General features: G+C 41.2%; 1 protein-coding gene across 5 annotated transcripts; it reads left to right on the forward strand.

Moving 5' to 3' along the window:
• Positions 1-12,699: 12,699 nt before the first annotated feature.
• NREP (neuronal regeneration related protein) lies at positions 12,700-44,272 on the forward strand. Of its 5 annotated transcripts, none has more exons than XM_033853091.2 (5): positions 12,700-12,718; positions 15,737-15,778; positions 17,087-17,155; positions 38,177-38,254; positions 42,528-44,272. In XM_033853091.2, exons 3-5 carry the CDS (start codon positions 17,153-17,155, stop codon positions 42,651-42,653), a joined length of 207 nt encoding a protein of 68 aa, XP_033708982.1. In that variant the 5' UTR covers positions 12,700-12,718; positions 15,737-15,778; positions 17,087-17,152; the 3' UTR covers positions 42,654-44,272. The 5 variants fall into 5 exon arrangements, with proteins under 5 accessions (XP_033708982.1, XP_019796396.2, XP_019796397.1 ...); XM_019940837.3 differs by lacking the exon at positions 12,700-12,718 and adding an exon at positions 14,980-15,176; XM_019940838.3 differs by lacking the exon at positions 12,700-12,718 and adding an exon at positions 15,242-15,356.
• Positions 44,273-72,089: the final 27,817 nt, after the last annotated feature.

A 72,089-nucleotide genomic window follows, 5' to 3' on the forward strand; every position in this document is an offset into this window, starting at 1 on the left:
AAAAATCTCATAGTTCTGCAGGTTAAAAGCCCAGGTCACCATAGCTTGGCTGAATCCTCTGCTTAGTGTTGTAAGACAGAAATCAGGGGGTCAGCAGGGCTGTGTTTTTTTCCGGAGGCTCTGGACGTGAATCAGTTTCCAAGCTCATTCAGGTGGCTGGCAGAATTCAGTTCCTTGAGACTGTAGAGCTGAGGTTCCTGTTTCCTTGCTGGCTGTCAGCCAGGAGCTCCTCTCAGCTCCTTAAGGCCACCTGCCTTCCTGTTTTATTGCCACCGCACACCGCCCCGTTTTCAAACCCTCAGCACAGCATCGGCTCATTCTCACATTTGGAATCTCTGAATTTCCCCTTCTGTGACATCTTGCTGCAGCTAAAAGAGGTTCTCTGCTTTTAAAGGCCTATGTGACTAGCTGGACACAACTGGATAATCTAAAATCATCTTCCCTTTTAAGGTCTGTAACTTTAATTATGTCTGCAAAGTCCCTTTTGCCCCGTAAGTTCACATATTCAGAGATTTTGGGGGTAGGACACAGGCATCTTTGGGAGGCCATTAAGATGCCTACTGTACCTATTTTTTTTTTCTTCCTCTCTCCCTCCTTCCCTCTTTATTTCTCTCTTTCCTCCTCTTCCTTCTTTATTCACAGCATCTAGCACAATGCTGAGTTTGTAATGTAAGGAGAATGAACATTGATGAGTTGAATGATCTTTTTAGAGTTCTTCATCTTGAGGCTTTAGTCTAAATTCTCAGAATATATATTTAATCCAGAATTTGTCAGGTGGTTTATGAACCGCCAGAAGATCAGAGTAGAAAAAACACAAGGTGCTTCTCATCACCTTTCTCCTGCAACCTCGGATGAAGGGCCTGTCTGGTCCAAGAGTGTGGCTTTGTGTTTCTTAGTCTGAGCAAACACTTGGGGTTGTCCTAAGCACCTCAGGGCTGCTGTGCCATGCATGCAGGCATGGGGCTCTGGGGACAGAACAGGTAAAACTCTGTGATAACACAAGCCAAATTTGGACTCGCCGGGGTTTTTAGAAAAACAGAGAAGAATATTAGGCACTCGAGAGAAGGCAATCTGTTTTGGAACAAAGAAATACTGTGGTAGAGGAAGAACTTTAGATCACTGTAACCTTATCTTTGGTTCTGGGCTCTTCTTGGCAGAAAGCAGAGACATCTTTGCATGAGAATTTTGATCACAATCTACCCAGAGACAACTGAGAAAGACAAATTCTCAGCGTTCCCCAGCAAATTTCACTAAAGATAAATCCTTATGGTTAAATATTCTCAGTGGAATAAACATTTCCAAATTTCTTAAGCAAAGGGATTTTGACTAATACTTTAGCTCCGATGGCTTGGTTTGAGTGAAATAAAAGCACTATCTCATTATTGTTTTTTTGCAATGGTCAAGGACTAATTAGTTACCTTCAAATACTACTTACTATATTTGTTTTAGAGAGTTAGATATTTACTAGAGTTTTTATGTATGTTTACAACTCAGTCTCCCTTTAGGCTGCACCTTCCTTGAGCAAAGGATTCATCTTTAATCCAAGCACATAGTACAGTGTTGAGCATATAATAGTTCCTTAATTTTTAAAAAATAAAGGCTCAGAGAATCAAATGAAAGTTATTTGCACTGTAATTTGCACAGTTGGATCTGTTGGATCCCTCAACCAGAGACATATGGATGATGTATAAACATAATTAATAGTTGAAAGAAAATGTGTTTATGTGCAGTAAAATTCTGGAATTATCAATACTATGTTGACTTTAGTTGAATACAGATAAACATGGAACCTAAAATAGATCATCTGAATATCATTACTCTGCTACCGAAGAGAAACTAAGCAGCAGTAACCATTAGTAACAAGATAACATTACCTCATCCAAAACTGCCATGCTATGAAACTCAACATCATTTGTATTATACCTCCATGATTAATAATATGTAATAAGAAAGATTCATGAAAAGGAACATTTCAGGAAAATAACATCTTTCAACTTGAGTCAAAAGTTACTCCAGTTACATTCTTCATGGGAAACAAAGCAACCCCCTACTCAGAGGGTATGATTATAGTTCCCATAAAGAACCAGAGGCATCCGTGTTAGTGTTTAGTGAGAAGCTGGATGAGACGACTTGGTTTTGCAGCTCTCACGCCTTACGCCTGTTTCTCTATGTGGGACCAGACTAAGTATGCTCACCAAGTGCATAAAGAAGTTCTCCCAAACCAAATGATGATTTGCTTATGGCAGCTGAACTTCCAGACTTTCAGAAACTAGAATAGTTCTTAGGTAGAAACAAGATTGCCCTTTAAAATAAAGCTTTGCATATTAATGATGGACATCTCAGAATCATTTCTAAAATTTAGTGAAACAAGCACTGACAAAAATGACAAAGGAAGAGTATTTCAAAACTACTGAAAAGTTAAAAAAAAAAACCCTCCATCCTGTCATTTCTGATTGCTTATCAGGAATGCAAAAGTGAGGAAGTGAGCAAATAGAGTGTGACTGAAATAATTTTACAAATCGTCACAGTTTGAGGGCAACTAAAGAATTTCATTTAAACAGAAGACCGCACTTATAGATTTTCATATAATAATTCCATTCTAAGCTTTAAAGTCAAAGGATTTTAGAGTGTTAGAACTGGAAGGGATTTGGAGAAATTTCCAGTCCTGTTCTCTTGTCTTATAGATCATGGAATTCCAGTAAGTCAGTTTCCTCTAAAACTTTTTCTAATTACAGTTTTTTATAGTGGCATTTATAACAACCTATAAACTAAGCTATTTTAACAGCTGATATATATTTTTAAATCATTCTGTAATCACGATTCTTTTGCTTCAGTTTTTTAGCTAAAACTGTGGTCATGAAGAATGTTCTTAGGGATTTTGATGTAATTTTTGGTTTATATTAGAAGGATAGGGAAATACTAAATTTTGATGGTGCAATAAAATCCTGCCTCTAAGTTTTCTATTGGATGTGTAATATATATGGAATGCATGTTCAATTGTTTTATATATATAAATATGTATGTATTACATATACACATAAAAGAATATGAAGCATCTAGTCAGACAGTCCTGCTTTCAAATGCTGTCTCTGTCATTTAGTAACTGTGTGTGATCTCAGGCAATTATTTACTCAGTAATCCCAGATCTGTTAAAATGAGTTTAAAAATGCCTAACTCAAAGAATTTTGTGAAGTTTAAGGGTGATTATGCAGATGAATGTGCCTAACACAATACATCTCAAAACATATCAGCTCAGGGCTTCCTGAGCACAGTGGGCACAGTGGTTAAGAATCTACCTGCCAAGGCAGGGGACACGGCTTTGAACCCTGGTCCAGGAAGATCCCACGTGCAGCGGAGCAACTAAGCCCGCACGCCACTAGTACTGAGCCTGCGCTCTAGAGCCCGTGAGCCACAGCTACTGAGCCCATGTGCTGCAACTACTGAAGCCCACGCTCCTAGAGCCTGTGCTCTGCAACAAGAGAAGCCACCGCAATGAGAAGCCCGTGCACCGCAACGAAGAGTAGCCCCCGCTCGCCACAACTAGAGAAAGCCCGCGTGTAGCAACCAAGACCCAACGCAGCCAAAAATAAAATAAATAAATAAATTTTTAAAAATTTTACAAAAAACCCATATCAGCTCAATAGCTTCTTCTTTCATTCCTTCCTTCCACCAGCACTCATCTGTCTTTACCTACTACTTAAACACATTCTGCATCATTTCATTATTTGTAAATGAAGTATTACTACTATTCTCCTAATAGCTGTAGGAAAAAATTTTTTTAACATTAACATGGATGAGAAAAATAAATGTAAACACTTTTGTTCTTTAGGTGAAAGCAGAATTTTCTATATTGAACGTTTCTTTCCTGGGAGAAAAAAAGGTTCCATGCATGAGCTTTGGAAAATACTTTGAAACTACTCATTCAAATCACGATGTAGCGCTTTTTTCTCTTGCTTACCCAGGGAGAGGGAATAATTGGGAATAACTTGTTATTTTTCCTTCCTGAAGTCTAGTCCACTTAGCATCAACTTCATTTCAACTTTGGCACTAAATCAAACTTGAGCTTGATGTGGTTAAGGATTAAGAAAAATAATTTTAACACCTCAAATGAATTCTAAAGCTAAGAGCAGCCTTTACAGCCTAAAGAGAGAAACTGTAGTTTGCTTTTATAATCCTCCACAAGTTCTGTGCATATTTGAAGTTGAATATTGATAATTTATTAAACATTTCGTAAAACTTCATTATCTTGAACCATTTGACCACTTAAAACTCTATTTTTGAAGAAAAACTTGTTCTTTTATACTTACACATTAAGCAGATATTTTATCTACTTAGTGCCAGGTTTTATGTCAGACATCAGGGATCCAAAAATCAAAAGTAATCCCAAAGTCTGATGATAAGACAAGCAGACACAGTGAAGTCTTACAATACAACATAACACATCCTAAACTAGAAGAATGCTACCTTTCTGATCTCATCCTTGGTACTCTTTTCTCTTCCTCATTACACTCTAGTCACATTATCTCAATCACACTTTTCCTATCCTTGAACACCCCCACTGATTCATGCCTCAGTACCTTTGTACTTGCTTTCCCCCCTCCCTGTGATAGGGATGCTTATCCCCCATATCTTTCAATTGCCGGCTCCATCTCATTATTCAGGTCTTAGCTCAAGTGTCAACTCAAAGAGGCCATCCCTGAATACCCCTTCCCTCATCTTGCCCCGGGTCAATCTTTGCCACATTATTTTAAAAAATTCTTTATCTAAAAATGCCTTGCTTACTAATTTCTTTTTCTTTTTCTTTTCTTTTTTTTTTTTTTTTTTTTTTTTTTTTTTGCGTTACGCGGGCCTCTCACTCTTGTGGCCTCTCCCGTTGTGGAGCACGGGCTCCGGACGCGCAGGCTCAGCGGCCATGGCTCACGGGCCAGCCGCTCCGCGGCATGTGGGATCTTCCCAGACCGGGGCACGAACCCGTGTCCCCTGCATCGGCAGGCAGACTCTCAACCACTGCACCACCAGGGAAGCCCTTGCTTACTAATTTTTTACTTGTATCTTGAATATGTGATTGTAATTGTAGAATTTCGTTCCATTAAGATAGTGCCTGGATCTATCGTGTTCATGGCTCTATCTCCAGTGCCTAGCCCTTTGCCTTGCACACAGTAAGCAGATGCTCAATAAATATTTGCTGAATTGAACGAATGGTGCCATGAGGAGTAACTGGGGCCATCAGGAAAACTTCACACAGAGGGTAATGCTGAACTTGAGGCTTGAAGGACCATATTTGAGATATGGGATTAACACCCAAACTGCAGACTGTTTAGAAGGATTTAAGGAAGGTTTCCACCATATGTGAATGAGTATGTGGAAGTGTGATGATTTGCATAAACAGAGAACAGAAGATGGCCCCATACTTCCAAGGGAGATGATAACTTCAGTTTTGGATAAGGTGAGTTTATGATGCCTGTGAGTCATTCAGGTAGGGATGTGTCATAGACACTTAGACAAAGGGAAAAAGGTCTGTCTTGGAGACAGAGATTTCCACTGCTTTTTTACCTTGTAAAGCCACTCAGGAGAGTTGCCAGTGAACTACTCCTAAGCATAGATCCTTCAGGGACTGCTTTAATAATTTTTTTTTTTTAATTTGCAGCACATTTTGTGAAAATTACTGAAAATGTGCTGAAGCCAGACTTTGAAACATAAAGCTAGACTTTAAAAGCTTAAATTTTGTATCACATATATATATATATATATATATATATATATATATATATTTTAATTGAAGTATAGTTGATTTGCAGTCAACTTTTTTTTTTTTTTTTTTTTTTTTTTTTTTTTTTTTTTTTGCGGTACGTGGGCCTCTCACTGTTGTGGCCTCTCGCATTGCAGAGCACAGGCTCCGGACGCGCAGGCTCAGTGGCCATGGCTCACGGGCCCAGCCGCTCCGCGGCATGTGGGATCTTCCCGGACCGGGGCATGAACCCGCGTCCCCTGCATCGGCAGGCGGACTCCCAACCACTGCGCCACCAGGGAAGCCCTAAGCTTAAATTTTGTTTATCTCATTAATTTATCTCATAAAATCTTCCTTCATATATGTCCCCAAAATACACCTTTGTCTAATCTCAGTTTAGCCTAACTCAAGTTGAAGCATTGACTGCATGGATTCCATTTATATATCACCAATTTAGGCTTTGTTCATGTGTGTCCTTAAATCCCTGGGATGGGGGAGAAGTTAAAGTAAATTGCAACTTATGAAAAAGAACTCAGGACATTTTAAACTGCAAAACTATAAAAAATAAATTTGTTGACAGAAGGAACAAAGAAGGTTCTGAACTTAGCAACCAATGAAAAATTACCATTCGTATTATTTACGACAGAAATTTTCTCCTCTTGTCCAGCTCTTCCAGGGAAAAAGCTCTCACCAACCCCTCTCCTGGGCCTTCAGCCCTTCTCCCACCAGAACCGGAAGGACAACGACTCCCTGGAGGAGAAATCAATGGGCTGCTAATTTGAACTTGAGATTGTGAGGAGGAAGCAACAGAACTCCAGGGAGGATGAAAAGAGGAGTGGGGGAGGCAAAGGGCTAAGAATGCCTAGTAGACAATGGAAGGGAGGGAGACTCAAGGAGAGAAGCTTTCAGATGTCCATCCGGGTGGACTCAGTGTGTAGGAGGCGACTGAAGATGCATAATGGAGAACCACCTTGCAGCACCCTCTGCACTTGTGATCTTGATTGTCTAAACCTAAGAATTTTCTCTCTACTAAGGAGCAGTGTTTAACCTTTTCAGGGCATAGTTAAGGGATTACAGCTGGATGCTTTAAGGCTCTGATCTTTTGGTGCAAAATGAGGCAAATCCATGCAAATGAAGACCTGGCAGTTTTTCTTGGACTCTTCGGATTTCAGCTTCTTAATGTGCACATTCTCAGCATTCTCAGGAAAGTCTCATGGGACTTTCCAATCACAGAGTCAAATTCTCACTGTTTTATTATGATGCCTTTGAGAATCAACAAAAATAAAACTTTACCCTCTCTTAAAAAATGCTTAGGACACATTTTTCAACTCTAGAAAGATGTTTAATTTAGGGCCAACGTCAAAAACACGCAACTCCAAAACTAAGATGAACCTGAGGTTATGAAATCTTTGCCCTTTTAAAAGGAACCGTAAGGATAGGTATGTAGATGAATATATATGTGTGGTGCGCGGGGCGGGGAAGAGAACCTTAGTTTTTCAGTTCTGTTTTCTGACAATACGTCATTACCAGTATTTGGTGGAGTAACTGGCACATGGTGTCATTCAAAACCATTTGTGAAATAAGTTAATCTCTTCAAAGAATCTCAACTTTACAATCTGTTCCGCCTGCAGAACCATCTCTTTTCTGTAAATTGCCAGAATTTATGGAGTAGAAGACGGAAGATGAGTTGGTGAAAAGGTCAAAGAAGCCAGAGAGTAAAGGCTAAGAAATTAAGGGGAGTCAAGCAGTGAAGGACTAACCAGTGTCCATTGGATCTGGGAATTTCTAGACCTCAGGGCACAGCAGTGTGGGTACAACAGCATGATGATTAAGAGACAGGATTCTGGAGTCAGACTTCCTGAGTTCAAGTCTCAGCTCCACTCTTTACACTGTATGAAGTAATTGGGTGGCTTTCTCTTCACCTCAGTTTTCCGTCTGTGAAATGAGGATACAGATGTAACAGAATTGATACAAGGACTCTATAAGCTAACTTTCAGCCCAGGAGGAATTCTTGTTTCTGTTCTTTCTTTTAAATAAATTTATTTATTTAATAAATAAAATTTATTTATTAATTTTGGTTGGGTTGGGTCTCTGTTGCTGCACGCGGGCTTTCTCTAGTTGTGGCAAGTGGGGGGCTACTCTTCATTGTGGTGCGTGGGCTTCTCATTGGGGTGGCTTCTCTTGTTGCGGAGCATGGGCTCTAGGCGCACGGGCTTCAGTAGTTTTGGCACATGGGCTCAGTAGTTGTGGCTTGCGGGCTGTAGAATGCAGTCTCAGTAGTTGTGGCACGCGGGCTTAGTTGCTCTGCGGCATGTGGGATCTTCCCGGACCAGGGATTGAGCTCATGTCCCCTGCATTGGCAGGCGGATTTTTTTTTTTTTTTTTTTTTTTTTTCAGTACGCGGGCCTCTCACTGTTGTGGCCTCTCTCGTTGCAGAGCACAGGCTCCGGACGCGCAGGCTCAGCAGCCATGGCTCACGGGCCTAGCCGCTCCGCGGCATGTGGGGTCTTCCCGGACCGGGGCATGAACCCGTGTCCCCTGCATTGGCAGACGGACTCTCAACCACTGCGCCACCAGGGAAGCCCGGCAGGCGGATTTTTAACCACTGCGCCACCAGGGAAGTCCCGGAATGCTTGTTTCAAATGCTATTTTCTGGGGAATTGAGGGCTTTTGGTGAAAATTAATGCAGTCTAGTCATGGTTTAGATAGTCCAATCAGTGTTACTAGCTAGAGTTGTGATCCTAAGTGACTTCTTTTAATTTTTTTGCCTTTTTCCTCATTTGTTAAATAAAATAATAAAATCTGTTTCTTGAAGCTTATGAGATATGTACTGGAAGATTTTTACAAGATAAAAAGAAAGTACAACAAAAATATGTGAAAGTATTATTATTTTTAAATTCAAACACTTTCATCATTCTTTGCATGTGTATTCCCATGAATTCCAGGGAACTACAACATCTGATGTCTAAAGTTTCTGGCAAGGGTTTACCTTCTTGAGTATCTCCACAAGGAGAGGAAGTAAATCACTTCAATTTTTTAAAAGGAGAACTTCATACTAAAGGCAAAAAGCCTTCTGGCTTCCAATCAGCTGTTTCTCTCTTTGGTCAGCCTCCTCCTTCCATCTCCATTCTCGACTAAGTGGTCAGATGAGAAGGGTGATGAGGTGAGGAAAGTGCCTAACGAGGGTTCCCCAAACTATAACCCTGGGTATCTCAGGTATCTATCTATTAAATCCTGAAGTCTGAGGATGACAAATCCCACTGTAAGGGGACAGAACTTAGCTCAGCTGTCAAGGTGCTTGAGTTAATTTCAAAAATAGATTTAGTATGTATAAAATTTTGTTTTAACCATGCCACAGTATCAAGGGATGTTTAAATCTGGAGACTTTTTTTGTTACTCCATGTCCTGAATAAGGTGAGCACTATCTTCATATAATAGAATGGTGTACGTTCTGTCAGCTTCTTAGAGCATGTTTCTGCATTTTCCCAGTGTTATGGAGAATATTCATTGATTACTTTAATCAGTTTTTAAAAATTCACAATTTCCCCTTCTTCTTTGTTAAGATGAATTAGGTAACACACACATACATGGGCACACACACAGGCACACACACAATGGGATTTTTAAATTCCTTATACTTGTTTTGGAACAGCATTTACCACTCATATTATTTTTAAAGTTTTGCACCACCATTCAGATAAGTTTTAAGGCAAGCAGAAGGCTAATTTTAAAATGTTTCATATGGGTCTGTTTTGCATAGTAGGATCATCTGAATAAATCTTCCTTTGAGACATTCCTTCCATTTATCTCTTTGTTTCTACAACAGCCAGCTTGTTCTTCACCTACAGGAGGGCTAACTTGACTTTTCCAGGGACTTTCAATTATTTCTAGATGTTGGGCAAAATACAAGACTGAGATCACCATGATTTTCAAAAGTTCCTCATCTCTTACATTTGTCCTTTATCTTTCAAATGCTATGTTCATCATTATGTTTGATAGAGTGACGTAAGTTGGAAGTTATCCTATATTCACTTTTATGTTCAGATTTCACAGTTTGCTAAATATAAACCTATTTTTCCTCCTTTCATTGCCAATGTCCCCAACATCAATGGCTCAGTTCTTGATGTTTTGTGTTACTTCCTGAGACTTACTGAATTCTCAGATATGAAGACACTTTTCTGAACATATTCTCAGTGTGGGTTTCTCAGTGGTGGAGTAGAGAATCCTCATCTGTGCTGCCTTCAGCAGCTGTGTAAATACAGCTGGAAACTTGCAAGTGGACAGCGTTGATTGTAAATTGGTTTCCTTATGTGTTTTGGAATGCTGTTCTGAGAACCATGAACCCTGAATTTCAGATGAGTTTCCATCGCTACAACTTTCATATACATATTTAATATTACTTTCTGGGTTTGGACAAAGCCTTGCCCTTAGTGGACATGTTACTTCTTTAGGCTTAGGCTCCTTCTTGGACTTTTTATTTTACAGTATCCTAAAACTCATGACAAACAGAAATATTACAGATCCTTTAGTCTTCTGGATGTTTGGGGTAAGGCAGGTGTATTAGCCTACTAGGGTTCCCATAACAAAATACCACAGACTGGGTGGCTTAAACAACAGAAATTTATTTTCTAACAAATCTGGAGATTGGGGTGTCAGCAGAGTTGGTTTCTTTCAAGCTTATCTCCTTGGCTGGTAGATGTCCATCTTCTCCCAGCATCTTCACGGGGTCTTTCCTTTGTGCCTGTGTCTTAATCTCCTTCTTATAAGGACACCAGTCACATTGGATTAGGGCCTACCCTCATGAGTCATCTTACCTTAATCATCTCTTTAAAGACCCTATCTCCAAATATAGTCACATTCTGAAATACTGGGGATCAGGACTTGAATATATGAATTTTGGAGGGGACACAATTCAGCCTATCATAGGAAGGAAGCAGGAGGAAAAGGGAGGTAGTGATAAGAAAATTACTCAAAGCTTGCTGTTGGAGTATTGAGTGTATGAGTTCTACACTCAACAGGTACAGAACTGAACTTATCATCACCTCCTTCTCCTCCCAAATCCACTCTTCTTGTGTTTTCTGTTTCAGGAGGGACCATCGTCATCTAAGCAGTCACAGAGCCAGAAACCTGGAATCCTCTTGGGCTCTCTTCTCCAGCTAATCCCTGTTACTCTATTAAACCCCTAATGAGTCCTGCAATTCTACCTTGGAACGTATCTTGACTCCTTCCCTCATCTCCTTTCCCATGGTCTCTACCTTAATTTGGGCTATTTATAATTACTCACCTGGATTACTGTAATAATCCCCTAATTCATCTTACTTCCTCAATTCTGCCCTTTCTCCCTACTAAAATTCATCCTCCAAACTGCTCTAAGAGTAGTCTTTCTAGGAAAAAAAAATCTGGTCATGTCACTTTCAGATTGAATTTCTTTAATGGTTCCACATTGCTTTAAGCATAGAATTCAAATTTCTTAGCTCTAAAACAGGCAATATAATTCTTTCCCTTCAGTCTGATGGTCACATGCTTATTTCTGGGTGAGCATTATTAGACCCAGGCAATCCAATACGCTGATTGGCTAAAATAATTAGGATCTACTCCTTAGGGTCATCTTTCCTGGAATCATGGGCTGGATGGGGGAAAGATGGGGCCCAGGACAAAATCAGGGTTTCACTAAGAATGTGGAGGAGGAAAGAGACAGTGGGTGTCAGGCAGGTAACCAGTAATGTCTTCAGTCTGTTCCTTCACGGAATTCGCAGCCTAGTGGTGAAGACAGAAAAATAAAGGCAAAGTTACAGTGCAGTGTGATAAGGACAATTGTAGAGTTTTGCGCAGGTTGCACAGTAAGCATGAAGGCTCCTTTGTAAATTAGACCAGGGCTTCAAAGAAAGTTTCCTAAAGGAGGTGATACACAACCCAAATTTGTGACAAATGAGCAAGAGTTAACACATTGAAGAAGAGGAAAGAGGCATTGTGGCAGCAGGAACAGCAAGTGAAAAGGCCCAAGAGTCATGCAAGAGTCACTGGGGAGCCACACATCATTTGGGTTGACCAGAGAGGAACTATATATGTCATATAAGTTTTATTCTATAAAGTTTCCGATAATACTTCTGTTGTATTCTATAAAGCTACTGTGTATGTACTGCTAACTAAAGGCCAAACATGATATGCAATTCCACTTAATACAGCACTCTGGGGTTAGAATGTAAACCCCAACCGAAAGATGAAGAAACTCAGACTAAAAGGCTAAAGAACTTATACAGGGTCATATAGACCTGGCTCTAACCACTTTTATACACAACTTTTCACTTAGAATTCAACCTCATGAAACTTGTTACCTCAAGCAATGACATAGGCTGAAAACAAATAGAATTGTAGGAATATACATTTGGATATATTTGAGAACCAGATATCTAAGAGAGATTGAAGGAAAACCCTGTTTCTAAAGTACAACTTCTCTTTTTGACCAAGTCCTCTGATGGACTATTCTTTGGCATACATGTCAGGGATAGAATACAACGGTCAGTTTCTGACGCAGGGTTCTTCTGTCACCTGGCTGTCACCAGTCAGCGATCACATTTCTTAGCTCATGATCTGCCCCCGTCTCCGCTGGAATGTCTCTTTCCCCCTTCTTCAATTTGCTGCCTTTTGTTCATTCTTCACAGATTCAGTTTAAGCATCACTTCCTTTGAACCCCTGGTCTGGTTAAGAAAGGAGGCTTTGTGTTCACAGTGTACCCTGTGTAGAACTCTACAACTGTCCTTATCACAATGCACTGTAACTTTGGCTTTGATTGTTTCCCTACCCCCTCACTGCAGTCTGTACAGTCTAAGATAAGGACATTGCGTTCTTCTTTTTCCTCTTTCCTAAGAAAACCTCAGTTTTGTTCAGGTCTCTGTCCCTCCTGCATGTGGTCCACATAGCTCAAGAAAGGCTACCTCTTTCCTCTCACGAATGGATCTGGTTGTTTAAGCCAGTGATTCTCAACCAGAGGTAAGTTTTCCCCTCCAAGGAACATTTGACAATGTGTGGACACATATTTGGTTGGCACAGCCAAGGCTTGCTCCAGGCATCCACTTGGTAGAGGCCAGAGATGCTGCTAAACATCCTACAATGAACGGGGCGGCCCCCTATCGCCTCCGCACTGGGCCCCTGGGCCCCATCAAAGAGTCATCTGGCCCCAAACAACAAAATACTACTGAGGTAGAGGCACTCTGGTTTAAGTCAGTGTTTGTGTGACTTTGTTTCCTGATCGTTAATGGTCTAGGGATGAATATGAACCATACGGATGCAAGGGACTGATATACCATGAATGGGAAAAAGATGGGATGATAAAGCTAGAAAGCTGGATTGTGGTTACATTGTGGCGAATTTTAAGTGGAAGACTAAGTATGGTCTTTGTATTGTAATGGAGCAGGGAGTAAGTACCGTGATTGAAAAGTATTTCAGGAGAGTAGGTCTACCATGTCACCCGCAGGATAGATGGGAGTGGGACGGGGCATGACAGCCAGGAGCGCCTGAGACAGCTATTGTTACATTTCCTGAGTGAGGTGACATGGTGGGTGGTCCTATTTAGGTCCCTAGTGGTTAGTGTAGTCTCCTACACCTAGAGGGACTCAAGAATGTTTCTTGAATAGTTGGTTTGCAACTGTTTTCTGGAACACAGTAAATAGATTATGATTCTGACCCAGTGTTCTTATTACTTAAAAGATCTGTGTCACCTAGATGTCTGTGATTACACGTGGAGAAAAAATAAAGTTTAATAAATTCCAAATTTCCCTGTGTTTTGAAAGGACATCATCTTAGGTAAATTTTGCATAAACACTAAAGGCAGTTTGTGTGTATGTGTGTGTGTGTGTCTGTGTGTGTGTGTGTGTATGTGTGTAGAAATGTTTTCTTGTAGAAGTACCTTTTGAGCATACTTTCCTGGGATAGATTTTTGGTACATGTGGCAGTGCCCTGTTGGGTTTCGAGTCTGACTCTGAGGTGAATGCCCAAGATCTCAATGTTGGGGTACCCTTTACCAGCTTCCTGGGGCTTCAGACGTGCAGAGGCAGCCCCCAGGCTTCTGCCCTATCCCACTGCCCCGTTTACTCGGCAGACCTGCCTTCCATCACTTTCCTGTCTGGTGAACACCGGCCCTGAAGGCATTAGGGAAGTTCACTGAGACTTGTTTTTTCCCTTTGTTCCTAGTAATGGTTCCAAGGTAAGTTTTTTTGGCAGGAAAACGACTGTGATGTTTTAGATTAATTCAGGGAAGCTCCTAGTGGACCCCTTAAACATCGCACCCACTGGCAGCCTAATCAGTACTTGCTGCTTTGGTAGTGTGCAAGGACATCTATAGTCCTGGCAATAAGCTTACAGAGAATTTATTCTTTATAATTGAGTGTAAAACATTGCTTTTTAAGGTGTGCTTTTCTGTACTCAAAAAAACTTAAGACTAAAAAACAAGACATTCTATAAATATATGTTTAATAACTTAGTTTTGTAAGTCCACCCCCCCTTTCCTTTTGATTGTTATAATGGAAAACATTGCTTTCAGTGATTAGAAGTAAAATGTTGATGGCAAATTTAAAAGACATTACGATCCTTTATATCTTTTTTCTCTTGGCAAAGCAATTTAATTAGGAAATAATCTTGTCCTCTAACATCTGACAATTACCATAAAATTATATCCCACTTGGTTGGCAACGAAACCAGTTTGTTCGAATTTGTAGCAAAATTTTGAGCTTTTACATTACTGTGAAAAGACAGTCAGATTTTAAATTAGAAAGATGAGGTTTAAAAAAAATCAGAAATGCAAAGAACCGCTTTTAAAACGCAATCTCCAATTTTCAGAAGTATGATTTCAGTGGGGCTGAGAGTGGGGAACCTACTAAATCCTTCAGGGAAGGAGAAGGGAGCACCTGGGGAGGGTGCTGATCACATCAGAGCTCAGCTCTTGCTGCCTGTGCACGCGTGTGACTGTGTGCACGCACGCGTGTGTGTGTATGTGTGTGCCTGCGTGTGTGCGCGCGCGCAGCCACAGGGCCGCTGGGGTGCTCGGGCCGCGGGCTTCCTCGCGGCCGGGAGCGGGGCGCGCGTCCCCGGCTGGGCAGACCCGGGTCGTGCGCAAACGCATGCAACGCCGGCTCTTTGTGTGTCTGTGTGGCTCCGCGCCGCCGCGGGCACCATTTTCTGCTCGGCTCGGGACAGGCACATAAAAGGGAAGGCGGCTGCCGCCCGTCGCCGTCCTCTTTCCCTCAGATGCCCTCTGCTGCAGGTTTATTATTACAGTACGGGCCGCGCCGCCTCTCCCCGCGGCCTTGGCCAGCCGCCGGGCTATGCAGCGCCCTGGCCGCCTTCACGCTTGGCTCGCCCCCAAACCGCCTCCTCCGCCTCCTTATTTGTCTGAAAAGCAACCGCACGTCGAGGCGAAGAAGCCCGCCGGGGCAACAGAGGCCGGGCCGGCGTGAGTGCGCGCCGCGCTGCGGGGGGCGGGGCCGGGGCGGCGCGCCTGTCTGCGGGACCCTTTGTCCCCCAGGCCCGGGCCAGCGCAGTGGGGGCAGCGGGGTGCCCGGGGTGCCGAGGGCCGGGGCGCGCGCTCGTTGGCCGCTCGCCGACCGGGCCCCGAGTCGCCGATTCCTGCCGAGTAAGCAGTCTGGCTCCGCCGCGGCAGCACAGTGGCAGCAAGGCTGGGGCGCTGGCGCCGCACCAGCCCATCAGAATTAGCTCATTGTTCACTAGCACACTAGCAGCAGAGAGAGGGAGAGAGAGAGAGGGAGAGAGAAAGAAACTGACTCTTAGAGAAAGAGACACACTCTTGGAGAGAGAGAGAGCGCGAGGCAGGGAGACCTTCCCCTCCTTTTTCCAAGGCTGCACTTCTTGGAAGTGAAGCTGGTTTGGGTTTTGTTTCCCTTCCCCCTCCTCCCTCCTCTTCCTCCACCCCTTTTCCCTCCCCCTGCCCCCTTTCCCCATCCCCCACCTGTCTTTCTAGCATGATACCCTTTTTCATCCACATTTGTGTTTCAGGTGTAGAGAGGAGAGAGTGAACAGGGAGCGGGGCTTTTGTCTGTAAGTATATGCCATTCCCATCCCCGGCCGGGAGCGCTGCTTTCTCTTTTGTGTCGATTTCTTTCCGTTGCTCTTAGCTGGACCCTTCAACCCTGCAGAGTTCATGCTTCTTCCCTCTTAATTTTAAAGAGCTGAAGCGTGTACTTGGAGAAATTCTGGCATTTTGGGTCCTACTGCATTAAGGCTGGAATTTAACTTGGGCTTTTTTTAAAAAAATGCACAAGTTAAGAGGGAGAATTCTTTTGCGAAGGGGTGGGGTTTTTTGCTTGTTGGTGTGGTTAATTTTTGTTCTTCTTGCTCATAAAGCATTGTTAGGAACTGTTTTGTTTCTTTTCATGAGATGCACTTTGGTGCATGCAAGCCTCCCCCCACCCCCCGCGCCTTTTATAAAATGAATTTGTGTCCCTCCATCCTTAGACTTTATTACCCTTTCAAAGCTGCTGTCGCCTCCTGGGGTCTTTCCAGGCATTCGATCTTGCAACACTTTTTTTTTTCCTGCATTTTCTTATAAAGCAGTTGAACTTCAGGGGAGGGAGGGCTTAAAAATAACTGACTGCTTTTTGCTTGATGATGATAATAATCTCATTTGCATTTATATGTATCTGTAATACCATTATAGGAAAACTCGAAGAGCTTAAGATACCCTGTTAGAGAACTTTTAGTTTCTCCATTCATCTTAATTTTTGTCTTAACTTATGTTAACAAAAGAACTGTGTTCTGATGACACAAAGGTTGAGAGGAAAATCACTGCAGCATGTACATTAATGTTTATTTGGTTTAGGGAGAAGGGCATAATGGTGTATATTCCTGACTTTTCCCCCTCAGTGTAGTTTTTTTTTTTTTTTTTTTTTTTTTAAGCACGGAAGGTTATGTAATGCAGTGCCATTTCCAAAAATATCCACTCTGAGGCATTACACTACGCGGTGGAAGGCTGATTCCTATTCTGCTGTCTTGATTGCAAATATACTGCCAGTAGTATGTCTGGGAACAAAGAGCAGCCAGAAAACAATCTATTTTTATCACTTGGTTCTACTTTTAAGTTTGAACTCCTGCAATTTAAAGATGAACCCAACAACAAGAATAGCCCAGGACTCTGGGAAGCTAGGTACCAGGGATTCCTTTGTCCCCTATTTAAGCCTACAGACCGATTGAAAAGCTCTTTCAGAAGCCCCAGTGGTTACAATAATTTGCATGTAACTTAGCTTAACCACAGAAAATGGTTATTTGTCTGTAGCCTCTAAACAGGCTTTCTCATTTGCTGACCTGTGGTGTGGCAATTTGTCTACTGTATTTAAACATATTTTGCAGGTTGGTTGGTCTCCTTGGACTGAAGAGAGGGAGGGTGCAAGGCCAAGACTGTTAAGGATTCTCAAAATGGTAAGCATTGGTCATCAGAGGAGATTCTCAGTTGCTTCTTATTAGTCTTTATTCCATATAAATATCAACCACCCACCTTCATCCTGCTTGAACCCTCCATTGTTCCTACCCCATCTGACCTTTCAAAGGTTCTGTCTCTAGCCTGGGGAGCTTTGCAGTACAGCAATTTATATGAACTGGATGTGGTGAATTAGGGATTAGGTCTTTTGATTTTCAATCATTTTGAATAGAAAACTGAAATTCCTCTTTCAGAAGGGGCGATTTATTTAACTCCAACAACAGAAACCATTCTCTTCTTTAAGAAGAGTGATATGTTGTGACATGCGTGGAAGAGGTGGCAGCAGTAGGGCTCAAACAAAGCAATGAGTCTTCTGTTAGAGATAGCCAGAACTTATCCCCCAAAATAGGAGTCTGTGTCCAGCTAATCCAACAGCTATAGAATCTGCTGTCTTTAAAAGCAATATATACATAGAGCATGGACTTTTATATTAATACACTGTCTATTGTATCTCTAACATAATTAGTGTTTTTTTGTTGTTGTTGATTTATAACTTCATTTATGAGAGATGTCTGCTCAGTTTTAGAAGATAAGCATGTTATCCTCTAAATGAAAGTGTAACTATTTCTGACAAGCATTATGATCCACAGAGGAGGAAGTTAAGTGTTTGATGACTGATTAAAGAAATAGATGAAATACACGTTATTAACAGTTGAATAAGTGTATTAATTTTCTTTGAAAAATTTCCTCTATGGAAATAAAGTTGAACTGAAAAATAGAACAGAAATGTCATGAAACTTTTCACTTAAGTACAGCATGTCCTCCTGCAGATGTTTATGCTCTTTAAAACACCTCTTTGCCACTTAGAGTGTGTGATTTCCAAATTTAGTTTTCATTTTTTCTTTTAAACGAGGGAGGAATTTAATGAATCAAAATTGAATCCGATGTACTTGATGTTTTCTTTGAGAACAATCGAAGTATAAGCTTCCAACGAGAAAAATGAATCAGAAGCAGTTAAATGAATTCTGTTTGAATTCTGTTAATAAGTAAGCTCTTATTTTTTGTATGTGCCTCACCTGTAATTTCAACAGGTGGGTGTCAAAGCACCTAATCAAATAGATCTTGTTTGGGCATAGATTGATAATGACCAAATTAAGGAACTTAAGGTTGGAGGCAAAAGGGATGAACAGAAAATTAAACTAATCAGGTTTTGTGCAAATGGTTCCTAACTCCATATTAAATTCCTAACTAGCCATTGTCATAGAGTTCTAGGATGGTAATAAAATAAACTGCTGCAAAGTATTTTTGTTTATTTAATTATCTTTTACTGTGACTGGCCACATCATCATGTCTTATAGCTCTTTATCCCAGAACCTTACCCTTTGTGTCACCATAGATAGACCGTGAAGATTCATGTGTGTTGTGATATGTCAGGTGACCAGTTTGGTTGAACATCAGTTTGACCACTGACTCTGCCAAAACTAGCCCTATAGATCAGACTCAAAGAGTAAATATCATGTTTCCATAGTAGTGAGCGGAGTGAGCTTTGTGGAAGGCAAGCATGTGTGCCAAAGCCGAGAATGAAAGTTGGAACGATTTGCATGCCGAAGAGCAAATTCGAGTTATTACTACATGTTGTCAATTTCTCACAGTTGTCGTTTATGTGTGGTGGCAGAATGAGAAATCACAATTTGTTGCTCTTGGAAGGATTTTGAGTCATGGAAAAATTCTCACAACTTTTTGGTGATCCTTTCATCAAGATGTCAGTCCCTTTTGGCACAAGCCCATTGCCTGAAATGAAACCACCGACAGTTATTGTCCGTGGGTGATTCCAAGTAACTTTCTAGCAATTCTCTTATTCCAGGAGGTCTGAGGTCTTCAAAGTCTTTTCACATTCTAATGTTAAAAAAAAATGTTTCGATTGTGTTTTTTTTAAAACTGATATTAGAGGGGTCTTATACCTCCTTTTCTCCTTTTTGGAAAAATGAAGTTATTTTCTTTCCTTGATTAAAACAGATTACTTTGCTGATCTCTGTAACTGGCTTTTTAAAGACTTAGCCCGTATACAGTAGAAACTAGTACTAGGGAAGCAATAGAGTTAACACCTGGCCACCTCTAGAAAATATACAAACATGCCTTTTCTGTTAAATGTGTATTTCCATTTACATAATTTAAAACATTAAAGAGGATCTAATTTCAGTGTATTTGAGCTGCTTAGTAAAGGGCCTATTCCAAATACAAATTTATAGTCAGCTCATTCCAGAGTAAGAAATTAACTAGTAGACTCCAGAATTCAAAACAGAGTGATTCAATATTTAGACATTTGACATACCCTAAAGTGATGTTTCACAACAATAATCTGAAGGCACTAAAGAATACTAATGTGCCTTTTGCATTACCAAAAAAATACAACTGCTTTGTTGACACTACAAGGCTTTAATCACATTGTATTCTGTGTAGGGGACCCTTTGGGCACAACTCCAGGGGGCACCATTTACATAGACTACAGTTCATCTGGGGTTTTGCCTTTTAGGAGGACTGTTAAAAGTTTTAATTTTGAGTGTGGTTTGCCTTATCTTAGTTTCCTAGAATTTTTTTTAAATAACTCATCCCTCAGCTTTTTCAGTTTTCTAGTAAACATACGTTTTTCTAGTCCCCACCCCACCCCCTTCTTTGCAATTAACAAGATATTGTGAGTCTGCAGAAATCTTCAGCATTTCTTTAATTTATATTTGGCTTTTTGTTAAATTTAATTTCTAAGATTATATTTTTATATGGGTCCTTGGTTTTTACTTAGCTGTTTTATTTTAAAGGTACTTGCTTCAGGTACATCACTGAGAAGAAAATATTTCAGGATGAGCAGATGGGTCTTATTGAATAGTTTGAAAAACTAAATTATTTAATTCCATGTCAAGAGTAAGTCCTTATTTTCAACATGACTGCCCTCTGTGCTGTAAACTTGCCTCCAAGTATGGATGTGCCATGGATTCACAGTGGCATAAGCATGGGTTCATTATGTTTTAACAGAGACCTAGGAATTGGAACAATTTTAGATTCTCTCTAAGACCGATGCTGAGCTTTTCAAAAAGATGAGTTGACTCCATTGTACCATTCATAGAGCTCTGCTTTCTGTACAGTCTGTGAAGTGGCATTCATGGGCTTACAAGGAGACTCTTTCAATAATCTCTCCATTAACATAAGGTTTCCTTGTTTGAAGAAAAATACAAAGATTGCGGAGGGATGAGGTCCTGTTGGTAGCTGTGCCGTTGGGTTTTGGAATGTAAATTTACAAGTTGCTTAGTGATTCTTGATTGTGGAGATGCTGAAAAGTACCTAGAAGGGTAATTTTAGATGGTACTATCTTCTCTTTCACCAGGCCTTCTAGCACACTGTGAGGGGAGAATTGGGAATTGTTTAGGGAATGAGGACAGTAGGGATGGTCTATCTGGGTTTAGCCCCAGTCCTGCTTCCTCTTGAACTAAATAGATATTTCAGGCAGGAGAAGATATTTAAGCAGAAATCTTGGAATAAACAGTTATTTAAAGCACCATTCTATTTTTTTTGTTTGTTTGTTTCTTCTGTTTTAACCTGATGCAATCCTTAAAAACTGGCATGTAAATCAGATCTTCATAAATACACTGAAGGAATTCACTTTATTTTAAACCCTAAGATGAATACTTTAAAATCAGAAAATACACTTCTAAAATATGAATACTTTAGTAAGCCAAATGAGTAACCTCCAGATTATGAGTCTTATACATCCTGTTCACTTACATTGGACCGACTGGGAGCCTTGGAGTGAAGTACTGTGGCTTCCTTGCTCTTGCACATATTTTTTTAAACGCTGTTTCTGGCTGGAAAGTCTTTTAAGGTCTTATTCTCACAACCAAAGTGAAATGGAGGGTTGAGATAATTATCTGAATAATTATGCTTAAAACAAAAAAAAAAGTTGATTTTTGTCTGATTCATCTTGGCTATTCAAAATGTTGCTGGAGTGAGGTAGGAGTGGGAGGGATTTGCCTGAATTATCTGAATAATTCCTTTCTTATTCAGGAAAAAACTAGCAATAAGGAAATCTTACCAGCAAATCCAATTTGAGTATACCAGAAAATATATTGCATGTACATGGACTGTGTCATCTTAGTTGATGAAGATACATTTAAAAAATTCTAATTTTAAACCACTCCTTTGCTTTGTACTGGAAAACAGGTTAACCATAAATCTCAGCCCACAGCTGTAGAAATTATGGTTACTAAAAATATTACTTATTGGTTCTAAATTTATCTGAAATGGGTATTTCTGGACATGTTTTGCACCTAAGGACAGCTTCAAGAGTCTCTCATCTCAGTGGTTTAAAAAACAGCAGTGATCCTGAAACTGATCTATTAGCGCATGACAGTATTAGCAGCTCTAATGGTTTGGGACTTAAGCATTAGCATGGCTCTCAACAAAATTCTAAATATCAATTCAGTTATTAGTAGCAGTGACATGGTATTAACCTAGTGTAACACTAGATTATACTCTCTTGCATTATTTGTTAGTTGGACCACATACATTTCTTTTACTGACCAGCTAAATTATAGGCTCCCAGAGGGTTTATAAACTTCATATATAGTGCTTAATAAAGTATTAAATATATGTTAGAAGCTCAGTAAATATTTGGTCTATACATGCTAATACCTATTAAGTTGGACTTTCAAAAAATTCATCGTTAATGACTTAATCTTGTTTAGTTTTGGTGGACTAGAAGTAATTTGTATCCTTCCATTCTTCTAAAGAGCTAGGAAGTTGAAGTGAGTGTAATTTTAGTTTCCACAGTAAATTATTTTCCTTCCCCCCCTTTTCTTTTTTAATGTACCTCAATGGCATATTGATTGTTTTTAATAAATTTATTTTATTTTATTTTTTTTGGCCACGTTGGGTCTTCGTTGCTGCAGGTGGGCTTTCTCTAGTTGCAGTGAGCGGGGGCTACTCTTTGTTGCGGTGCGCAGGCTTCTCACTGCAGTGGCTTCTCTTGTTGCGGAGCATGGGCTCTAGGCACGCGAGCTTCAGTAGTTGTGGCACACAGGCTCAGTAGTTGTGGCTTGTGGGCTCTAGAACGCAGGCTCAGTAGTTGTGGCGCATGGGCTTAGTTGCTCCGCGGCATGTGGGATCTTCCCAGACTGGGGCTTGAACCCGTGTCCCCTGCATTAGCAGGCGGATTCTTAACCACTGCACCACCAGGGAGATCATCCATTATTTATTAACAGGAGAAAAAAAATGTGCTTAAGCCATAAAGCCACTTGCCCAAAAAAGAATGGCTTGCAATTGCTCACCTTTACCAGCATTTAGAACCACACTCTGAACAACCTGGTACGATGCTAGTTCTCCAGGTTTGATCTAGCTGTGGTACTCAAAACTCACAGCAGCTTCTCCTGCAGTCCTAAAAATCCCCTCTGGGATCTAGGAGGACCTTTGCTCCCAGTTTTGGAACTTTAAAGAGTCTTTACTTATTTCCAGTATAATCTTATTCTGTGATATTATGAAAGTGGTCCCAAGAAAACAAAGATGCCATGTCTGAAAGTACTGAAGAAAATGAGAAGAGTAAAAAAAAAAAAAAAAGAAAAGAAAATGAGAAGAGTTAGCAGTAGGGTTATGCATATATTCCCATGTCAGCTGAACAAGTTTTTGTTGTTGAGCATTTTCTTTATGCTTAGTTCTTTGCATTATGGAAAGTGCACAGTTGGCCAGTGGCCTCAGTGGATTTATATTTTAGTTGTGGCAAGAAGACTAATATGCATGACAAACTTAAACATTGTCTTGCAGTATAATCTAGTGCTAAATTGTAAAATGCAGAAGAGTGGTATTATTGGGGACTGGGGATTATAGGCAAAAACTTTTTTTTAAGGAGGTAGAAATTCAGCTAGACCCAGAGATGACAAATGTATGGCATGTGTGCCACCACTGACTCCTGCTATATACCTGTGGCAGACATTGCTAATCAGTGTCTTGACGCTCATTATTATTATTCACCCTGAATATGATTTCCCAATCCTCACAATCTTGTTCTGTTAACAACTGATTGGAGTCGGCACAAAATTTGAAACTTAGAAGCTCTTTGAGAGCAGGTACTATGCCTTCTTCAGATTTTTAGGGCTTAGCATCAATCCTTAATAAATATTGAGTGAATGAAGAATTAAGAATATTCCGGTAGATTTAGTTGAGAGAAAAGCATATTTCTCATAAAAGAAAAGTATGCTTACAGGAGTGAGCATAATGCGTTTTTACTACAGTAGGGAATGTCCTCCTCCCTGTTTAGGGCCTCTGTGCTCTCGAAGACAGACCTCACACACTCGACCTAGAGGTTGAGGACTTGATGTGCTGAGCCAGAGGAAGCCACTGAGCGGGCATCTTGGAGATGGCCTGAGGCTCTCACTCAGGTTCCAGCCTGTCTCAGGTTCTTTGCGTTTTGATTGTGCCCAACAGAAAAGGGCACACACACTCACATACACCTTCTGATTGATTGTAAGCTTAATTTACTGCTGCCTCTCACTCTCTTTGGGTCAGGGTGGAGTGGTGGAAAAGAAAGAAGGTCCCTAGCTGGAGGGAGTTGGGAAGGGAGCATACGCTTAACCTCTTTCTTGGGAGAAGGTGGCAGCACTTCCACTGGTAAATGCCAGAGGGTTCGTCAGTGTCCACTTGGCCAGAGAGGGTGTTGCTGCCGTGCCAGCTGCATGAAAGGAGGCCCCATGCGTCCCTTCTGTGAGGCTAACTGGGTGTAGCCATGTGCTAATCAGTTGTAACCACACGCACCCAGCTGGTTCTCTCTCTCTACTTCTTCCTGATTAGCCAGATGTACGTATTCAGAGTTCAAGCCAACACTTACATCACCATAATAAAATTGTTTACAATTTGAGGCCTACAGGCTGTTACTAATTTAGTCAGTAGTCTAGTGACCATCATAAGGGAATCTTGTCACATGATACACAAAAGTTGGGGAAAGCCAAGACCAAGAAGGATTTTTCTGGAACCTCTTCTGGAAACAGCACAGACTCAGAAGGCATCAGCTGCAAGGTTTTCAATATGAAACGATTTTACCAGCTCCTTTGGCCCCTTCAGATGAGGTTGGACTCATCCCCTAAGTCTCTCAGTAAGTGACATAGGTAAGCACTGTTCCTTGAATTCCTTAAGCCTACTCCCACCTCATACTTTCAAGTATTTTTTTTCAACTTCGGTGTTTAAACCTTCATAAGTTTAATTTCTGTGGCTGGGCAGCCATGCCAGGAACTATGTGAACTCATCTTTTATTTCTAGCTACTATAGCATATATTTTCTTAGAGGGACCAGGCCACTTGTTATTCTGAACATGCCCCAGGAGGCCCTCCCTCTGTGCCTTTGCTTACTCAGTCCTAGAAAGAATGCTCCTCCTGACAAAATAAAGCTCTTCTTCCAGACTGAATTTAAATGACAACTCCTCCATGAAACTCACCCCAGGACATCCAGCAGGGATGATCTCATGCTCCTCTGTACACTCATCACACAACAGTCTACTTGTAGCTGGCTTCTTTCTGCATGCTTTTCTACCCTCCAAGATTGTAAACTTGAGACACGAACACTGACCACTAGTAAGTGAACATCAGGCCTCTTTTTATGATAGCAGTTGAGGCTGTGATGCCTCATTTTTTTCCTTTTCCTCTACCAGGATGGTGAGTTCAGATGTGGGAAAGTTTCGTCATTGAGAGGGAACTCTAGAACAGCTAGTGAAGTTGATTGGCATTCTTTTCCTACAAAGTAGAAGGATCCCCTAACCTTCATGGACCTTAGAATAGATTGCACCTCCATGAACCACTCTGACCACTGCTCCAGTACCTGTGTAGGAACTGGCACACTCTTAGTAATCGATAAATGTCTGTGGAATACATGAATGAGTCAGAGCTCAGGGATACGTGGAGATCTGTTATTTCTGGGCAGAACCGGGTGGTTCACCTTGAGATTTACAACTAGTAATAGCCCAACACTTTGCAGGGTCGCGACAGTGCAGATTGTAGAATGTATGACCCAGGAAATGAGATCACCGTGGACAGGTGATGAATTTGCTGCTGAAAACCCCTCTCACTGAATAAAGAAGGCTCAGTGTTTGTTAGGGAGGTAAAAGGGGAGAGTTAAGTCTAAGCACAATACAAAACCAGCTCTGTAGTTCTGTGCTCCCTTCCTCTACACTGCTTTAGACAGAAGAGGCCCTGAGAGTGTCCAGAAGGTTAGTTCGGTGTGGTCTGCTGGAAGAGGACTCTCATCTTTAGGGTGGAGTCACACATCCATCCAGAACACTGGCTGTGGGGTGCCGTTGTGCTCCAGGTCATCAATGGTGTTTTGCCAGTGGTCCCAGTTTGCCTCTCAGCAGTCTGACTAAGGCATTCATGACGGTAGAGCATCATCTGCTCTGGTTTCACAAGGTAATGATATCTTCATAAGTGAAATGATTGCCTCTTATTACCTTAGAATGGTTTCCAGTCTAAGCTTTGTGCCTGAAAAGTGTTAGGATTATCTAGCTGGAAGTATTTTTAAACCCTTGATTTTACACTATCCTTGTTTATCCTCACTTTCATAGACTAAAATACAAACATAATTCGTGTTTGAAAAGGAGAAGGAGAAGATATTTAAGAGAATGTGCTTGATGAAAGGAAGGTCTCTTTGCCCCTTTTAAGCTGAAATTGGGAACCAGAGCCATTGACTGGAAAGAAAGGGAGAATGGCTGAATAGTTGTTGCCAGTGAAAATATGAGCCAGAGACTCATACCAATAGGCAATTAAAACAAGAGGGAGATTCATAACGTGCACAGAAGTTTTGGTGTCGTTGCCCGGTTCTAGCTCTTCTCCCTTCTCCACTCCAGCCCTTACTCAGATCACCATCACACACCAGTGTCCTTTGATTACTGGGGCAGGTAACAGCCTTCCTGTCTGAATTGTGTTTGATACAATTCCAGCAGGGAAAAATACTGCAGTCCAGTGGCTGAACAGGGAGAAATCTACAAAAGTTGGGTTTAAAATGGGTCCAGGCATTTTGAGGTCACTTTTATTGGATAAAGTCAGTGTCAGATATAGAACCCATTCTTGGACAGGAAAGAGTAGAAATTAGAAGATACTGCGTGTTTGGCAGCCAGCGTTAAGAACTGTCAAGGAAAAACTAGCGTCTGTAGTTAGATGAATAAAACTTATTGACTAAGATACTTATAAACATGACCCAAGTAAGGGATTGTTATCAAGTACTTTACTAAGAAGGACTGTTTCATGTCCTTCATTGTCGTCATAGTGAAAGTTACCAAAAGGCTTACTGAGACCATGAGGGGAGAGAGTCTGTTCTTATGCACCTTTGCCAGGTGGTTGCTGAACCTGCGTGCACTGTTGGCAGCACATGGTTGAACATTTAGCCTAGTGCCTGCTGCGTTGTAGGGACTCAGTTAACACTGGCTGAGAGAATGAATACTGGGCAGGGAACGGACCCACTGTTTGAAAGATGCGATCTCATGTACTTTCTGTGGTTGCATGGCTAAGAGAATTAGAATTTGAAAAGATGAATTCATTAACTAGCCCTCTCCTTTCCTGAATAGATATCCAGGATTTGGTGGCTTAGCTCTGAAAAACTTTTTTGAGAAAAAAAAAAAAAAGGGTTTTCTTTGCTACTTTGGCACTTCCAGCCCAAGGTCATGGGGACATTTTCTTTGATAATATGTTCATTCTCTAGAGCTGAAAGCTACCTACTAAATATTAAATGCTTCACAGAAAGTAAGTACTTGGTAACTATTTCTTGATTTATTGATTGGATAGTCAATTAATATATCTACTCAACCAATTCAGTTAATAGAGCATCAAAAATTCTGCCTACATCTTCTTGGAGCCCTTCTCATCTTTGTAATTTTGATCCTTAGTCACCTGGATTTGACTGTTTCCAAAGCCTAGGTGCTCTGGACCACAACTAAGGCTCCATTTCATGTGCCCTGTGGAGACTTAGGTCTAATTATACATCACAGAATGCCTCTGGCCTTTGGATGTTTTGTTCATTTCTTGATAATAGAATCTCAAATTGTTCTGATCTTGTTATCAAGGTCTGGGAGTCAAGTCTCCATATCTTTTCATTTCATCTTCATTAAGCCTATGCTTTTTTTTTTCATGAGGACTCCTTTTGAAACTTTAATTTTCTTTTACAGGATTAATTGTCTACACTGTCACAATCAATTCAATCAGAAATTCAATTAAATTTGTTTCTTTGGCATCATATAAACAATTCATCTGATAGTTAATGTGAATTCTTACCAAATTGATCAGTATTCTTACGTTGTTCAGACAAACCCAGAGGGGCACTATGTCTTTGACTGATTGAATACAGTACTCTGCCTGTAGTCTGAGGATCAGATACTACTTTCCTTGTTATTTTCTATTTGTTACCTTCATGATAGAAATAACTAATAATTGGCTTGTTCCCTGATCTCTATGTTTCCATTTTTCTGTCTTTAGTACTGACTGCATTTCTACTACATTAATTAAAAGTTTCCAAATGGAATCGGGTTAAATTTTTTTTTCTTTCTGAATTACCATTCTTAGTAGTTTCCACACTGCCTCTCTGGTCTAATAAGTGTTTGTTTTCTTCCTCTTCAACTAGGATTACTTTATATGTAGTGTATGGTTTGGATATCTGTATATCATTGGTAAAGATAAGAGTTTAATTCTCCTTTGACTAAACAGTTTGTTCTGAAATTGAAATTTTGAAAAGCAGAGTTACAGTGAACATGATTTCAAAGGCATCTGATGAAAGAAAAATATTCTGGATTAGACTGTCCGTTACTAGGCCATCAGAGAAGAAGTCGTTTGAGAGTTCATTTAGGGGTCATATGAAAACCATTTGTTTCTCAGCAAATGCCCTTTGTAATTAGCTGCAGTGTTTGCTAGATATTTATATTGTGCTGAACATTTCCTTCCAGGGAAAACTGAAAAAGACAAAACTGTGGTGATGAGTGTTGCTGGGGTTTAATTAGATCCGCAGCCCTCATGTAGCCAAGCGAGAGTTGCTGCTCTAAGAGTAGTCTTTCCCCCACTACTGTAGTGACATGTGGACGAGCACACCCTCTGTGCCCTCAGACAGTGCTGATTTTTTTAGGTAAGTTAATTTTGAGGGCAGCTATTTATCAGAAACACAGCTGGCAGAGTAACAAATATTTCTGAGAAAACTACTCTTGATAGTAGGTGTCAGAAATCTATCTAAATTTCATCACAAGGGCACTAAGTGGAGATGCTCAGCACCTACTTGGGGGTTGAAAACAGGCCCCAGCTCTCAGGAGCCTCATGACGCCACTGCAGGTAGCTCTGGGGAAATAGCAGAGAAGATCGATATTGAGAGACCGTGTTCTCTGAGAAGAGAGACTGGGTTCGCATCCTGTCTTCTCCATTTCTTGGGTGTGTGATCTTGGGCAGGCTCCCTGACTGCTCCCCCTCAGCATTCTCATCTGTCAGACTGTGAGGGTGATGATAATAACAGCTACCCCAGATCCACTTAGTCCTTGTGTGCTGGGCCCTGTTGCCGCGGCTTTACAGGTATTGATGCACTTCATCCTTGCGACAGCACCCTGAGGATTAAATGAGTGTGCCTGGAAAACATGCCTAAAATTAAAAAAAAAAAAAAAAAAATTACAATGAACTCTAGTATGCATTGCCATGGGAAACTGTGGGTCTCCAAATTTACATACTCTGCCCGTGTGGGTTCCAACAACCCTCATGCATTGCTCACAGTTCTCTTCCTTTGGAGTAGTATAGTTTTGCTGATTGGTTTGCAATGGAAGAAGGACTGAGGGGGAAAAGCCCAGAAGATGTCAATGTCAATGTATTCTGTTGTCGCAGAATGCAGTCAGGACTTGGAATGAAGTTCTGAGTTTCCAAAGCTGGCTTTTTCGCGTCAGTTGGAATATGTGATCCCTTTCCCAGGGAATTTAGCCTCCTAATTTGGCATTCCTTTTGCAGTTATCTTCACAGCTCTTGAAGTATTTTTTGGGTGACTCCCAGTACCGAAACACCTTGTCTATTTGGGTTGGTGGCCGCCCCCATAGGTCTTCTCTGCTTCCCATGGTACTGCCTGGCTGAGCCTTTGTCAGGGAGAAGACTAATACTGAATCAGACCAAGCTGTACTCAGTGGGGCTGAAAATCCAGGTGGTGTACAGGGGCACGTCCATCCTAACCTTATTCTATTCCTCTTGTACTTTTAGCTTTTTGCCAGTTTTCATAGAGGACAGGTTACTGGAAGCCTCTTAGTGCCCTGTTTGTGACCTAAACACTTACAGCATGCAGATACGGATCTGGCTATATTTTCCCCCTTTTTAAAGCCAAACTTCTTATAAGATAATCAACTAGCCTCTGATTTAAACCAGTTTTAATTACACCCTCTCCACAACAGAAACCATTTTCCCTCCAAATTTGGTGATCTGTTATGATGCTGTTTGCTGTTAAAGAGTTATCAGTCTTTGAATGACCAAGACGGTGCAAGACAAGCACTGAACTGTGAAATGTGTTTTGCTAAATGCTGAGCGGTTTGCAGCTGCCAGCAGAAGAGGGTGCATTGATGGAAAGCGAGAATAACTTCTTTCGGAATGAGCACTTTGGGAGAAAATACACACTTTCTGGAAAAGTCAGTCTTGCTCATGTCATCAATAGGAATGCTTTGAAATGTCCACAAGCTCGTCAAAAGCAACTGGTTATCTCATCATTCATCCAGATCAAGAAGAACCCCAAATCCTTATGTCCAGATAAATAAATACCTATTGCACTAGCCTTTGATTGAGGGCTTTAGCGAAAGAAATCTGAGTTTTGAGGACTTATTCTTCCATGTTGTTGGTGAAAAGTTTTATAAGATTTTAGTGGATGGTGCAGTAACTTCAGGACAAGAGGAAAGAAAAATCAGTATTCTTGGTGAGTAGAAATCAGACTTCTTGTAGTTGTTTGAAACCCAGCATACCTAAAATTATTCAAACCAGCTAATAAAAGCAAGTCTAGATGTTTCCTATTAACCTTGGAATGTGCTTGGAAAAAGTCCTGCTAGTTCCAGATGTCTAGTATTGGAAAGCATATCAACAGCGTGACTCTCATTTGTGACAGAGAATACAGTTCAAAAATTCCTAAGTGCAGTTTGGTGCACTGGGGCCCAATATGGTTTTCTTTCTTTCCTTCCTTCCGTCCTTCCTTCGTTTTCCTGTTTTTCAGTCTTTTGCTCTCTTTCTTTCTTCCTCTCTTCCCTCCCTTCATTCCCTTTCATCCTTCCTTCTTCTTTTCTTTCACCTTAAAAGTAGGAGAAACATTGCAAGATGTGGTGTTTTTCTGATTTCTTGGTTACAAATGAAAACCAATTTATATAAGGGAATAAGGTGGTCCAGACTTAGAACTCAGACGTGTTAAGTAAATATTTATTCTGGTTCCACTCCAGGGAGGTAAAGATTTTATTAACATATTTTTTGAGGTCATGGGGCAAGGAGAAGCTTATGCTGTGCTTAAATGCCTGAGGGGCCTTTTCTTTTTTCTTGCTAGTTAACAAAGGCCAGTATTTTTTTTCTGCTGAAAAGAGCAAATGTCTTGTTTTGTGGCCTGCACTTTCTTATTGTTCACTCACAAACTGCTTAATCTCAAACTAGAGTTTTTACAAGCTGCTTTATTTTTTCCCTTTGTTCAGAAAATCTCTTCTTAGATATCCCTTATGAGATTTGTTTCCAAGCTTTCTTCTTGTACTTTTTCTCCTGGTTTACTTTGGGCTGTTATCAGCTTTTTGTACTTTGTTTTGTCTTCATCACTGAAAAGAAAAGTCACCCATTAAAAGTCTAGATTTGAAGTGTTGAACTTAATTCCCGGAGTCCAGTCCACATTTTGGCTCTGATTCCTGTACCAGGCTGACCTCCAGCCCAGGGGAGGGTGCCTTGGCAGAAATCTGAGAATTCCTCGATCAGTAACTCCCTTTTTTGGATTTATGGAGCCTTTAGGTGGATTGCTTTGTGTTAGGCACGTTCCTGTTGGAAAGGAATGAGGCTGGGATGAGAGGAGTTTGCACAATACAAACGTTTGCAACTGACCTCGGGTTCAGCACACTGAGTTCTCCAGCTACTGCTTCACCCCTGCCTTGAACCACACGCCATCCAAACCCCCCAAACTCACATAGCGCATGGTTTCAAAGAGGGGTGACAGAGCAGAGTTGGGTAATGTTGTTAACCTTTTGTGACTTGCTCCTGACTTGATTCCTGGCTCCTCTAACTCTTTGTTCTTATTCATAGAAATCAAATTTTAAAAGACTCAGCAGCCAAACAAGCAGAATATTATATTGTGGAACAGAGTGACTGTGAAAGCTCTTTGTGCTGACGATTAATTTCACATGTAAACACTTTCATTTTGTTGCCAGTGAGGAGACTTCCTTTTCCTTTCTCTGCCTAGTTGAAATCTAGAAATGAAATTCCACAGCTGTCAGGCTCCCACATATTCATCAACGGCCTCTCAAGATGGCTTCACAACCAGCAGAGGGAATCTAGAGGATTCCACTATTAAACTCTACACAGCTTGTTTCAAACACCCCAACTCACAAAGTAAAGAGATATGAATCCTTTGCCTGCCTGACCTGTAATCACGGGCAGTAACATAATCTGCTGCATAATAGTAATAAAATGTGGACATTTTCTGTGCCCATAGTAAACATATGCACCCAAAGCAAAGTTAATACCAGTGGGCTTAACCAGTTTGTGAGCTATGAACCCGGTTGTCTCTCCCACCCTCATTTCTACAGATTAAGAACTTACCAGGCCATGGAAAAACCGGGAGTGTCAGCAAGTGTTGTAATACAGCAGTGCCCTAAAAGGCCATGCCTTCCTTTCTAGCAGGAGGGCATTTGTGGTTGAGTGCAACAGTCAGGTGCTTGTAAGTCTTTCTCTGTGATTACCCGTTGTTACCACAGCCAGCTCCTGTGTGTGTGTGTGTGTGTGTGTGTGTGTGTGTGTGTGTATTTAAGTTAGGTCGCTGCATGTTTCACTTAGTTCTCGAACCAGAATGTTGGCCAACTTAGGGACCAACTAACACTTTTATTTTACTTTCCAGAATCTGCAGAGGTGACGTACACTATCTGAATGACCCAGTGTTCTGCATATTTATCTTTTGGTCTTCTAATTGCAGGTCATTTCCCCCACTGTGTACTCCATCTCCAAGCAGCATTCACAGGGTTAGGCAGATCTCTAAGAGTGGGTCTCTAGAGAGACAGCTCAGTGCATCATCTTTTGGCACCATCTAATCTTTGATGTAATGCTGTTCAGAGAAAATGACCTTGTAACTCATTTATGGTTTCAGTTTACATTCTGCCCTCTCCCATGACCAGTAACACCTGGGAGAAGACTGACTTTTGAGGGAGATTCTTAATAGCACCACTTCAAAGGGTATTTGCAGAAATGAAGAGCATGTATGTGCACATAAATTCTCCTTGTATTACAGTACTGGGTTTCACAACCTCCCAGCCAATTAGGCAGAATAGAACTTGGCTCCACGCGCGCGCACACACACACACACACACACACATTGGCAGAGAGATGATAAAATATACTCCTTTGCTGCTCAAAGAATTAATTATGCAGGTTGGACATCTGCCACTCTAGTTCCCTCTCCTAATTGCTGGGGGTGGGCACCTATCCTTGGTAAGTCATAAAAAGACCATTGTTTAAGCACATAGAATCCCACTAAGGGTAGAAAATAATATTATAATTATGGTCATTAACAAGCAAGCCATGCAACATCTTCATAGCAGGTTTCTGAGAAGTTACGTTAACCAGCGAAATAAGCAGCGTATATGTCTGTGGTATACTTAGGCTCCGAATAAAGCCATGACCCTGCTTTGAAGATTGTTCTCATATAACAGTCTCCCCAAAGAAATATTGATAAAGACAGTAAATGAGCAGAGGAAAATACGAATTTAGAAACAGGTACTAAATAGATATAGTTCAAAATTTACATGCAGTTTGGTAGAAGTGATAGGAAGCATGTCAATTAGATTGATTCTGTATGTGGACTATACTGTTGGAAAATAAATAGCAGGTTTTGCCATGAAAAGCTTGAGAGGTTAGAAAAAATAATTTGAATGATAATCTAGTTGGCATTTTGAGGGGCCGGGGTACCTTGCCTGAGTGGTCTCTGATTCCTCCACATTTTATTTTTCTAATTTGGCAATAATCATTGCAAGCTAATTGTCTTATAGACTTTAAAAAATGAGGTTATTTTTCACTATGCATTGCCCTGAGAATAAAACAAGCCTGGAAAGAAAGAAGGAAATAAAGATTACAAAAGGCAAAAACCATGAGCATTTTCTTCTAAACTTGTATGCAGTGATAGACAATTGAAACTTAAATGCCCAACCATCAAATACATTTAAGGGAATGAGGAAGAAATAGTACCTTTTCTCCATAAAACTATATTAGTGGGTTAAAATATATAAAGTATACTTGAAAGCAAAAAAAATTGGTTTTAACTAAGAATTGCTCATGGATATCTAAATACATATCTATCATGATTAGTGTATTTAAACCAACATGATTCTTCATGTTCTGTTGTTTCTAAACATAGTCATCAATGAGATAAATGTGGCGTTATAGAAAAAGACGCAATGACTAACATATTCAATGAGCATAAACACTCAACCTTCCCCCGAATTCAAGCAAAACCTTTGCATGTTCTCCAATTTAAAACATTAAAATATTTCATCCCCTCTGTATTTTCACAAATACTGATGTTTTCTTAATTGCTGAGGCTATAGCTTGCTTCTCTGATTCCTGACATCTGGAAGAGCAGTATTCGAGAGGGTTTGAGGATTTTACTTGAGCAAAAACAAACAGTTGTTTATTTTATATATGGAAGACAGTTTTAAGAGAACACACTTCTCTTGTGAAGACTAAGACAAACTTTGGTTTACTTGTTTAATAAAACAACAGTTGTGAGGGATTCCCATGTGCTTACATTTCTGAGGTGCTCACACCACCAAGAGAGAACTTGGTGAAGTTTAAGAGAGGAAAAGTTAGTTTAACCGGTCTTCATGAAAAACACAAACTTGAATCCAGAAACCTGAATGCAAGGGATACAATTTAAACCATGTGTCCACTTTCGGAGCATCAGTTGACTAATACCAAGAAGAATGAACAGATTTGGGGTCCAGCAAGCACAGATGCTCTCCGGAAAGATAGATCAACTTACCTTCTTTTCTGACCCACATATTTATCAGCACTCAGAAGCCTCTATCACAGGATCATTGTCAGCTTCTGATATTCTGAACTAGGTAAGAAGCAGCCTGTGAGGTTGCATCTGTGTCGTTACTATTGTGGCCACTGAGAGCTGTAGCGAGATCTGGCCGTGGAGGTGCCTCCCCCCACAGAGTTCATTACATCCTTACCCCTCAGCCTTCTGTCTTCCTTGGCTTGCATCTGGCAGCCATCACATACCCTCCCAGATCCCTCGCTGCCACCCTTACTTCCTCTCTTGACAGCACTAGTGGATGTCTTGCTAAATGTTGGTTTTGTTTGTTTTTTTAAATTTGTTGATGGATATTCCAACTGCTATTACAGTTGACATAACCTATACATTTTTTAAAATTGCACTTAAAACACACTGTGTTAGTTTCCTAGGGCTGTCAAAACAGAGTACCCCAGACTAGGTGGCTTAAACAACAGAAATTTATTTTCTCACAATTCTGGAGTCTCGAGATCTGAGGTCAAGGTGTCAGCAGGGTTGGTTTCTTCTGAGCCCTCTCACCTTGACTTGTAGATGGCTGTCTTCTCCCTGTGTCTTCACATGGTCTTCCCTCTGTGTAGATGTGTCCTGATTTCCTCCTCTTATAGGTACACCAGTCATAATGGATTAGGGCCCACCCATATGACCACATTTTAACTTAATTACCTCTTTATTACCCTATTTCCAAATTCAGTTACATTCTGAAGTATTGGGGGTTAGGACTTCAACATATGGATTTTGGGGGAAACACAGTTCAGCCCATAGCACATGCTTTAAAATGATCTTTTAGAGGATCTATCGCCCCTGCTGTTTGCCTCCCCTGCCCCTTGATTTGAGTTCCTAGGAGTCAGGAACTCTATTTTTCTTCTTGTGATATCCAGAGTCTATCTGTGTGCAGCACGCTGCGGGCATTTCACAAACTCATGGTGAATGCCTGCATGGACAAAGGTATTCTAAGTTATTTGAGAGTAAGGATAATGATTGTCATTGATTTTTTTCCTCTTAAGTCCTTCATGTTAAGAGTCTTCAAAACACCACAGGTATAGGAATGAACAAAGCTGTAATGTAGGTAGCATATATTTCTAATAATCTACCACCTTTTCCCCAAACCAAAAAATAAAAGTTTAACTACTCCCCTTTAGATTCTGTGTCCAGGGATATACTGAGTTCTTAGAGACCAGCCAGACAGGTGTTAAGAATGTAATTGAGATTCTTATATGTCCCTGCCATTTTGGGCTTAAAATTCTGACTCAGAAGGAGACAAGATGAATTTACCACAAGGCCAAAGTGACATTTATTTTTCGTAACATATACACTGATTACTTTATGATTCACACACTAAGAAAATGCCTAATTAGAAATGCCCTTGGTCAATCTGTAGCTAAATTAATATGTTTCAAAAGAACAAATTTGAAGTAGGGAAGGAACTTTCCTTAGTCATGGATTTGCCGGCAGATACTCATTGGCATACAGTCGCTGGCTGTTTTTCTTTAAAAAAAAGGAAATTTCTTGGAAAAAAAACTTGTAATAAGTATTGTAACAGTAAGTATAATAATTTCTGAGGGGTAAGCTATTTTTCCCTACAGATCAGACTTGGGTGGCTTCAGTATTCATGTTTTGGACCTAGAAGTTAAATGCTAATGTAGTGTCATTTTGTTAAAGTAGAATATCATAAAAAAGCATAAGAAAACAGATACAACATTTACTTGATTTTGCTTTTCATTGCATCCATGTGTCTACTATGTTTCTACATGTATTTCTATCAATGTTTTTGGTTTACAGTAGAGTATTATTTCTTGCTGATATGTGTCATGTTTTTAATTATACGTAAAGCATGCCTTGAAAAGCAGTAATGTAGAGATGTCATCGTCTTTTATCTATTTATTTGAGTGAATTTACAGTAGGTCCCAATTTGAGATCTCCTATAATTTCCCAAAGTGGGATTCTGTGTGCTGTAACTTTCTTTTAAGCCTTAAACAAAGCTTGTGTATCTAAGATGGCAGTTTTGTTCTTTTCACCCATTCCTGGTTCAGGGGAATGTCAGTGGTGGCTGTTTGTCCCAGACAAGGCAGATGGTGGCATTCTCCTAGAAGGAACTGAGCAGAGCAGGGAAAGCTGAGCAAGAGGCAGGAGTTTGGGGTTGGGGGAACCGCATGGCCCAGAAAGCAGACCCAGTCCGAAGTCAGAAAACAGGCCCAGTTCTTGCAGCATGAGCTCTCAAATATTTAAGACCTAAATGTGTGTGGTGGCTGTGGACTGGTGTAATTTTGAAAGAGAGGTGGTAGGCAATTTGCATTCTGGGATAATTCGAGGGCATCAGGATGGCGGAAAGAACCCAGCTTCAGAACCTGGGAGCCTGGCTTGAGTTTGAGTCCTATCCTGCACTGTGTGACTTTGGGCAAGTCATGTGACCTGTCTGAGTTTCAGTTTCCTCTTCGCTGTAATGATAAGACCTATTTACAACCTACCTTCAGGATAAATTAGGTAATGCATGTAAGATTGCTTCGTACAGTGGGATGTGCCATAAATGTCCCTGGGGTTGAGCAAAGATAGTTTCTGTTAGACTCTCCCACAAAACAGGCACAGCCGTCACATTTTGTGCCTCAGACCCCCTGACAGAAGTGACTGATGGGGACATTGAAAACATTGCAGTCAGCCCGATGATTAGGCTACCACATCTAGTGCTTTCAAACATAAACAAAAAAAGACATACAAGTCTGTTAACCAATTAATGAGGTGTAATTCTTAATATTATTTATTAAATGTGAAGCTCATTTACAGCATCCAGAGAATCAGATCTGGAGGGAATCTTACCTAATTTTCTCCCCTCCCTTCAAGCAGGGCTGTATCAAATGTAAATTAGCCCTGACAGATGGTTGTTGGATTCGGTTTCTAAATTTCTTAAAGAAGATTTCACAGTTTTCCTCTCTAAATTCTTTTAGTAATTTAACAATTCTTATGCCAAGTTCTTCCTTACAGCTGACCTAAATCTGTAGTTGTAATTTAAGTCCTTATCCCCTCTCCTGCCTTTACCAGAGATGGAGAACAGCTAGTCAGCAACCTTCTTAGGATCGTCATAACCCTTTTTAATATTGAAAGAAGAGTTGCTCAGTGGGACTCACTCTCTCCACCTCGTCCCACCCCTGCCCCACCCCCATATGCAACAGCTAGCGTTTTCTGAATCATTCATGGCGATGCCACCAGTCCCCTGCCCTGCCCCTCTCTGAGACACTTGGCTACTTTCAGGCAGCTGGGCAGAGTACGTTGTCAGCGGACATGTGGATCTGGGGAGGATGCAGGCTGCTTCTTCCTTTCCTCCATATGTTTTGTGCATAATTGAGCCTTCTAATAAATGAATCAGGATTTAACAGTGTTTGGTGGGTACATGACACATTTATCTCATAAACATGGAGTTTTGCAAGGATGCTTATCACAGGTTGCTTTGAAAATTAGGCCTCCCCGGTGCCTTCGTTTGCTCAGGCAGTAAGCCACGAAGCTACCACTTTGCATGCTAAAAGATAGCACTGATTGATATCTCTGCTCTGCTGGACTTGGTCTTGGAAGACATTGAGCTAAAACTCTCCTGAGTGCAGTGTACATTCAGAAGCACACTGACAGTCTGAAGAACTGACGGGCTTCCCCAGCACTCTAAGTTGCAATTGGCAAATAAGTGACCATTGAGGAGAATTGAGCTCATTAAGCTGTTCCCAAGTGGTTTCAGAGTGGATCCAGTTTTTAATCTGAATGTGTGTACTTTTATATCTCTCTAGGTTTCTTACCCAGAGCTTTCTGTCTGGGTCAGTCAAGAACCATTTCCAAACAAGGAAATGGAGGGAAGGCTTCCTAAGGTAAGATCTCTAGCTGACATTTTGTTAAGGTTTTTTGGTTTTTGGTTTTTGGTTCTTTTCCATTTAGAAACAATTTCAAAACCCAATTATTTCTAATTTTAATACTCATTATTGTCTACTATAATAATCCATTAACCTGATACTATTATGACCTTGGAAATAACATATACTACAAAAAGAAAAAGAATATCCTAAAGTCCTGTGACTCTTACAGTTCATACTATCTTTCTTTCTTGACAAGTCCAAAGTCCAAAGCAAATTTTCATTTAAGAATCATGGAACCAATTTGTCAAATGTACCTTTTGCAGGTTTTTATTTTGTTCGTTCCATTCCTGGGTGGATAAACTCAAATATGAGGATATCTAACTAAAAGTTATCTTAAGAGTATAAGATGGTGACAGTTTTGTCTGGTAATAATACCTGACTATCTGATAAGATTACCCATGAAACAAAACAGAAAGAATATAAAAAAGCTGTTATATTTTTTCTTATAATTTTTAGCCTAAAAATATTTTCTATAAACATGCTTTCATTGTTCAGACATCTTAAGGCGTGACAATTCTCTGCCTTAAGAAAATTTGTAAAATTTACATTTTAGATTTTAGCAGCATTTCAAAACAGCAACAACAACAACAAAAACATTTACCAGTTTTTACTGTAGATACCTTTGGACTTTCCCGTTAGGGTAAATATCAATTTGACCTTAAGCAAGGAGGACTGTACTTTTTACCACTGACCAATTGATTTTGCAATTAAAAAAAAAAAATAGAGTCCATTGAAAATAAAATTTCCATTTAAAAATTTCTTAAGTGTAATTGACCAATGGAGAGGACTCCCCAGCTACTACTGTCATTTCAACTTTGGGAAACTATCTTACTTACCCTTAATGGTTTCAGCAATTTCTTATCTTTTATTAACAGGCAGACATTAGTTAAAGAGATTATGTCTACTGGCAGTTTGCACTGGAAGAAAACAGTTCTAAATCACTTTTAATCTTTCAGAGAATTTCTGAAGGTCAAGGCTGAAATCATTGGCAGCAAAGTGGGTGAACCAAATGATTTGGGCCCTGCCTGACCTAGAGTTGCTCTGATCTTGTAGAGTTGGAGTGGAGCTGCGCTAAAATACTGGAGCTTTACTTAAAACACACCCACACCCCACCTCCTCAGCAGGACCACACCACCAGGGGCGCCGTATAGTCTAGACATTCTTTACTGGGCCACCTCAAGGCATAATTCCCCTGAGTAGCTGAGAGGAAGATGTGATTATGGAAGAGAAGGGGGAGAGTATAGTCTTTTCATTAATTCCTGCCCCATTGAGGCATCCAGAGGTCCTCTCTTTGATACTGGTGGTATCAACCAGAGGGGTAGACTGGGCAAGTTCCTCAGTGAGGTCAACAGTGCCTCCCTTTCCTCTTGGAAGGCCAGTCTGTGTCCTAGGCCTTCCCTGCATTGAGGTATGCTCCAGGGGGCTGGCATAGTGGATCCTGGAATTCAGGTCTTCTATTATTTTGAGTTCTTTCCTCTCTAAATATATGAATAGTATTTCAAGCATAATATATTTGTCCTTTTTCTAGCTGTTGCCTTCTGGAAAAGCACGTCTTTGCATAATCATATGGAAAACAATCTTGGCTTACTTGGCCTAAAGCACATTATTGAGTAACTGGGGGATTCATGTACTAACAGTCATGAGCAGAGAGGGCCATCCTACCTGAGGTACATCAGCGAAGGGACGTCTAGGAGCACATCCCCTCCTCCAGCCTTCTGGATTACTCAAGTTCCTCAGTCCTGTAGGGACCATTATATGGTGGATGATAGAGGAAGATATGACACTGTGTGTTTGAATTCTTGCAAGGCCTTACTTGTGGGGAGTAAGACATCTTTGTGTCTCCTCTTCAAAATACCTCCTCCCCTTGCTGCAGAAGCTTGAAATTCCTTTAATGGGGGCAGAAATATCTTCTTTTGTTGTTAATGAAGGACAGGAGGTAGGGACTGAAATCTAGTAAATTCCAGCCTCCAAAGGGAGTATACACAGAACTTTATCTCCCCAGGAGCTCCCCAGGGTGCCTCGTAGCAGAACTCCCTGCATGGTTTACCAGCACTGCCTTGTTATCCTCCAGTTATTTAGGTGTCTCCAATACAGCAAATTAATTAAGGGCAGGCTGGAGGGACTGCTTTTGTCTCCGTTGACTTAAAATCTAATAGAGTGCTCAATCCATATAGTAGGCACACAAAACATGAATAATGAAGGGAAGACATGCGTGAACATTTTGGGTCCTTGAAAGAGAAAAAAATAGTAAACGTGATAAATTCAAATCTGAAATAATCTCCTTCACATTCTTTTTCCTGAAAGGACTTCTTTCCCAATTACCCAGATCCCACCCAGCTCTTTATTTCATTTTGTTGTATATTTTTTTATGGAGATAAGAGATTAGTAAAACTGAGACTTATATAAGGACCAACTGATGTTCTATATATTCACTTCACAGTAAGTCTGAAGGAGGCAGTGTTAAGGCCAGCCATGCAAAGAGTATAGCTGTTGAGTGAAATGTGTTATGAACTTTTGATTTCCCTTTCTAGGCCTATGACAGTTAACAGCCATTGAATTCTTCATTTGCCCAAAACTTAAGCTTGTCATATCCTGAACCATGATGCTAACTGGTTGATAGGGGAGGAGAAACAGACATTAAAGACATCAGGACTACAGTGGATTTCTTTTTTTAAGTAGTGGGATTGCATGCCAAAATCTCAAGATTGAAATTATTTTCACAAGTGAAGGGAACTGCCCAATACAATGCTTTTGGATATTTATCTAGATCCTTAAGTGTGTGTAAATGATGAATTATATTTTAATTTAATTTTCTGGTTTGGTTCTGTTGGTATTTAATGATACCAAAACAACCTCTAAATCACAAACTAAGACTGGAGCATTAAAGTACGTACTGAGTGGATTTCATATACGTTCTAAAAATGTTACATGCTCTCAAAGTCTGAGATTTTTTAAACATATTTAGGTATAACAGATGTTTAATATGGGAACCCTATACAGTAAATAAGACTTCTTAAAGTTGAATTATCTGTTACATTTAGTTCACGCTGGTGGCTGCTGAAAACATTTATTTGGTTTCAAGTTGCTTGGAAGTCTCTGACTTCTGAATTTAAAAAATTTGAATAAAGTAATTTGCAGATCACAAAGCAAGATTATCACTTTAACCCAAGTACTTATATTCAGTCAAATTGGCTTATTATAACTATCCTGTTAGAACATGTAACCTGAACAAAAAGGAAAAGAAAAAAAAAACAGATCTTTTAAAACCATAGTGGATAATTTTTTTTGAGACAACTCCAGTAATTAAGTGTTAGGCTAAAAGAGACTCTTGTCAAATGTTCACTGTATTCATTTCTGAATGAGGCATAAAGTCTAGTTGTGATAAGACCTTTATTTTGCATCATCGTTTGGGCAAATGGGCTTCATTGTCCTGTCCTCTTGCTGTTTGGTTGTGATGGGGAGCTTCTCCCCGTGGGTACTCAAAGGATCATCAGTCACAGTGCGTTTGGATTCTCCTAGTCAGAAACACGAAACCCTCACTCATCAGGATCGTGAGGAGAGACTAGAAGAGCCCCAGTCAGTCCAATCTAGCTGAATCTCACTCTCTTCTGGCCTTGGTTTCCCACTAGTTTCCTCTTTTCTGCAGCCGCCGCCTTCCCACCCCCAGCCCACATGATTATCCTCCCAGACACTCCCCTGCCTTTGGGACCCACTTCTGGTTCTTACTATAAGGCCCATAGGGACTGTCCCAGTTGCTTCTAGAATAAACTGTACATAAATTACATTTGTGCAGTTGTGGCATGCTTTAAATATTTTTATTATGTATTAGAAAACAAGTATCCCCACCATGGCCGCTGAACTCTTTAAAAAAAGTGTTAGCACTCCTAGGAACACCTCTCACCCAGTCTTTTGTCGGGGGTCCTATCGGGTCCTGGAAACTGTCTTCAGGAACCTGACTCTGGGGAATGCTGTCTCCTGCATGGCTGGGCCCAGCCATTAGGGATGTGCTTGATGCCACTGCAGCCACGGCAGCTAGTGTTTAATTACTTCATGCCCCGACAGACCTAATATTTACATTCAGGTGAACTGTGTTTAATATGTAAGCTCTGCAAAACACCAGGAGTTCAGGGATAAAAGGCGGGAGAGAGAAGCAAAAGTTTTCAAATGGTTTTAGGAGCGTGACTCAGTGTGTCTCTTTTCTGTGTGTGTCTGTCTGTGTGCTCTTCAGGGAAGACTTCCTGTCCCAAAGGAAGTGAGCCGCAAGAAGGATGGCCAGACCGAGGCTGCCTCCCTGCATCCACTTGGCAGCAGTGAGCTCCACTCCCCGGGAATCAGTTACCTCCTCTCTTTTTAATCACCTCCATTTGTATTACACATGGTGTATGGGTATTGATGAGGTCATGGTATCATATATGGGATTTTTTTCTGTGTAAATCATCAAGTATAAGAAGAAACTATGGGACTCTGAGCCTTGCTTTAGAGAATTTACAGTGGACAAATAGGTATCATCAAACCAGTTTTTAATCATTCTGACTCAAGTGAAAACGCTCAGAATTTCACACTGTGAATCCACGTTTACAACCCTTACAGGTGGGCCTTCAGGCCTGGTTTGCTACGACGATGTCTTCCACAACTCAAACCCCCTCTGCTCTCACACAACCGGTCCACTTCTGCCTTTTCACTCACACAGCTCCCGACTGCTTCTTGCAGAGGCTGAGAGTCCCCATTTTTTTTTTTTTTTCATTTAGATGTAACAAGCCTAGTAGTTTATGTTCATCAATTGTCTGTATATCTCTATATTTTATCCATGTACTCTTTCGATGTATAGAAGTAGTTTGAAACTCATTGTTTCCTTGTGGTAAGTGATCGAGATGCTGCCACAGGACCTGAGACACTGATGAATGGTGCTATTTTGGACTTTCAACATGCTCCTTGGCAAGGTAGCTCTGATGGAGTTATTTTTTATTTTCATGTTCTAAGAAGGTGTTGGTACTCTGTTTCCCCGAATGTTGTTCTCTAGACTGGATTGACTTGTTCTCCTTGTGTCTTCAGTGTGGCTTTCTTCTTCAGCGTTGTAGGTTGAGTGAGTGCCACCACAGAGCGGTAGAGACCCATGTCTCATGGGCTGGCACTCCTGGACACGCAGTCACTGTAGCGGGAGCAATCACAAAACTGTAATTTCCTTACCAAATCTCTTCCTTTCCATAGCCTCGCCTGCCTCACTTAGAGAACGAAAAGCAATAATTTGACAGGCATTTTTAGGTGTCTCTTTTGGTTCTTTTCATTTGAAAGAATATTTGGGGAAGAAAGGGCAAACTTTTTTTTTTAACAAATGCCCTCTGAAAAAAATCTAAAAAACTGACATCTCAGTAGGAACATGAAAATTAGACCTTTCCCAAAAATTAGGTTGGAAAAAAATGTTTTTACAAATTTTTTTTTTTTAAAGGCAGAGCACTCTCTTTCGGCAGTTCTGATAAGCAAGGTGTAGATTTTACATTTTTGTCCTTGCTCCCAATGAAATGGATAAACAAAAATACAATCAGACAATACCATCCACTCATGGAATGTTGTTGTGTTAGCCAGTCTGAAAGCCCACCTTAATTTTTATATAACTGTCTTTTAGCTCTTCCTTTGACAGGGCAGGCTTTGTTCTGAACTGTCCCGCTTCTGACTGTTACACATCAACCGACGCATGCACTGCACTTCTTCGTTCTCTTCTCGCTCCCCCATTGGCCTGAGTTTCCTGTGCATTTACCCCCCTCCCTCCTTTGTTAGAATAGGTATATCCGCTGTGTAAATAGAGCAAGAAAACAGTATTCTGCATCTGTGGCATTTCCGTAGAGTTGCAGTTGTGTACTGCTGAATATGCAGGCTTTTGTAGCAATGTGATCTTTACTGATGCACTCACAACAAGTACCCAATGTATTTTAGCTATTTTAGTAGTATTCAATAAATATGCAAGCTGTATGGTAACTGGCTTGGCTCGTCATTGGAAAGGCCTACTTTTGAATGCTTTCACTTGTTCATGTTAATTCATGTGCTCTCAGAGCCCCAAAAGTAGACCCAAGGACAAATATCAAAAGAGATAGAATCAGCTCTGCCTTTCATGCATTTTCCCTTCTGAGGGTTTTATGAGATTAGGGGCTAGGCAGTGGCTCATTAGGATGGTATTTGCATAGCTGCCTCTGGGTACAAAGGAGAATTAAACCGAGACCCTTTTATTTCTATATTTTTTCTCTTTCAGGGCACTCCCACACACCTCAAAACACTCTTTTTTACCCCTTGCCATAACGACCTACTCTGTGGTATTCTTTACCCATCTCAAAAGATACCTGACCTTGCTGCTTCATGGAATACTTACACACACACACACAAAAGTGTACAAATGTATAAGACAAAAGGCTTTATCCACTTGTAAGTGGATAAAAATTTGAGATAGGATTTTAAATCATGAATTCATATATAGCCAGCTACCTGGAATCTAGCAAATGATAAGCTAACATCACAGCTGGGAGGAATTACATCTTGTCTTCTTGCCCTGGTTAAACTGGAACAGGAAAGGTGATGAGGCCAGGCCAGGAGGACGGTAGGCTGGGTTGCTTTATGCCCCTCTGTGTTAATCTATTGCCACATAGCAAATTACAGCCATACTTGACACCTTGGAACAACAAAATTTGCTTGTCTCACAGATTCCATTGGTCAGGAATTCAGGAGCAGTTGCGCTGGTGTTTATGGCACAGGATCTGTCCTGGGTTTGCAGTCAAGAGGTGAGCAGGCCGCAGTCATCTGAAGGCTTAAACAGGGCTGGAGAATCTGCTCCCAGTGTGGCTTGCTCACATGGCTCTTGGCAGGAGAACTCAGTTCCCCCATGCATGGGCTTCTCCACAGGGCCGCTTAAGTGTCCTTATGACCTCTGGCTTCCCCCGCAGTGAGTAATTCAAGAGAGAGCTGGGAGCAAGCCATAATGCCTGTGACCTATTCTCAGAATCACTATCATCCATCATATTCTATTCATTAGAAGCAAGTCACTAAGTATAGCTCACATTCACAGGGAGGGAATTAAGCTCTACCTCCTGAAGGGAGGAGTATCAAAGAATTTGTGGACACATTGGAAAACCAGCACACCATCTGAAGTTAAAGCCTCAGGGTAATTGTAGGCCAAGGGCTGGAAGTGAGAATGGCTGAGAGCAGACCTATAGATATTTCTTTGATTGAAGAAGGTTTTACAGTCCTTGAAGCTCCAGAGACTGAAGGCAAATGAGGAGAGCATCCAGGAACTATAATACTATTTACTAATCCAAGTGCTATCAGCCCTGAAAGGAATATTTAGAAAATGTTAATGGAAGCTGTAAAAACAGGGAAGCTGAAATAAATGATGTTTGAAAGTCCATCCAACTAAATGGCTTGGGTTTGATGATGACAACTCCCTCCATCCCCATGAAGCTTGAAATACTAGATAATTGACCATGCACTTCACTCTAAACTTGCAGGACCCACGTGTGAATCAGCTACGACTTGTTCAGGGTTAATAAACTGCTGAAGCGGAGCTGGAGCTAAGAAACTGGAGCAGTAGCTGGAGTCAGAGCGGGAGACCCAAACTTTAGTTAAAGACTGCTTTGTTCTCTCTCTAGAGGTAAAAATATCACCCAGTTGCCTTTGGGCGGACAGAGATTGGTAACTAACAACCGCGGACCAGATATGACCTGTAGACTTGTTCTGTTTGGCCTGCAATGTGTTTTATAAAAGTGTTGATTTAATTGCCAACATTTACAAATTGGAAGATTTCACATGAAAATTCAGGTTTTTGGCTTCCCTTGAAAAATGGAAGCTGAGTAGCAGCCTCCATCTCTGGTGAGGCCTGGCCCCTCCATTATCCAGTCTCACACAGCTAATCTCAGACCCCGTCTGCTTTGTTCGTTTACATCACCTGCCTCCCTCTGTTGGCCTGTGAGTTTGCAACATGAAACTGCTAGTTTCAGAAGATGGTGATGTGCTTATTTGCACCAACAAAGAGCCAGGGGATCTTCTAATTTCTGTGATAGCTGGAGCACGTGCATGTCTGTGAACACCAGACTGGAAACAGAGGCTCCTCATTACTGGTCCCCAAACAGGGGCTGCTGCAGTTCTCTCTGTACCTCTGGGCCCTCTTTTCAACTTTTCAGTTACTCTCCTCCAGTGACTGAGATCCCCAGGCTATAACATCTTGGACTGGGTTAGGTTAGGCTACATACGGGTCTGATAAATGCATGGTTTTCAAGCCGGGGTATGTGTAACTCAGAGTATGTGAAGTCTTTCCAGGGAGTACATACATGCTCATGGATAGTTTTAAGGAACTCATTTATAGATCCTCTATGCAAACTAGACGTGTTCCTAAAATTGTTCTGCTGAGAATGAGTCTGTATTCACAATAGTCCTCTCCCCACATTATACAAAAAAAGATACAGGTCTCATACATCCCAACTCTTAATATAACAGATTGCCTTAATACGACACAAAAACCCCAGATGTGGCAAACAAAGAGAAAGTTTCCTTTAATGATTAATCATAAACCCATAGTGCTTTGGGCTTTCCCTTCTTATACACACAAACTGATAGATTAGAAAATACGGAAGTGAGGTGTTTGGACTCATTTGGATTTTCAGAACTCAGATAATACTGGTAAAGTGGAGTGATGGAAATAATGACAAGTTTTATTTAATGCTTTTTCCTCTTTCTCCTCCTGACTCTTGTCAAAGAGTGCCTTGCACTTGAGGGAGAGTCCTGAGAGAGTGAAGCAAAGAGAAAATCAGTAGGAGACATCAACTACCCAAAATGGCTTGTTCATGTAATTGTAAGCAATTTTTTTCCACTATTCTCCATACTTATCCCTAGGATATTTCTTACCTGGGAGGAAAGTAACTTAGAACAGCTAAAGCAGTATAGGTTTGCAATGCTGATTATTTTCAATGCAATTAGGATGCCTTTTGAAAATACTCAATTTTTACACGATAAAATGGATAACACTCAAGAATAAAAACTTTTTATTATGGATTCTTTCAGACTTGATGTGTATTAGTTAATAAAATTATCAAAAACCTGTGGTATCAAAGCATAGCATGAGATATTTGTTTCAATTATAGTCAATTCTCATCATATTCTGTCTTATAAAATGTTTAATATCTTTTTCATAACAACAACAAAAAATATTACGTGCTGCTAGACTGATTAGCAGCCTAGAACCTTTCTATTATTTGTGGTGTTTCTGATTTTTACACTAGTTCTTACTTATTCTCCAAAGTCAGTCAGCAGCATTCAGTAACCTCACACAGTTTTACTAGAGATACATCATGCCTTTCGTCATTCTTCTTGATTGAGAAAGTGTATGGATCATTTTGTTTTTATAACTTATTTAAGCATGCAATAAGTTATATTAGCTCTATATCATTTTCTCTGATTGGTTTTAGTGATCAATTTCACAAGATATGCTTTTAATTCTCATTGATTTTTATAATAATCCTCAAAATAGCTATTTGAATTGAAAAATGAAGTCAAAGTTTTTTTTTCTGACAGAAAGTGAATCTGATTTGACTAATTGGTTTAACAGTGAAGACTGGCTCTGCCAATGAGGTTTGTGATGGACATGTTCCGTAAATGGGCTGAATCTGCAACTCCAAGGTAACAGTAATATGGTTAAGGGAAAAAATAAGATCAAAATATTTTATCCAAAAGCATTATTTTGGCAAAAGTATAATGAAATTAGTAATATATCTGGTTTTCCTTTCATTTCTGAAGACATGGGATTTAAAAAGGTGGGTCTAGGTGAAAGCGTTACAGCATAATTAACAATCATTTGGTAAATCGTAGCAAAGATCTTTCTTCCCAGAAATTGAGAAAGTGAATTAGATTCTAATGACGAGAAGAAATCTCTTTGCAAGTCAGGGTGCTTTCCAATTCGTTGCTTATAAGAAAAATGCATAAGGACCTAATCAAGTTGTCAGGTGACAGGAGATTAGAAATATTTTTTGATAATAGATCATTATATGAATTTTGGCATATAACATGGAAGGAGATCAAAGAGTTGAATTACATTGCTATAATAAAACACTTTCAATTCCTACAGGTCATAGCTTAAAAACAAACAAACAAAAGAAATAGAATTGATGACAACACCTGTCTCATTTTAGCAATAAGTAATATCCATCCACGGATACTAGAACTAACCGAAAAAATTCGTCTCATTGAGGTACATTTTCATTATAATTTCAATTTTTGTGTTTAATAATTAATATAATATATGCATGTAGTTTTAATTAGTAGTGAATTGCTAATAATGCTAATTCATCCACACAGACTTCTTTAATGCTTACAGTTTTATGGTCACAGAAGATAAAAGTTTTAAAATTTAGATACATTTTTTTATTGCAGATAAATGTGATAGGGTGATCAATATTTATTAATATAAGATTCTTAGAGGGAACTGGAATAAAAATTTAAGTTCATGAAAAAACGTCAAATTTCTGCAAGTTGAAGAATTGTTTGTTTTCAAAAATAAAATTATGGATTATCAATTGCACGGTGTTTGGATTTTATTGTATACATTTATGAAAGAAATTAAACTTTTATGTTAAAACAGAAACATTTACAATATACTCCAAATTATAACCTTTGAAAGTATTTAAATTTACGATGAAAAACTTTACTATTAACTTAAAAATTGCATGATGGAAATACTCTATTGAGGTTCTCTTTTTTTAGAATAAAAATGTTTTAAGATCTCTGAGCTAGATAACCACCTATCCACTGGGCTTTGAGGAACTCACTCTTGGCCAGAAATACTTCTCACCCAGCCCCAGTGCCTGAATTCCCCCATTATTCTTCTGAATGAAGAAGCCTTGAAGTTTGCTGGCCATGAACTTAGTGCACTGCAGGGAACAAGACTCCCAGGGAACACAGCAGGAATGAATTTTGATGGCGAAGGGAAAGAAAGATCCAGACTACCTGTCAGTGGATGGTCCACCGAGGCCCTACTGCACAGGGAAATGGCAGGAGGAAGATCTCAGAGATCAGTCTTCCTGGGCTTCGAATTCAGTAAGTCGGTAATTCTTCTCAGAGCCTTTACTTCATTTCCTTACAAGGTCAAATCTCTTTAGTGCTAATCCTTTTCTTCCAAATTCTTTTAAACCCTTCGTTATAGCTCTATCTAGCATATCCAAAAGGCGGGGGTGGTGGTCAGTGGTCACAGGAGAAGGGGGCCCAGGTCAGTGAGAGGTGAGGTTATACAGCAGGCTCCCAATCCTTGAGTCCTTGGGACCCCAGCACTGCTGAAGAAAAGCCCATAGAGCGGCAGGCAGCTTGGGCATCAGGGCAGAAAAAGGGGGTCATCTTCTTTTATTGTGTGTGTGTCCATTAGGCTTACCTCTGAGCATAACTCCATAGAAATAATGTGAAATTGATCTATTCCCTCTCACAGTACACAGTGCCATTAACACATAGCTTAGCTATTTCCCTGGGAGACCCATGCAGCTAACGTGAAAGCCTCATGGAATAGAGAATCTTAAGAATGCATTAATTTGCTGATCCTTCAAGTTGGGCAGCTTTAATTATTACTTGGAACCTTTCTGAGCCTAACGCTTGTATTACTTTCCACCCACCCTTTGGTCCTAGCTGAGTTCTCAGAGCTACAGAGGTTAAGTGGGCTCTTTCTTCCACACAACAGCCTTTCGTGTCCTGCTCCCTCACCTTTTTCTCCTCCAGGCAGAACTGCCTTAGTTCCTTTAGCCAGTTCCCCTGTGATCTGTTTTCTGGAGCTTTCAACCCCCTATTGCCCTTTTACAAGAACCCTTGTTTGTGGCTGACCCAGCTCTTTTTTAAAAATGATGGCCGAGGTCTGGGAAGGATCAAGGGTGGAGGCTTACACCAGGGACACATTATATGGCTCGCTGGCCATCGGGGTGTCCTGTGACGTAGCTAAGCTGAGGGAGCAGGGGTCCCGTTACTGTCCCTACAGCTGCTGTAGAGCCCCTTGCTCTCTGCTCCCTGACACTTGGGGCAGCCCCACTCCCGAGCCAAGTCTCCGTACGCCCCTCACCATAGTGTTGCTCCCAGTGCCCCTGAGAAGGAGGAAGACAGTCACGTCTTTTCTCAGAGGCCCTAGACCTCCTCCCTCGTCTCCCTGGGCTGTTTGTACCTAAGGTTCTGGAGAACTGGGAGAGGGGAGCAAGCAAGGGTAGCCACTCAGGCCTCTTCAGAGGCTGCTTCCCTGGCTCGCTCCTTCAAATCCCAAAGCTAGCTTCTGAAAAGCAAATGTTCCCTGCAGAGCTAAGGGGCACGGCTTTCTTGGAGAGAGGGGTAACTGGGATGCTCTAATTTGTCATTAACAGCTAGGATCTGCTTTGTCAGATGTGATAATGAAGGAGCATTTGATATGAGTTCTTGAGGAGGGCTAGCTCAGAGGGACATTTAAAAAGTGTGGTGGCAGCTCCTGGGAAGTGTGAAAAATAGCCGCTTGCTCATTGTCTGTGTAGGACACTTGAGGAGCTGCCACTTATATCACTTCACATATGGCCCCTCTGCAGTGATACGAGGTCAGAATCATTAGCTCGGCTGAGGGAAAATTAGTTGCCCGGAGTGGAATAGCTTGTCTAAGATGGCAGAGCCTTTTCCTTAGCCTTTACATTTCCTACACACTCTTACGTGGCTTTTGGGGATGCGACACGGTGTTAAACGTAGACTTAGCGTGTTGCTCATCAATTCCATGCCTAGGTGTACAGCCAAAGAACTGAAAATATGTGTACACAAAACACATGTATATGGCAGCATTATTCATATTAGCCAAAAAGAAGACATGACTTAAATGTCCATCAACTGATAAACAGCTAAACAAATGTGATATAGCCACACAATGTAATACTGTGCAGCAATAAAAAAGCAATGAAACACTGAGACATCTACAGCGTGGATGAACCTTGAAAACCTTATGCCTAGTGAAAGAAGCCAGTCACATAAAGTTACATATCGCATGATCTTATTTATATTAAATGTCCGAAATAGGCAAATCTGTAGAAATAGAAAGTAGATTAGAAGTTTCCAGGGGCTGAGGAAGGAGAGAATGGAGAGTGACTGCTAACGAATATGGGTGATTGCCATGTTCTGGACTTACATAACATGTCATGGTTACACAATCTTTTGAATATACTTAAAACTACTGAATTGTACATCTTAAAAGGATGAGTTTTATGATATATTAATTATGTCTCAATTTTTTAAAATTCAACAGTAAAAAACCAATCCAATCAGAAAATGGCAAAAGACATGAAAAGGCATTTCAACCTAGAGAATATACAGATGTGGCAAGTAAGATTTGAAGATTGTTCAACATCATTAGCCATTAGAGAAATGCAAATGAAAACCACAAAGAGATACTACTACACACCTATCAGAATAACTAGAATAAAAATAGCGCCAACACCAAGGGCTGCTGTGGATGAGGAAAGACTGCATTGCTCATACATGGCTGGAAGGTAGAAAGTTCAGCCCCTTTGGAAAACAGTTTGGTAGTTTCTTAAAAAATTCAACATGCAACTAACGTATGACCCAGCTATTGCACATCTGGCCATTTATCCCTGAGAAATGAAAAGTTCTGTTCATGTAAGAGCCTAGGCCTGAATGTTTATGGCAGCTTTATTCATAATACCCTCAAACTGGAAACAACCCAGATGTCTTTCAATGGGCTGGTTAAACAGACTGTGTACACCCATATCATGGAATACTACTCAGCAATAAAAAGAAATGAATTATCGATACATGCAACAACCTGGATGAACCTCCAGAGAATTAGGCTGAGTGAGAAAAAGCCAATCCCAAATGCTTACATACTGTATGATTCCATTTATATAACTTTTTTTAAATGACAAAAGTGTACAAATAATAGATTAGGGGCCAAAGAGAGGGTGTGGGCAGGATCAAGTGATTAAAAGCACAACACGGCACTTCCCTGGTGGCACAGTGGTTAAGAATCTGCCTGCCTATGTAGGAGACACGGGTTCAAGCCCTGACGCAGGAAGATCCTATATGCTGCGGAGCAACAAAGCCCATGCGCCACAACTACTGAAGCCCAGGTGCCTAGAGCCCGTGCTCCACAACAAGAGAAGCCACCACAGTGAGAAGCCCGCACACACACTGCAACAAAGAGTAGGCCCCGCTCGCCACAACTAGAGAAAGCCCACACGTGGCAACAAAGACCCAACATAGCCATAAATAAATAAATAAGTTTATTACAAGAAAAAAAAAAAGGACAACATGAAGGATCCTTGTAGTGATGGAAACGTTCTGCATCTTAACAGTCTCAGTGTCAGTGTTCTGATTGTGATACTGTGGTACAGTTTTGCAAGATGTTATGACTGGGAAAACTGTGTAAAGAGTACATGAGATCCCTCTGCATCAGTTCTTACAACTGCATGTGAGATTACAATGATCTCAAAATAGAAAGTTTAATTTTTAGAATAGAGGAAGAAAAAAACATTGAATGGCTGCCAAATATTCAATTATAGCAAACTTTCTTACCTATTACCTTATCTATGATGAAACTCTTTGCCGCCAAGGCTATATATGTATCTGTCATGTTTCCTATTTATATTTTGCCAAACTGCTTTCCCAAGAGCTTGTACCAACTTACACTCTTATCCACAGGGTAGGCACAGATACCTGTCCTACGACATCCTCACCAGACTTGCAGTACTCACCTGGTTTCCAATCTGCTAATTTTGTAAGAGTAAAATAGTACCTCGTTGCTCCTATTTGGGTCTCTTTTCTTTTCTTTTTTCATATTAGTGAGGATGAACATTTTAAAATGTTTATAAATCACTTATATCATTTTATGATTAGTCTGTTCATCAAGGACCAAGGGATTCCTCTGACTCTTCATGCATGAAGCAATGGGCACAGGAAAACATTATGAGCTGGTTAAAAATTGATTGCCATTTATTAAAAGATACAGTAAAAGTAACAGGTTTGGGTGTTAAGGAAATCCTCAGGTGAAATATAACCAAGAAATGAGGAGATGAGCAGACATAACCAGGGCAAGGTCAGAGTTGGGGTCTAGACATCATTTAAGCCTAGGAGAAGTCAGGAGGTGATTTCTGTATAGATAGAGGTATTACATCAAGAACTTCACAGATAAAGAGTTGCTTGTAGCCTTTCCCGGTGGAGAAAAGGAGCACAGAGGTGGGTAAATATACAAAAATTGTGCAAGAATCAAATGGCATAGAAATACAAATGGCAGAAAGCTAGAGAGGTAGCCCAGGGTACAATTTTAAGCCCAGAAACAAGGTCCTAGTCTATTCTTTAAAACAAATATGGGGTGAGGGTTGCTTGAAGATGTGTGTGACTGTGCATGTAAAGTGGGGAATGGGAAATGTCAGATTGGTGATCGTGGACTCACCTGAAAGAAACGTGAAAGCAGAAAATCATCTACACTGCTTATAACAGGAATAAAGAGGTAGCAGAGACCTTGTGACTGTTTTCCAGGAAAAGGACACAGAGTTAGAAATGAAGAAAACAATGATCTCTCTAGACCAACCTTCTCAATCTGTAAAAGTACAAGACTAGAGGACCCTCCTGTGACCACACATGGATAATCACATCTAAATTACACCTGCCAGGAAAGAAAAGGGGCCAATATTGTAGAATCTGTGCTGGAGAAAAGTAAAGAGACCTCTCTACATCTAATCTCCTACCCTCAGCAGGAATCTCCTCTGAAACCTTAGATAAACTCCTGGTAAGACCAAAGACAGTTTCATCTTGGATACCGACCTTGATAGGAATTTATTTCAGCAAAAGATACCTTCATCTATTTCTGTAATGGTCTAATTGCCAGAAAATTACTTCTTTGACTTGACTCACTATTTTCCCATTTCTCACTCTCACCCATAAACAGTAGTTCTCTCTCTGGAATCACACAAAACAATGACAATAACAGTTTATATTTACTGAGTGCTGGCTATTTGACACTATGTACATTACATGCATTATTTCCTTTAGTTCCTTTACTTAAAATAGGTAATTTTTATTATATCTGCCTTACAGATGAAGAAATGGAAGGCAAAAGAGATTATGTAAAATTCCCAAGTTGATGTATGAGAACAGCCAATATTTGAATTCAGGCTTTTTTTCTAAAGTATTTTCTTAGGTTCTGCTAAGCTGCCTTACAGGTCTAAGCCTGTGCCCTCGTGAGAGCCCTGTTAAGTTTTGGAAGCCAGCTCCTCCATAAGAGGTACAGATTTCTGCCATCAAAATGTTGTTACATATGCTTCTAGAAACATCTCCATGAAAAGTATGGTCAGATGCCATAAAAGGACAGAGAACTGGCATTTCAGATTGTATGAAGTGTTTCGTGCCTATTTTTTTTTTTTTTTTTTTTTTGCGGTACGTGAGCCTCTCACTGTTGTGGCCTCTCCCTTCACGGAGTACAGGCTCTGGACGTGCAGGCTCAATGGCCATGGCTCACGGGCCTAGCCGCTCCGCGGCATGTGGGATCTTCCCGGACCAGGGCACGAACCCATGTCCCCTGCATCGGCAGGCGGACTCTCAACCACTGCGCCACCAGGGAAGCCCCTTGTGCCTATTTATTAATAGATGTTTGCTTAATAAACGTCTGATAGACATGTGGCAGAATTTGTTTGGAGACCTGCTTTCATTATAACTTGGTAGTGACTTTGTGGGGAGGTAACTAATCTCACCCATTTCTATTATCTACTAAAACATCTGCCATTATTCATAAAAACAAACTAAAAATAACCTCAGTGAATGATCAAACTGGCTCAGGACAGTTAGCAACAATTGGTCTTAAAGACAGGTTTTCCAGGAGTGAGCATGGTATGTCAAGGGATCTGATCAGTGTAGAGTGGAGAGAGGTGATGGGCTCCCTCTCTCTGGACACTGACCTCTCTGCTCAGTCCAAGATCGTGGCGGCTCTTGGCAGGTTCAACATCACGAGACCTCCACTGGAGCTTTAAGGACTCAAACTCCAGCCTTCATCATTTTCACACTTGCTGCTGGTCCATCCCAACTTTGGACAAGCTAACGTGAGGTTTTGATTCACTCAAGGATAGCTTGTCTATGTAGAAAAGACTATTCAGGTGTTGATTTTGTTCTCAAAAATCGATACTCACTTAAAGTCACTGCTTTTTAATAACCTCATTCTTCCTTAGGCTGTAAATTCAATGTATAAATCCTGTTATTCTAGTTATGCTTAGCAATTTTAGCAATCACTCTAATGGACTTTGAACAACATTTGATCACATTTAAAACTAGTTAATTAAACACTTTCACATATTTTACATTGCATTAATAATTTTAATATATTTTATTTCCATTTAGAGTAATTTGTTTGCCTGATTGGCAAACTTTCCCAAGTACTAAGTAATTCATATAAATCTAATAAATTAAGTTTATAAATATTGTGAACCCTGAGTTATCTTAAGTGGTACTGTTGTATCATATAGTTAGTAAGAATTCCACTGCAAACCAGAAGTCTGAATCAGTTACTTAAATATTTTACATTGAAGTTACAAAGCTGTCATTCAAATGCAATTCTCAAACATTACAAGTATGCAAAATATTGAATTTTAAGTTTCCTTGATGCAAAAATGTTGATATTATTGGGTTTTAGTTTTCTAAGATATTCCTCTACTCAATTTTCAATTCTGAGATTGAAAAATGCTTACCTTTCAAGGAGGGCAAGTACCATCGTTGTTAACTGATGACTAGCGTTTTTGGCCTGGACCTTGTTGAGATGCAGTACAGTTTTTTAATACTTGATTCCATAACTTTAAGAAAGGTATGCCATGTGATCTACATTTTTGGATTCAAGACATACACATTATCTATTTTTTCCTGAAGTCTACTCACAGAAATCTGTAACTCCCCATTCGTGTGCCAAAGTGACCACATGATTGATTCTTTGTCTTGCAAGGTCTATACATAATCATCTTCCTGCCCAGGCCGAAAGACCTTTGACCATGGCCAGATCCCTGCATTCTTTTTCATTGACTTTCTAATATTACAAATTATAAAATGAATATTAGATGTCTCCCCTATGACTTGAAGTCATAGGTGATGTGAAAATTTTACTGACAGGCGCTTTTTTTTTACCTAATCTTTGGTTTCTATCTGGTCAGACTTAGGCTGAGATCATTTCAGATGCTAACTCTACCATCTTGTCCAGTTTCATGTCATCCTAGAATGTGATAAACTTCTCCTCCTTATCTGAGACACTGAGGAAAGTGTTGACTGGAATGGAACACCGCATGGCATTTTGGGGTGTCTCCCTTCAGCTTGTCTTTTGTCTGTAAGTCAGCTTCCTTCAGCGATGTCATGCCTGTCTGCTCATGGGAGTCATCTGGGGAGATTACCAAAACCTGACTTCTGGAATTCACTCCAGAGCCTAAAGAGCTATGGCACAGTCGACTATCTTGGAGCATTTAACAAGCTCCCCAGGCTACTCTTAAGCAACTGTTTTGGCAGTAGTCCAAGGATTAGCTTTCATCACTGCTGCCTCTTTTTCCCTGACTTGATTACAAGGACAGAACTTAGGCTTTGTCAAGTGACTTGCTTAAGTCTAGACTCACTCGATTTAAAGCACCCCCATCTACCTGTAGAGTAATCGTAGCCATCAAGGAAACCATAGCCTGGCATGACTTTTCCTTTGTGACACGGATTGGCTCTAAAAGATTAACTCCAACATCATCGTGTGCTCAGGAAAAATCCCGAGAATGGTGTTAAATTTAATAGTCTTCAGCATCTACTTTATTCTCCCTTTTAAAAAGTTAGGTCGTTTCCCCTCTCTGTACCACGCACGCCCCACCCCCCCGCCCACCAAATCCTCCAGCTCTGTCCTTGGTCTACATTGTTAGTTTCTCAATATTTATCTGTGATGAATCACTGACATTATTGTCATCTTTCTTTTACCCACGAGTGTAAATTTTCCAGGTCTGAAGAAACTATATATATATATATATATATATATATATATATATATATATATATAAACTTTATTTATTTATTTTTGGCTGTGTTGGGTCTTCGTTTCTGTGCGATGGCTTTCTCTAGTTGCATTGAGCGGGGGCCACTCTTCATCGCGGTGCGCGGGCCTCTCACTATCGTGGCCCCTCTTGTTGTGAAGCACAGGCTCCAGACGTGCAGGCTCAGTAGTTGTGGCTCACAGGCCTAGCCTAGTTGCTCCGCAGCATGTGGGATCTTCCCAGACCAGGGCTCGAACCCGTGTCCCCTGCATTAGCAGGCAAATTCTCAACCACTGTGTCACCAGGGAAGCCCTAGCTATATATTTTAAAAAATAAAAACATACCAAAAAGAATTCCAGGATGAAGACATAAAAAATAGGCTCTAGAACAATGACTCTAGTTGTCTTGATTACTTAAAATTAACTTGTCTGGTTTTTATCTGAATTGCACTTTGGCAAAACGATCTTTCTGCACTTATGGTTGAAAATAACTTTGTTGATTTTACTGTTCTCTTTGTGTTCTTATTTCTGGTATTCCCAAAAGCCTGGCCCTTTCCCCACAACTGCTACCCACCCCTCTGCCCCATCTTGCCACTATCTACTCTCACTATCCATTTTTTTCTAGTTATTCTAAACATTCACAATAGAAATGCATTTTATCTTATGGAAAAATATATGTCACTAGAACATGACCTCTTGTGTGAATATCCTTTCCAAATCCCCACTTTGTATGGGCATCTGTGACTGACCAGTCCGAAGTGTGCATCTCTAAATCTCCCTGGCCAACCACCTATCTTGAAAATCTCTTATTCCAGCTGGGAAAAATATTTGCTAACATGCCTATGATAACCTCCTCATGGAGGGCTTTTTCTTGGTCCCTTTCCTAGTATGGTCTTGGCGATGGTGGAACACCCTCCTGGCTCAGGGCTCCATTCTCCCCTCCCTCCCCTTTCTTCCCAACCTCCTTAACTTCATGCCAACTTCTGCTTTATCCAAAAGCTCAGATTTCTTTATTTCCTCTCACAATAGACTTTAATGGCCCAATCAGTAAGAAACTTGACTCTACTTTAAACATGAGCCCAAATCTTCAACATCAAAAAAACTGGCTTTACTTCCCCAATGTAAGGCAATTTTAATCCTCAGAAACACAATTACTTGATCCACTGCCCGGGATGAACAGGGCATATTTGTGTTCCATCCTGGGGAAGGTCACTTTGTATCTTAGAATGCGCCAAGAAATTAAGAATGGGTTGAGATTTTATCCTCAAAACATGTTCATTCATATCCTGAATTATATGTCATCAGCTCACCTTTATAGGTGAGTATCCAGATAGGTGGTAAGAGGGTGAGTGGGCAGGAAGAGGGAAGGTCCTGGGTCGGGGGAAGGAGAGTACGTGGTTAGGAAGTGGGAGGCTGGAGACTAGGAGGTGGGCGTGTGGGTGGTACTCTGCAAGCTTGGGCTTGCCTAGAGCTGGGAAGATATTTGCAGCACTCCAAACCTCTTAGAATTCTCTTGTCCATTATATCTTATAACCCAACCACTTGAATTCCTTTCTTCTTTCTTTTCTTCCATGTGCTTGCAATCTTTGCTTGGTACACAGATTCCTCATAAGAGTTCTATGATTCCAGAGAGAAGGAGGTGATTCTAAGTAGAAATAAACAGCGCCAAGTTTTTGTAAATTTGTAATTCTTATTTTGACACTAAGCAAGGCATTTTTCAAGGTTTTGAAATTCTAGCCTCATCATAGCAGAAGACATTTTATGCAGAGAAGATTGCCAATAATGGAAATGAGACTCAGAAAAAATAATTGCTGTGTTTTTGAATACTATTGAGTTAAGTTGAAATTTTGAATAAACAGATAACTGGATTTATTATTCTGTAATAGAGGAATCATGGTACTAGACAGAGTATAAAGGCATAATCTTGTGGTTCTCATTCCAGGGATAACAGTGGCAGTATTGTTGACTAACGTAAATGGAATTATGTTCATTTAAAAAGTATCTACAAAAAAACTGTTAATTAGAAAATCATCGTTGAACACTCACTGAATGCATCTCCTTTGTCTCCTGGAGAATTTCATTTTTAGCAACTTCAAGGAAGAAAGTAAGGTTGGTGTTCACCATCCACCACCCACCCACACATGCAAGGCACCCGATTTCGAAACACCTGGAACCACCCATAAGGCCTGGTTTTAAGTTCAGGGAGATTTTTTTTTTTTTTTAATTCTAGAATTTTTGCATATATTTGCATGTTGACTTTTAAACATATGGAATCATATATACAAAAATAAGTTTGATAGCGTCCTGCTATTTTGGTGGCCAAACTCAATTCAAAGAATTGTCACATGTAAAGGATTCTAAATTGATTAGATTCTGGAGTATAGGAGAAAAAAAATACAGTGACACAGAAATGTAAGGAAAGAAGAGATGACATTTAAAAGTCTTCCTCAATTCACAAATGGAGTGATATAAAAAGAAATTTATACCATGAACAGTCTAATTAAATCCACTTTAAAAATATTCCTTTGTTAATATTGCCTGGAATCCTGTATCCAATTCAATAACAAAGGGGTGCTTTTTTCTCACTCTTCACCCTGGGAATTCTGGGAGATTTCCTTAAGCTTATTGTCAAGCTGCAGAAGCACCGGAAGAGTCAGATGTAGAGAGCCGTGGAATCATGACATCCTAATGTCATTGAGAGACATTTTTATGTGAGTGCTGTCACTTTGTGGGAAAGAAAGTGAATGCAAAGCAGTTAATTTCAAAAAGGTTAACAAGAGGGTAGGACCTCCTTGTTAGCTTTCAGTTTCCTGTGAAAGAAAAATGTCTTCTGTTTTAGTCTCTTACCAAATGCCCATTACTGACCTCCTGTTTCCAGAATTCACATAACATCTGTTGCTGTATTTTCAGAATAGGTTTCTTTCCCTTCTTCCAATTATGAAAGCAAAACATAACTGTAAAATCAAGTTCAAATGTTCAAAGAGGGTGAAAATGTTCCAAAATCACATAGACAAATGATAACCTCTTTATTTTCCAGATCCTTTTGTTTGCATATATAACTTATTACACATATGTTATGATTTGCTTTCAAAAGCCAAATTGTTTTAGACGTACTGCATGCAACTTGCTTTTTTTTTTCACTTAACAACATATTGTGAACGTTTTCCATGCCAGTTCATGCATCTTCATCTTGTTTTGAATGTCTGCTTAATATTCTGTTTTTTTACTACATCACAATTTAATTAACTAGTACCATACTGATAGACTTTTAAGTTGTTTCCAATTATTCATTACTATAGATATTTCTGCAGTGATCATACTTATGTAAATTATCTTTGTGCCTGTAGGTGGACATTGCAGTGGGGAAGGGAGGTTAGACTTTTCCAAGGAATGAAGTTGTCATGAGAAATATATATAATGGAATATTATTCAGCCATAAAAAAGAATGAAATCTTGCCATTTGTGACAACATGTATGGGCCTAGAGGGAATTATGCTAAGTGAAATAAGTCAGAGAAAGAAAAATACTGTATGATTTCACTCATATGTGGAATATAAAGAACAAAGCAAACCAACAAACATAACAGAACAGAAACAGGCTCACAGATACAGAGAACAAACTAGTGATTGCCAGATGGGAGTGGGGGTATGGATTGGGCATAACAGGTGAAGAGGATTAAGAGGTACGAACTTCCAATTAAAATATATGTCATGGGGATGTAGTGTGCAGCACAGGGACTATAGTCAGTAATGTTGGAATAACTTCGTATGGTGACAGATATCTACTAGGCTTATCATGGTGATCAACTCATAATGTACATAAATGTTGAATCACTATGTGATTTTACTAATGTAAATTTTACTACTAATTACTAATGTAATATATATCAACTGTACTTCAATACAAAAAGAAAAAGAAAAAAATAATCTTTGTGACATGTGAAAATAATATGAAATTCAAATACCAGTGTCCAAAAATAAACTTTTATTGGAATTCAAAAAAAAAAAAAAGCATTTACCCTGCTGTAAGGATACAGACAGTCTCTGATGAACTCTGAATTACAGATACTCAAACACAATGTTATGAGGTTATAGAAATGAAAAAGATAGATTCTCCATTAGGGGAATCTCCAGAACCTGTGAATATGTTACTTTACATGGTAAAAACGACTTTGTAAATGTGATTAAGGATCTTGAGATGAGGTTTCTTGGAGGATTCAGGTGGACCCAATAAAATCACAGAATTCTTATAAGAGGAGGGACAGAGAGGAGGCAGAGTTATGGCAGAAGCAGAGAGAGATTTTAAATATGCGACCCTGCTGGCTTTGAAGACGAAAGAGGGGCCACAAGCCAAGGAGTGTGGGTAGCCTCTAGAAGCTGGGAAAGCCAAGGAAACCTCCTCTAGAACCTGCAAAAGGAACATAGACCTGCCAATAGTTTGATGGCAGCCCAGTGAAAGCCATTGCAGACTTCTGACTTCCAGGATTATAAAGGTATAAATCTGTGTTGTTTTAAGCCATTAAGTTTGTGGTAATTTGTTACAACGGCATTAGAATACAGAGGAGTAGAGACAGTTTAATGGAAGGTAATATTTCGGCTGAACTTTTGATGCATAGGTAGGATTCTAATAGGCAGAAATGAGAAATGGAATTCCCAGCAAGAGAACAGCATGGGCAAAGGTACAGAGGTGAGAAAGTACAAGGTGTATCCAATAGATATTAAAAAGCACGGGAGCCATTAGGGAAGGAGAGCCTGGGAGACACACAGAAAACAATACCTGAACTCACATGCTCCATGTGCAGGGAGTACTTGGATGACCTCAGAGAAGAGGTGGAGGGGATCCCTCTCGAGCAACGCCTGGGAAAAAGAATTTGCGTCTGGCGGCTCAGCTAGCATTAGGTGAAGGGTGCAGGAGGGGTGCTCTGGCGGAGGGCAATGGGATAGCAAGAGGCAAGAATCCAGCACTGACAAGAACGGGCAGGGTAAGGAGCTGCTGGGGAGAAAGGAAGTGGGGAGGTTCGGGGCAGGCTAAGGGATGCCTCTAATACTGAGTGAGGATTGTGACCTTCTGTAGGGAAACACTGAAAGAATTTGAGGACACCAGTAATATGAGTTGCTTTTTGTATGCCTTTGTTCCCTGCAGAATGAGCGTGCAAAGCCACGTCATGCCCTTTAGCTGCTCCAGGGGCTGGCTGGTAAGGGAAATGGACAATTCTTGAGGCAGGGAGACAAGAGTAGCTTCGGGCTTTTTGGCTGCACAACTCACATTCTCAGACCTCTTATTTTGTCTGGCATGCAGAGAGTTGATTTTATCGGTTGGAGGCTAGGGTGGCACTGAGGGATAGATGGGATGGTGCAGAAGCCCTTGCGAGCCACATGCTATAACAGCATGAACCCTGAGCTAGAAATCAGGGGACCTGAGTTATGGGCTCAACTTTACAGCAATGAGCTAGCTACACGAACTTGGGCAAATGACCGTATGTCTCAGGGACTCAGTTTCCTCACCCTTGAAATAAAGGCCTGAGCTGGGCTGTTTGGCAGCGGTAGGGGATACAGTGCAGCTATGCTGATGACCCCTGAAGCATTTCCACTTTGACTCTGTCCAGAAACCCTGGGTTTCTGGGCTGGTGAAGGTGCTTTTAACATGCAGCATTGGACAACCCAAGTCTTTCCTCAGCCACTTGTCACTCAATGACCGTGTCTTGGGCTCTTTATTTGCAGATAGCAGGTCACTGAGCAAATCTCCCTTCCTATTTGGCCAATAGCACAAGGCAGGAGTTCAGAGCCAGCCCTGACTGATCCCACTGCCAAGTTGCCAGATGGAAGGGAGAGGGCACTGTTGGGTGGATGGTCTTCTCAAAGATGCAAATCCTTGCTGAAGACTGAGGGAAGGAGAGCAGAATAGGAGACCACAGAAGGAGGGGGACACAGCAAAGTATGCTTTGATCATCCATGTAAAAGTACAGCAAAGTCATAAGCAAATAGCACAAGATAAGCAACCAGCCAAATTTCTAATGTATCGTAAGAAAAAGAAAAATTGCTTCAAAAAAATTGCAGAGGGTTCCCCCTGGAAATTTGCATTTATGACCAGCATGACTCTCCAGATTTCAAGGGAGTTGACCATACAAGTCATCCATCGGGCAAAAATTCTTGAATTAGCCACAGGCTAAGTGCTCTTCTAGCTGTAGCCGTAACTAACACTGGAAATCAAGATTTCAAGGGGAACCCAGGGTCACCATTTTCAGAATTCAGTTTGTGTATTTTCTTGGAAACGTTGGATACCAGGCCTCTTCCTGAGGCTAGATATGGGGCAGAGGATTCGGTAATACAGAATTAATTCAAGTTCAGACACTGTTAGGGGAGTGACCTGATATAGGAAAATCCTTCTGACCATGAAATATACAGGAAACACTGCCTTTCTGCCCTGGAAAGTGTTGATGGTTTTGTTGCATTGGAGTTTTCCTGGCAGATTTAACTGAACAATTTCTTGTGGTCTCGTCTAGCTTTATGATTTGGTGAATCAAATTCATCTCCTTAGATGGCATCTTCAATCAAGGAAACTGAAGGAGAACCTCGGGCAATGCCAGGTAAGTTACAGCGTAAGAGCAAGAAAAAGAGCAAAGTGATATCACTCAATAGAAATAAGTTCATTTTTAATGCATGGTTGTTATCGTATCAGTGAATTGAAGAAATAAGCCTGTGCCAACCAAACTTATTACTATGAAGCCATTAATTGTTAATTGCTAAAAGACAGATTGCTTCTGACCTGAAAATCCGGAACTTGCTTTCTGTCACCATTAAGAATAACTGCATGGGCATCCTTGATGCTTATGTCAAGAATATTTGTTCTAGAAAACAAAATTCAGAGAACCCTGAGGGACTTTGAAGTAGACGGTGAAGCAAGTAGCATGTCAACATGCTGGATACCTTGTGTAATTTTCTCGGCCACCATTAACTCGAAGAATGAAGCACAGGAAACCTGCCAGAGAAACGTTCAGCAATGTTGGAGTGCTTTGCCTTGAGTGTGTTTGAATGAAGTGCTGGATGCCCCAGAGGCAGTGGGGAAGTCGAGTGCTGAAAGCAGGTCTGTGTGCAGCAAACCTGTCACGTCTCAGCCAACGCTCTTCCTGCTGGGCCGAGAGACCGGAGGCTTCCTTTATTTCCTGATTTTTCCCCTGCAGTCCTTCCCACCACACCGTTCCATTCACCCCTAATGGAGACCTCTTTATTAAAATCTTCGAGAAAGCATCGAGGAGACAGCCTAGGGTTTTCAGAAAGACGATCCGTTAAAAACAATGCCATGTTTTGCAGACAAAAGAGAGGATCAGAATGAAGAGAAGAAAGGCTGTCACCCTGATGTTGATGGCCACCTGTCTCTCCTTCTTTTATTTTTCTAGACTTTAGGGCCTAGATGTTATTGCCTTTTGACATCTGTATTAACCCCTGAATTGTGTCCCTCCCAAATTCATATGTTGAAGCGCTAGCCCCCAGGACCTCAGAACATGACGGTATTTGGAGATGAGGTCTTTTTTTTTTTTTTTTTTTTTACGGTACCCTGGCCTCTCACTGTTGTGGCCTCTCCCGTTGCAGAGCACAGGCTCCGGACGCGCAGGCTCAGCGGCCATGGCTCACGGGCCCAGCCGCTCCGCGGCATGTGGGATCCTCCCGGACTGGGGCACGAACCCGCGTCCCCTGCATCGGCAGGCGGACTCTCAACCACTGCGCCACCAGGGAAGCCCTGGAGATGAGGTCTTTAAAGAGGTGATTGTGAGGTTGTTAGGGTGTCCTTATAGGAGTTACAGGACTGGTGTCCTTACAAGAGAGGGAGAGACACCAGGGATGTGTGTGCCCGAGAAAGGGCCTCGTGAGGACACAGCGGGGAAGTGGCTGTCTGCAAGCCAAGGAGAGAGGCCTCAGAAGAAACCAGTCCTGCTGACACTTTGATTTCAGACTTCTAGCCTCCAGACTGTTAGAAAATACATTTTGTTAAATCATGCAGTCTGTAGTATATTGTTATGGTGGCCCTAGCAAACGAGGACAACCCCAATGTCGGCAAACTCTCCAGCTTTTTGGGTAATTTTTCCTTTGAATTCAAACAATGACAGTAGAAAAACAAACACAATGATAGTCTGGAATCCTATCCCATGCCATGTGGAAATCTGGTCTTCTCACATTCTTCTCTACCCTCCCACCACCCCTAGTAAACTTTTGAAAATTTGCTTAGGGATGATTTTATGTTCCATTAAACAACTTGTTCTCCCCTGCACCCCTCAGCTGGCTTTCTTCCTCTGACTGATATTCCTTGTCTACTAGTCATTCATCTTTTGCCATCTCATAACTTGCTTCCTCCTGAAGTACTGACATTGGACCCTCCCATATGGACATGGATAATTCCTCCAACTACCAGAGAGTCTGCAGCAATGTTTAACATAGGCTTAGTGAAGTATTAGGTGTAAGAGGAGGGAATAATAACGCAGAAAGAGGAAATTTAAAACTGGCTTCTAGATAGGATGTCTCCTGGAATCTCCTCCTAGGGGCTTCCGCAGGCTGCCTTGGTCCTGAGCTCCCTATACCCTGCCACGAAGGGATCCCCTGAACTCTGTGCATGGGACTGAGCTTGTTCTCCTCTAGCCAGCATTGAGGGCTCCAACCTCAGCTCAATCCCAAGAAAAGAGAACAGTCCCCCTTTATGAAGGTGGGATCAAGGCATGACTTAGTTTCTCCCTGGATCTATGGTTGAGGAAGAAAATCCCACCTTCCAGAGGACATCCCCACACCCACTCCCAGGGGATGGGTGTGCAGCAAGGCAATCCCATGATTCTGTGCTCAGGTCTGGCACACAGTTGTGTAACTAAAGGGAATAGTTACACAGGAGACAGTTTATGAGAGTCATTAATTAAAAAGTAATTTAAAAAAATCACAAGATGTCTGTGATGTGTAAGAGATTCCATTTCTGCATTTAGTAGAGAGCAAAAGAATCATGCCTCAGATTATTGCTTTCCCAAAGGGTTTCTTTATGGTGGCTGATGGTTGTGAACAAATAAGAAAAAATCTTTCCCCATGAAAGAAGAACATTTAGGGATAAGGAGAGACATCACTCAAAAGTATATGCTTTTCTCATATTCTTCTCTCCCAACTGTAATCTTGTAACACCTCTACCATAATGATGACAACCATGAAATAGACTTCCTGAGCTAGACTGGTAATTGCACTTGACTGTAAAAATAACAATAGCAGCAACAATAAGAGTAATAATAATACAGACACCATCTATTTGGGTCTTAAAATGTGAGAGGCGTTGCCTTATTGCTTTTCAAACATTATCTTTATTGATCTTCATCACAACTTATTCTGAAGTAGGCAATATTACCCTTGTTTTCTAGATGGAGAAACTGGGTTTAGAAAGTAAAACAAGTTACCCATTAATCTCAGCTCTCAGAAAGATTTTTTTTTTTTTAACCTTTACTCTCTTTACTTAGTTCTTCCTAAGCTGATTCCAGGGTTATCCTTTTGTCTAAGAGAACATGATGTTGCCACAAGGTATGTGCTTTCTAATTACCTGACTACATGAGAGCCTGTCACCTTGGCCCTTCCCCGAAAGACTATTTAAGGAGGAGTCAGGCTTTAGCAGTTACTGTATTTTCATTTGTGGTTAGAAAAGAGTGGGTTTTCCTCTCCTCCACAAATATTTGGCCACCAAATGCCAAGAGTATCACTTATGAGCCATTTGGAAGAGCTGTTGGTCCTTAATTGTTTCCAGATGACATTTCAAATGGATCATGTGGTGGAATTCGATTCCTACTCTCAGAGTACCAAGCTTAGCACCTCAAAGCATGCTACTTGAAGCATTTTACAGAGAGCATGTGCAAACAGCACATGTATAGAGAACTTGTCCCTAAAGAGGAGGCTTTAGGTGACAATGCTAATATAAAATCCTTGAAGCGGGGATAGCCTCTTGTTCAACTTGGGCCCCTCATGGCTCAGTGGCTACAGTGGCCTTTCTAGCCTCTCACTGAATCTTGGTCCAAATGAATTAAATTACCAATCTAAAAGAAGCTGACCTTAAAACCATTTTATGTTTCCAAAATCAATTCAGGATACTAGGTTTTCCCAGAAAAAACAAACTGTCATGTATGATCCTGGCTAAGCAGAATGCCAGTATCCAATTAAGTAAGTAGACACAGCAGCCATCTTGTAACCAAGAGGTGATAATGTCTTCTTATTAAGGACAATAGAGGAACCTTGCCTCTAATTGTATTTTGAGTTGCAGCATTAGTTAAAAGTCTTGTTAGATAAGGTGTGGGGGGGAAGATAAATCCTACATATTTAAGCTAGTGGAGATTTGGTTTTTTGATATGAGCAGCTAACTTCTCTCCTAGTTCATGTAATGCTGCAGGGCCTCGGTACTGTTCTTTGGTACAATGTCAGGACTTGACACAAATCTGTTCCAAACATCAAGAAGCAGCCTGAGGACCTGGAAATGTGTATAGGAGCCACTGGCACAGTGAGTGACTTAAGACTTAATAGTTCTCTGAGAATAAATACAGAGTGAAGTTTTGCCCTTTCCAGGTGTGACTACAAAGCCAATGGACCCTAAGAAACTATGCTCATTCAACAAACCCACAGGAGTCTTCACTTCATCATGAGACACGGGAGCTTGGGATCCAGGCTTCAGCTGCCTACACTTAGCTGATTTCTCTACGTTTGCAGTTGTGGAGAGGTCTGAAAGGGAAGAGTATGATGGGAAAGAGAATGGACTCCATCTTTTCAGAGACATTTGGTTTCTGTATAGGACCCCTTGATGATGGGGTAAAAGGCACCATGTCCTGTGCAGAAGAGGGACAAAGTTCCCCTGCAGGAGAAGGTAAGTGCACAAACTTGGGGTAGGCTCTGTTCCTGTTCTTTTGAAATCCGAGGAGCGGGCAGGACAGTTTCTAGATCCCAGGGCTGAGCTGGATTCCTTAGCAAGCCTGCAGTAGCAAGTGAAAAATCAACTGTGTGAAATATTGATAAAAGCTGTATCAGAAAAGTTTCTTTCTTTCTTTCTTTCTTTTTTTTTTTTGCAGTACGGGGGCCTCTCACTGTTGTGGCCTTTCCCGTTGCGGAGCACAGGCTCTGGACGTGCAGGCTCAGCAGCCATGGCTCACGGGCCCAGCCGCTCCGCGGCATGTGGGATCTTCCCGGACTGGGGCACGAACCCGTGTTCCCTGCATCGGCAGGTGGACTCTCAACCACTGCGCCACCAGGGAAGCCCCAGAAAAGTTTCTTGACGGAATTCATAACGCAAACGAGTCAGATGGTTGAACATGTGAAGAGCAGTAGTCCCTGTAAGTCTATTATGAGAAAGTCAGACAATTTATTTTAGGTAAATGGCTTTTTGGCAGACCCTACTCTACTGGGGTCTGGTGACTTGGGTAATATCGTTTAAAATTCATTTTTATTTCTATTTTTGTCACTCATTTATTTATTCAACAAATATTTATTCACCGCTAGTGTGTGTCAAACACTGTTAGGGAAACAGACTCTGTTTCTGCCTTCAGGGGGGTGAATGAGCTGGTAGGGCAGATTAGATGAAAGCAAAGACAAAAGAAGCCAACAGACTGACAATAGCTGTGATGAAAATACAATGGAGGATGGAAAGTAGCTTGAGTTTTTAGAGCAGCGGTTCCTAAGCTTGTTGGCATTATTAGAGTCACCTGAGGATCTTTTAAAACTCCCAAAGGCCAGGCTGTACCTCAGACCAGCCATAATCTCTGGGATGAGACATAGGCACCAGTATATTGTGAAGATCTCTGTGTGATTCTAACGTGCAGACAAGTTTGGCCACCACTGATATAGAGGAGGGGGGTGGCCCTCTTCTTCTAAAAAAAATTAGGGGTATTCGGAGCTGAGTCCCACAGTCATGCTGCTAAAAGTGGGAGCTTGTTAGAAAAGCAGAACCTTGGGTTCCACCCCAGATGTACTGAATCAGGCTCCGCATTTAACAAGATCCTCAGGTTACGGTAGATGCAGCAAAGTCGAAGAAGCAGTGCAAAGCAGTAGTTCTCAATTTGTCGGCCGCAGATCAGCCTCACCGGCAACATGTTAGAAAGGCAAATTCTCATCCCCACTCCTGACCTACTGAATCAGAAACTCTGGGGGTTGGGCCCTGCCAGCTGTGCTGTAACAAACTCACCAGGTGATTCTGATGCACACTGGTGTTTGAGAAACACTGGCTCAAAATAAGTATGGGGAGACCTTCAAGATGGCAGAGGAGTAAGACGTGGAGATCACCCTCCTCCCCACAAATACATCAAAAGTACATCTACATGTGGAACAACTCCTACAGAACACCTACTGAATGCCTGCAGAAGACCTCAGACCTCCCAAAAGGCAAGAAACTCCCCACGTACCTGGGTAGGGCAGAAGAAAAAAGAGACAAAAGAGTAGGGACGGGACTTGCACCTCTGGGAGGGAGCTGTGAAAGAGGAGAAGTTTCCACACACTAGGAAGCCCCTTCACTGGTGGGGACAGCGCGGGGGGAAGCTTCGGAGCCACGGAGGAGAGCGCAGCAACAGGGATGTGGAGGGCAAAGCGGAGAGATTCCCGCACAGAGGATCGATGCCGACCGGCACTCACCAGCGCGAGAGGCTTGTCTGCTCACCCGCCGGGGCGGGTGGGGGCTGGGAGCTGAGGCTCGGGCTTCGGAGCTTAGATCCCAGGGAGAGGACTGGGGTTGGCTGCGTGAACACAGCCTGAAGCGGGCTAGTGCTCCACAGCAGCCGGGAGGGAGTCCGGGAAAAACTCTGGACCTGCCTAAGAGGCAAGAGACAATTGTTTTGGGGTGTGCGAGGGGAGGAGATTCCGAGCACCGCCTAAACGAGCTTCAGAGATGGGCGCGAGCCGCGGCTATCACCGCGGACACTAGAGACGGTCATGAAACGCTAACGCTGCTGCTGCAGCCACAGAGAAGCCTGTGTGCAAGCACAGGTCACTCTCCACACCTCCCCTCCCGGGAGCCTATGCAGTCCGCCACTGCCAGGGTCCCGGGATCCAGGGACAACTCCCCCGGGAGAACGCACGGCGCTCCTCAGGCTGGTGCAACATCACGCCGGCCTCTGCCGCCGCAGGCTCGCCCTGCACTCCGTACCCCTCCCTCCCCCCGGCCTGAGTGAGCCACAGCCCCCGAAGCAGCTGCTCCTTTAACCCCGTCCATCCGAAAATTGAGGCTGTGGACTTTGGGAGCAAATGTAGACTTGGGGTTTGCTGTATGCGCCTGACTAGATTCTATTCTATCCTATTTATCTATTTATTTATTTATGGCTGCATTGGATCTTCATTGCTGCATGCGGGTTTTCGCTGGTTGCGTCGAGGGGGGATACTCTTTGTTGCGGTTCGCGGACTTCTCATTGCTGTGGCTTCTGTTGTTGCGGAGCACGGACTCTAGGCACGCGGGCTTCAGTAGCTGTGGCTTGCGGGCTCTAGAGCACAGGCTCAGTAGTTGTGCACACGGGCTTAGTTTCTCCGCGGCATGTGGGATCTTCCCGGACCAGGGCTCGAACCTGCGCCCCCTGTACTGGCAGGCGGATTCTTTTTTTTTTTTGCGGTACGCGGGCCTCTCACTGTTGTGGCCTCTCCTGTTGCGGAGCACAGGCTCTGGGCGCGCAGGCTCAGCGGCCATGGCTCACGGGCCCAGCCGCTCCGCAGCATGTGGGATCTTCCCAGACCGGGGCACAAACCCATGTCCCCTGCATCTGCAGGCGGACTCAACCACTGCGCCACCAGGGAAGCCCTGGCAGGCGGATTCTTAACCACTGTGCCACCAGGGAAGTCCCACCTGACTAGATTCTGAATTTTATGTTTATCTTAGTTTTTAGTGCTTGTTATCATTGGTGGATTTGCTTATTGGTTTCTTTGCTCTCTTTTTTAAAATTACTTTTAATTTTTTTTATTTTAGTAATATAATTTTTTATTTTAATAACTTTATTTTATTTTACTCTTTTTTTTTTCCTTTCTTTTTCTCCCTTTTTTTCTGAGCCATGTAGTTGACAGGGTCTTGGTGCTCCAGCCAGGTGTCAGGCCTGAGCCTTTGAGGTGGGAGAGCCGAGTTCAGGACATTGGACCACCAGAGACCTCCTGGCCCCACATAATATCAATCAGCAAGAGCTCTCCCAGAGATCTCTGTCTCAGTGCTAAGAGCTAGCTCCACTCAATGACCAGCAAGCTCCAGTGCAGGACATCCCATGCCAAACAACTGGCAAGACAGGAACACAACCCCACCCATTAGTGGAGATGCTGCCTAAAATCATACTAAGTTCACAGACACCCCAAAACTTGTCCTGCCTACCAGAAAGACAAGATCCAGGCTTATCCGCCAGAACACAGGCATGAGTCCCCAGTACCAGGAAGCCTACACCACCCAATGAACTAACCTTACCCACTAGGGGCAGACACCAAAAACAACAGGAACTAAGAAACTGCAGCCTACAAAAAGTAGACCCCAAACACAGTAAGTTAAGCAAAATGAGAAGACAGAGAAATATGCAGCAGATGAAGGAGCAAGGAAAAAACCTACCACACCAAACAAATGAAGAGGAAACAGGCAGTCTACCTGAAATAGAAATCAGAGTTCTACCTGAAATAGAAATCAGAGTTATGATAGTAAAGATGATCCAAAATCTTGGAAATAGAATGGAGAAAATACAAGAAACGTTTAACAAGGACCTAGAAGAACTAAAGAGCAAACAAACAATGATGAACAACACAATAAATGAAATTAAAAATTCTCTAGAAGGAATCAATAGCAGAATAACTG

Source organism: Tursiops truncatus, chromosome 3 (assembly GCF_011762595.2).
Source record: "Tursiops truncatus isolate mTurTru1 chromosome 3, mTurTru1.mat.Y, whole genome shotgun sequence".
NCBI lineage: Eukaryota > Metazoa > Chordata > Mammalia > Artiodactyla > Delphinidae > Tursiops > Tursiops truncatus.

What these genes read in the sequence shown, in the direction of transcription:
- NREP (XM_033853091.2), top strand. An exon ending in TGGAGGGAAGGCTTCCTAAG is followed by an intron (nt 38,255 to 42,527) that starts GTAAGATCTCTA and finishes TGTGCTCTTCAG; the next exon opens with GGAAGACTTCCTGTCCCAAA.